The following is a 72089-nucleotide window of genomic DNA, read 5'->3' as shown; positions in this document are numbered from 1 at the left end:
TTTCTCTAGTTGCAGCCAGTGGGGGCTACTCTTTGTTGCAGTGTGCAGGCTTCTCATTGCGGTGGCTTCTCTTGTTGTGGAGCACAGGCTCTGGGCGCGCGGGCTTCAGTAGTTGTGGCATGTGGGCTCAGTAGTTGTGGCTTGCGGGCTCTAGAGCACAGGCTTAGTAGTTGTGGCGCACGGGCTTAGTTGCTCCGCGGCATGTGGGATCTTCCCGGACCAGGGATTGAACCCATGTCCCCTGCATTGGCAGGCACTGCGCCACCAGGGAAGTCCCCCTCCATGGTTTCTGATAAGAAATCTGAAGTTATTCCAATCATTATTCTCCTGTATGTAATGCATTGTTTTTCTCTATAGCTTTTAAGATTTTTAATTTGTGTTTCGTTTTCAGTAGTTTGATTATAATGTGTCTGGGTGTGGGTTTGTTTGAGTTTATCCTTTGAGGTTGATAGAGTTTCTTGATCTGTACATTTATGCTTTTCACCAAGTTTGGGAAATTTTCAGCCATTTTTTCCTCAAATTTACTTTGCGACACAAATATCCTTCTGAGATTCCATTGAGGCAAATGTTAGATGTTTTTGTATTTTCCCATAGGTTCCCTGTGGCTCTATTTCTTTCCATACACTCCCCCCCCCCCCGCAATGTTTTGTTTCTCTGTGGTTCAGATTGCACAGCTACTATTGATCAGTTTTCAAGTTCATTGACTCTTTCCTCTGTCATCTCCATTTTGTGACTGAATCCATCTAATGAATTTTTAAAATTTTGGTTATTGTATTTTTCAGTTCTAAAATTTCCATTGGGTTCATTTTTATTCTATTTCTCTACTGAGACTTTCCTTTTTTTTTTTTCCAATGATGTTCATCCTACTTCTTGGAGTATGGTTAAAATAGTTGCTTAAAACCATTTGTCTGATACCTATAACATCTGTGTCCTGTCAGAGTTGGCTTCCATTGGTTGTCTTTACCCAGATGAACTGTTGAGATTTTTCTGATTTTTCTATGTTGAATAATCTTGGATTGTATCCTAGACATTTTCTATATTATGAGACTCTGTGACTTATTTAAAACCTATGGAGAATTTTATTTTATTTTTATTTTTATTTTTTTGGCTGCGCCACATGGCATGTGGATCTTAGTTCCCTGACCAGGGATGGAACGGGCAAACCCCTGCAGTGGAAGCACGGAGTCTTAACCACTGGACTGCCAGGGAAGTCCCTGGAGAATTTTATTTTTTATTTATATTTTTATTTTATTATTATTTATTTTAGCAGACAATCAACCTGGTTATTTCAGCCTACAAGTTTGAACCTACCTTCTGTGGTGCAATGTACGTTTATATTTCAGAGTTTTTGCAGTACTGTTTGGAACAATCCCTCAAATGCACCACCCAGGGACCACTTTTATTCCTAAGCAGTGGTCTGCCTCGTGGTTCACTTCTGAAAGCATTGCTATTCTATTTTTTTTTAATTGAAGTATAGTTGATTTACAATGTTGTGTTAGTTTATGGTGTACAGCAAAGTGATTCCGTTATTCTTTTTTATTATGGTTTATTACATGATACTGAATATAGTTCCCTGTGCTATGCAGTAGGACCTTGTTGTTTATGTATTTTATACATAGTAGTTTGTATCTGCTAATCCCAGACTCTTAATTTATCCCTCCCCTACCATGTTTCCCCTATGGTAAACATAAGTTTACCATAAGTGTGGGATCTTTAGTTGCAGCATGCGAACTCTTAGTGCGGCATGTGGGATCTAGTTTCCTGACCAGGGATTGAACCCAGGCCCCCTGCATTGGGAACACGTAGGCTTAGGCACTGGACCACCAGGGAAGCCCCCTTAAGTTATTGATTTTAAATCTTCTTTTTTAGTAAAAATCATTTAATTTTTAAATTTCCTCCTAATCACTGCTTTAGTTGAATCCCACAAATTTTGATATAATGTATCATCATTAAGTTTGAGATTTTCTAAGTTTTCCTTGTAATTTTTTCTTTGATCCATGGTTAATTAAGCATGTTGTTTAATTTCCAAATACTTGGAGATCTTCTTTTTGTTTAATTCTATTTTATTTAAATTGTAGTCAGAGAACATAGTCTATATCATTTCTACTTTTTGAATTTATTGTGCCTTATTCTATGGCTTATTCATGATGAATGTTCCACGTGCACATGGAAAGAATATATTCTGCAGTTGTTCAATGCGGTGTTCTATAAATGTCAAAAGATTGAGTTGGTTGATACTATTGTTCAAATCTTTTTACTCTTACTGATTTTCTATGTATTTGTTCTGTTTTTGAGACAGGAGTGTTGAAATCTCCAAATATAATTATTATTATTATTTTTTTCTTTTGGTTCTTTTTTTTTTTTTATTTTTTCTTTTGGTTCTTTTGGTTTTATTTTTCTTTTGGTTCTTTTGGTTTTATTTTTCTTTTGGTTTTTTTGTGTGTATTTGTTGAAGCTGTTATTAATTACACACACATTATGATTATATGTCTTCTTGACGAAGTGATCCTTTTATCATTAGAAAATTTACCTTTTTATCTCTGGTAAGCTCCCTGTCCTGAAATCTGTTGTTTGATATTAACATAGCCATCCCAGCTTTCATAAGAATATGTGTTAGCATAAGACTATTAGTATTTGCATAAATTTTAATAAGATTAGGCTTTGCATGGTGTATATTTTTCTATCCTTTCTATCTATACTTTTAATCTCTCTGGGTCATTTATTTAATGTGAATCTCTTAGCATATATTTGGTTCTTGCTTTTTAAAAAAATTTAGTTTGACAACCTCTATCATTTAATTAGATTATTTAATCAATTTACATTTAATGTAAGTTTAGGTATGGCTAGTTCTAAGTCCACCATCTGGCTAATTTTTTTCTGTTTCTTTTTTATGTTCTTTGTTTTTCTCCTCCTTCTTCCCTGCCTTCTTTTGGATTATTTGAGTGTTTTCCAGTATTCAACTTTATTATTTGCTTATTAGCTATATACATATTCTTTGTCTTATATTGTTAATGGTTCCTCTAGGATTTACAGTGTTAATCTTTGACTCATCATAATCTACTTTCAAATAATACAAATTCACATATAATTTAAGAAAATTATAATAGTATATTTCCATTCCCCTCTATCCTTTCTGCTGTTGTTTACATACATTTAACTTCTACATGCATCATAAACCCTGCAATACATTGTTATTTTGTTTCTTCAAACTATCTTTTAAAGAAATTAAGAAATGAAGGAAACAGTCTTTTAATTTTACTTCCGTATTTACCATTTCTAGTACTTTTCAGTTTTTATTCCTTCATTTACTCATTTATGCTTCCACTTGGCAACATTTTCTTTCAGCCTGGACTCTAAAATTTCTTAAAGAGCATGTCTCCTGGCAATGAATTTTCTGAGCTTTGTTTGCCTTTATTTCACCTTCATTTTTAAACAGTATTTTTGCTTAATGTAGATTCTGGTTTGACAGAGTGTATTTTCCTTACAATACTTTAAATGATTTTTCTGCCTTACCTTATTTCTGATGAAAAGCCAGAAGTTATACTTATCATTATTCCCCTATGTAATACATATATTTTCCCTCAGGCTACTTTTAAAACTTTTTTCATTGGTTTTCAGAAATTTGATTATGATGTTCTTCAGTGTGTTTTCCTTTTTTATACTCTTTGGAGTTCTTTGAGATTCTTGGGTCTGTGAGTTTATATTTTGGAAAATTTGAAAAAATTTTGATCATTATTCAAGTGTCATATTGCAACCATTATTCAAATATTTTTGCCTCAATTTCTTACCTCTCCTTCTAGTGCTTGAATCTCACATGTAATAGATGGCCTGATATTTTCCAATAGATCAGTGAGAATTCGTTAACAATTTTCTAGGCTTTTTCCCTCTGTATGCTTCAGTTTATATACTTTCTATTACCATCTCTTCAAGTTCATTGCTCCTTCTTCTCTGTGTCACTGCTGTTAAACCTATCCAATGAAATTTTCAATTCATAGATTTTATTTTTGGATTCCAGGATTTGTATTTGATTCTTTTTTGCACTTTGGAGATTTCCTAATCGTTCCTTTGTTGTGTTAATCTGTTTCTTAAAATAGTTGACATGTTATAATAGTTTAATAAATATAATACAACAGTTTATAATACTGTTTTAAGTCTTTGTTGATAATAACATAATTTCCATCATTTGGGGGTGTATTTCTATTTACTAATTTTTCTTCGGGTTACAGATCATACTTTCCTGCTCCACATATCTAGTAACCTTTTATTATATGCTGGACATTATGAATGCATTGTTGAGTGCCTAGGGTTTTTTTTTAAACTTCCGTAATAGAGTTTGGGATTTTCTTTGGTCATGGAGCTAATTTGCTTGGGAATTAGCTTAACCCTTTTGAGACTTGTTTTTAAGCTTTGTTAGGTAGCGTGGGTCTAGAGAAACCTTTACTCGAGGGCTAGATTAGTCCTTTTCCTAAGATGGGATCTTTCTGAAGCCTCTATTGAAGCATCATTTTTTGTAAAGTGTTTTAACTCTGGCTGGTTTAAATTTGAATATATCCTAGCCTTGTATCAGTTCAGTAATTATTTAGCTTACAGGTATCTGAAAGCTGTTCTTTCCCTGATAACTGTTCTTTGACTGTCCTCTTGGAGTCTTGTCCTGTGCATGTACAGTTTGGTATTTGGCCAAAGACTCAAGAGGGTCCTATGTGGATTTCTGGAGCAGCTTTTGGCATCACTCCTTTACCTTTGGTACTTTTCCCCACACATTCCAGATAACTAAGTGTTCCTGAACTCTGATTTCTGTCTTGTTAAGTCAGGGAGACTGCTGTGCTCTATTTAGACTACTCTTCCTTACACCACAGTCCAGAATTTAATGACAGATAAAAAGCGAGGCCATATGGGGCTCACCTTATTTTTTTCCCCTTCTCTCAAGGAATATCACAGTCCTGTATTGCCTGTTATGCAATATCTGAAAACAGTTATGTCATGTGTTTTGTTCAGTTTTTTAGTTGTTTAGAGTGGGGGGACTGGTTGAATATCAGTTTCTGTCATAAATCCTTGAAATATAATATAAATATAATAAATAAAAACATTAATCTTTGCCTCTCAGCTGATTTTATATTTTAATTTTGAGGGATAATGGAAATGTTTTGTCATGACTTGTGTACCGAAAATTGGTAAATTTTATTGTATGTAAATTATACCTCAATAAAACTCATAAAAAGACAAAATAGGGCTTCCCTCGTGGCACAGTGGTTGAGAGTCCGCCTGCCGATGCGGAGGACACGGGCATGTGCCCCAGTCTGGGAAGATCCCACATGCCTTGGAGCGGCTGGGCCTGTGAGCCATGGCCGCTGAGCCTGAGCATCCGGAGCCTGTGCTCCGCAACAGGAGAGACCACAACAGTGAGAGGCCCGCGTACAGCAAAAAAAAAAAAAAAGACAAAATAGAGACTTTTGAGCCTAAGTTATATTATTAAATATTTCAGGCACGCAAAGATAAGTATAGAGAATAATATACGGAATGCCCTTATGGTTATCATTCAGATTACAAAATAAGACAATACAAATATAACCAGAAGCTCCCTGTGTATCCTTTTCTCCCCTGCAGAGTTAACCACTATCTTGAACATTGTGTTTATTATCCTAATGCTTGATTTTATCATTTTGCTTCATATACATATATGTATATATATAAACACACAAAGATACAAAGGTAAATATATATTTAACTTTGTATCTTAGCAAATACGTTGTTTTCACTGCTTTTCAACTTGACTAAATTTCATCCATGTAGCTGTTTTTAAATGATGTGATAATAAATAGGCAAACCCACAAACATAATTATATTTATATAACATGTAGTCTTGGGCCTGTACAGAAATGCACAAAGTTTAGCAGACTCTGCATTTTGAACTAACCTTCCCTCAGGAGAGAAAGTCAAGAAAATCACTGTCATTTATTCCTCTGCCCAGGGGAAAAAAAATTAGTGAACACTCACTCTTGGCAAGTGGCATGAAAGGCAATTTGTAAGGCTGGCCTTGTTCCAACAGCTGTAGTAAAGACTCATATGTCGAGGGGTGATGAGGGTTTGGCTGTTCCCATTGCCCTGAGTCAGCAGGCCTACTGGTGCCTGGTGTTAGCAGTTTCCAGTTAGAGAGTGGCTGCTGGATACCCTCCTGCTTTCTCCTGGATGGAAATGAGTGTCTCAAGAAAATTGATTCTAGTGCTCAGATTCAGGCTGGACCATTAACTCTGTGAATATTATTAATTCCTTAATAAGGGTCAGAAATATCTGTAATTCCTTCCCTATGCGACTCCTTTTTATGAGGTTCAGCCCACATGCTGTAACCATCCTCCAAGGCACAGGCTCAAGTGGCATCTCTTTCCTCATACCAGGCCTGATTCCCCCAATTCAAAATGATGGCTGCTGCTTTCAGCATTTATCCGTGCCTCTTTTATTGTTTTCTACATGTGCTATGTTTATTTCAGTACCTGTCTTGTTTCCTCTATGGAAGTCAGAGACATGCATATGCCAATTTCTCTTTGTATCCATCCATTTGCCTCTCCTCTTACTCTCACTCTCAGTGCCTAGTGAAATATTTAACACAACTGTTTATTGAATAAATGACTGTAAGAGAAATTAATTTTTTGTTTCATTTTATCACACTATTAAAACAACAGAAATACACTGCTCGTGGAACGACTCTGTATACAACATAACATTTGTATTCTCTAGTTTAATCTGTAATTCCACACTTTTGGTTCATGTAAGTTCCCAAGAACAAGCCAATCCCTGTAATCACTAGCAAGACCACAGCTCATAAACATAGCTGGAGTCTCCAGAATGAGTTTTATTTTCTCATAACCTTTGCTTATTAAGTAGAGTTTCATTTTCTTTTTCATTGTTCTTTTGAGCTATAACAAGCCCCTCCTCTGTCCATTTCTTGATTTCCCAACAGGTCAGTTTTGATCACTAGCAGAGTGATTAAATTTCCTGAAATGCCACACAGCTGAGCCAGAAGTTCTAAACAGAAACAAAAGGGGCATCAAACAGAAGAGCCTGCTTTCAAAGTTCCCAGATGACATGAAATTCAGAAGCATTAACTAACTTATTTAAAGGTGAAGGAAAAATTTAATCAGAAAAAGTAATGAAAAGCATGTCTACATTAGCACACAACCACACACACACACAGTTTTTGTTTTTTTTTTTTTTAGCAGTACGCAGCCTCTCACTGTTGTGGCCTCTCCCATTGTGGAGCACAGGCTCCGGACGCGCAGGCTCAGCGGCCACGGCTTACAGGCCCAGCCGCTCCGCGACATATGGGATCTTCCCGGACCGGGGCACGAACCCGTGTCCCCTGCATCGGCAGGCGGACTCTCAACCACTGTGCCACCAGGGAAGCCCACACACACACTTTTTTGCACATTTATTTTTCTTTTTACTTCAAGCTGGGCATAATAAATTTCTGTATCATTCAGTGAAATCAGTTCCTTCAGTTGGAATGTATGGAATTCCCGTTAATAAGTAAATAAGGGGAGAACAGAATTAATTTGTTTATAATTTATTTTATAAAAGATATTTTTGTCAAAATCATTTAAAAACCACATGAAACTAAAAAACTTATAACTAAAAACACAGGAGTCTCTCCCTTTCTTCCTCTCTCAGTTCTTTTCCCCAGCGACAACTACCAACACCCCTTCTGCCTTTTATTCAAGTATTCCTTCTAGTATCTACCTCTATTCTAAATATTATGCTTATATTTTTATTTCTTACTTTCTCAGTTTTAGACATTATCCATTTCTTGGTATGGAAGTTGAGATCTTAGCACCCTTTTCTTATACACACACCCTTTTCCTCCTCCCCATCCTCTCAGTATAGGTATATCACAATTTTCAGTGTATTAATATGCAGTGTTTTTCTTATTTTGACTGTGTCAGTATTGTTCACTTCTGAGCCAAGTGCTACAATATATTATGAATGAGTTTATTCATTGTCCTGATTGTTTCCAGTCTATCTGAGGTACAATTGACAAATAAATATTGTATATATTTAAGGTGTACAACATGATGATTCAATATACGTATTCATTTTGAAATGATTACCACAATCAAGCTAGTTAACATATGCATCATCTCATACAGTTACCTTTATTTATTTATTTATTTATTTAATTTGGGTGAGAGCACTTGAGATCTACTCTCTTAGCAAATTTCAAGTATATAGTACTTTTTTCTTTTTTTTTTTTTTTTTGTGGCACGTGGACCTCTCACTGCTGTGGCCCCTCCCGCCGCGGAGCACAGGCTCCGGACACACAGGCCCCGCGGCCATGGCCCACAGGCCCAGCCGCTCCGCGGCATGTGGGATCCTCCTGGACCGGGGCACGAACCCGTGTCCCCTGCATCGGCAGGCGGACTCTCAACCACTGCGCCACCAGGGAAGCCCCTATAGTACATTTTTAACTATAGTTACCATGCTGTTCATTAGGTCTTCAGAACTTATTCATCTTGTGTTTGAAAGTTTGTACCCTTTGACCAACATCCCCCCTTTCTCCCCATCGCCCACCCACGGATAATCACAATTTTATTCTCTATTACTGTTACTCTAAGTTGAACACTTGAAGATTTCATGTGTAAGTGATGCCATGCAGTATTTGTCTATGTCTAGTTTATTTCTCTTAGCATAGTGTCCTCTGGGCTTATCAATGTTGTCACAAATGGCAGGATTTCCTTCTTTTTTATGGCTGGATAATATTCCATTACATATGCCACATTTTCTTTACCCATTCATCTGTTGATGGACACTTAGATTGTTTCCATATCTTGGCTGCTATGAATAATGCTGCAGTTAACATGGGTGTGAAGGTATCTCTTTGAAGTGCTGATTTTATGTCCTTTGGATAAATACCCGGGAGTAGGATTGCTGGATCATATGGGCAGTTCTATTTTTAATTTTTTAAAATAAATTTATTTATTTATTTATTTTTGGCTGCATTGGGTCTTCATTGCTGCACATGGGCTTTCTCTAGCTGTGGCGAGTGGGGGCTACTCTTCGTTGCGGTACACGGGCTTCTCATTGCGGTGGCTTCTCTTTGTTGCAAAGCATGGGCTCTAGGCGTGCAGGCTTCAGTAGTTGTGGCTCATGGGCTGTAGAGCATAGACTCAGGAGTTGTGGCGCACAGGCTTAGTTGCTCCATGGCATGTGGGATCTTCCCGGACCAGGGCTCGAACCCATGTCCCCTGCATTGGCAGCCGGATTCTTACCCACTGTGCCACTAGGGAAGTCCTATTTTTAATTATTTTGAGGAACCTCTACACTGTTTTCCATAGTGGCTGCACCAATTCACATTACTACCAACGGTGCATAAGGGTTCCCTGTTCTCCACATCCTCACCAACACTTTGTTATTTCTTGATTTTTTGATAACAGCCATCCTAACAGATGTGATATGATATCTTATTGTGGTTTTGATATGCATTTTCCGGATGTCTAGAGATGTTGAGCACCCTTTCATGTACCCATTTGCCATTTGTGGTCTTCTTTGAAAAAATGTCTGTTCAAGTCCTTTGCCCATTTTAAAATCAGGTTATTTGTTTTTCTGCTATTAATTTGTATGAGTTCCTTATATATTTTGGATATTAACCCCTATGGAATATATGGCTTGCAAATACTTTCTCCCATTCTGTGGGTTGCTTTTTCACTTTTTTATTGTTTCTTTTGCTGTGCAGAAGCTTTTTGCTTGGATGTAGTCCTACTTGTTGACTTTTGCTTTTGTTACCTATGCTTTTGTTGTCAAATCCAAAAAGATCACTGCCAAGACCAATATCAAGGAGCTTCTTCCCTATGTTTTCTTCTAGGAGTTTTAGGGTATCAGGTCTTATGTTTAAGTCTTTATTTCATTTTGAGTTAATTTTTGTGAGTGTTGTAAGATAGGGGTCCAATTTTTCTGCATACGGTAATCCAGCTTACTCAGCACCATTTGTTGAAGAGGCTATTCTTTCCCCATCGAGTATTCTTGGCTCCCTTGTCAAATATTAATTGTTCATGTATGCAGGGGTTTACTAGTCTATTCTGTCATTGGTCTATGTTTCTATTTTTATGCCAGTATCATACTGTTTTAATTACTATAACTTTGGGCTATACAGACGGTCTCTGACTTACAATTTTTCGACTTTATGATAGTGCAAAATCGATACTTACTCAGTACAAACTGTACTTCACATTTTGAATTTTTATCTTTTCCGGGGCTAGCAATATGCAGTTCAGTACTTTCTCATGGTGCTGGGCGTCAGCAGCAAGCCACAGCTCCCAGTTAGCCATGCAATCATGAGGGTAAACAAATGATACACTTACAACCATTCTGTACCCATACAACCATTTTCTTTTTCAGTTTCAGTATAGTATTCAATAAATTACATGAGATATTTAACACTTTATTACAAAATAAACTTTGTGTTTGATGATTTTTAAAATATATTTATCTATTTATGTCTGCATTGGGTCTTCATTGCTGCGCATGGGCTTTCTCTAGTTGCAGCAGGCAGGGGCTATTCTTCGTTATGATGAGCAGGCTTCTCATTTCCGGTGGCTTCTCGTTGCAGAGCATGGGCTCTAGGCGTGCGGACTTCAGTAGTTGCAGCACATGGGCTCAGTAGTTGTGGCTCGCGGGCTCTGGAGCTCAGGCTCAGTAGTTGTGGTGCACGGGCTTAGTTGTTCCGCAGCATGTGGGATCTTCCCAGACCAGGGCTCAAACCCATGTCCCCTGCATTGGCAGGCAGATTCTTAACCACTGCACCACAAGGGAAGCCCGTGTTTGATGATTTTGCCAAACTGTAGGCTAGTGTAAGTGTCTTGAGCATGTTTAAAGTAGGCTAGGCTAAACTGTGATGTTCAGTAAGTTAGATGTATTAAATGCTTTTTAACTTCTGATATTTTCAACTTACAGTGGGTTTATTAGGATGTAACCCCATCATAAGTTGAGGAAGATCTGTAGTTTAAAATCAAGAACTGTGATGCCTCTGGCTTTGTTGTTCTTTTTCATGATTGCTTTAACTATATTCAGGGTCTTTCACGATTCCATAAAAATCTTAGGATCATTTTCTTCTATTTCTGTTCAAAATACCTTTGGAATTTTGATAGAGATTGTGTTGAATATATAATTGGCTTTGGGTAGTATGGACATTTTAACAATATTAATTCTTCTAATCCATGAACACAAATATCTTTCCATTTGTTTGTGTTTTCTTCAATTTCTTTTATCAAGGTCTTGTAGTTTTCATTGTACAGATCTTTCACTTCCTTAAAGTTTTTCCTATGTATATCATTATTGTTTTTGATGCTATTGTGAATGGAATTGTTTCCTTTATTTATTTTTCAGATAGTTTGTTTTTAGTGTATAGAAGTACAACAGATTTTTGTATGTTTATTTTACATCCTGCCAATTTACTGCATTTGTTGATTAGTTCCAATATTTTTTTGGTTGAGTCTTTAGGATTTTTTTAATATAAAATTATGTCATCTGCAAATAATAACAATTTTACTTTTTTGTTTCCAATTTGTATGCCGTTTATTTCTCTTTCTTGCCTAATTGCTTTGGCTACAGCTTTCAGTTTGATGTTGAATAAGAGTGGTGAGATTGGGGGATCTTAGAGGGAAAGCTTTCAGTTTTTCACTGTTGAGTGTAAGTTAGCTGTGGATTTCTCATATATGGCCTTTATTGTGTTGAGGTATATTCCTTTTATACCCAATTTGTTGAGAGTTTTTACCATGAAGGGCTTTTACGGCATCTATTGAGATGATAATATGATTTTTATCGTAATAAGATGATAACTTTCATTCTATTAATACGGTGAATCACATGTATTGACTTGCATATGTTGAAACATTCTTGCATCAAGATAAATCCTAGTTGGTCATGGTGTATAATCCTTTACATGTGTTATTGAATTTGATTTGCTAATATTTTGTTGAGAATTTTTGAATCTATAATCATCAGGGATAGTGGCCTATAGTTTTCTTTTTGTCTAATGTCCTTATCTGGCTTTGGTGTCAGGATGATACTTATCTCATAAAATGAGATTGGGAATGTTCCCTCCTCTTCAATTTTTTGGAAGCGTTTGAGAAGTATTGGCATTAATTCCTCTTTAAATATTTGGTAGAATTCAACCATCTGGCCCTGGGCTTTTCTTTGATTACTGAATCAGTCTCCTCTTTGTTGGTTTGGTCAGGTTTTCTATTTCTTCATGATTCAATCTTGGTAGGTTGTATGTTTCTAGAAATTTATCCATTTCTTCTAGGTTATCCAGGTTGTTGGTATATAATGCTCATAATATTCTCTTATGAGTCTTTGTATCTCCATGGGTATGAGTTATTAATATCTCCTCTTTCATTTCTGATTTTATTTGGGTCTCTTTTCTTTTTTTCTTAGGTAGTCTAGCTAAAGTCTTGTCAATTTTGTTTATCTTTTCAAAAAGCCTTTCTCTCTTAGCTTTGTTGATCTTTTCTGTTGTCTTTGTAGTCCATATTTCATTTATTTCTGCACTGATCTTTATTGCTTTTTTTCTGCTCACTTTGAGCTTTGTTCTTCCTTTTCTAGTTCCATGAGATGTAAAATTGCTTTTTTAATTCGAGATTTTTCTCCTTTTTAATGTAGACATTAATTGCTATAAAGTTTCCTTTTAGAACTGCTTATGCTGCATTCCATAAGTTTTGGTATATTGTGTTTCCACTTTCATTTGTTTCAAGATTTTTTTTTTTTTTTTTTTTTTTTTGCGGTACGCGGGCCTCTCACTGTTGTGGCCTCTCCCATTCCGGAGTACAGGCTCCAGACGCACAGGCTCAGTGGCCATGGCTCACAGGCCCAGCCGCTCCGCGGCATGTGTGATCTTCCCGGACCAGGGCACAAACCCGTGTCCCCTGCGTCAGCAGGCAGACTCTCAACCACTGCGCCACCACGGAAGCCCTGTTTCAAGATTTTTTAAAATTCCCTTTTTATTTCTTATTTGATTCATTGGTTGTTTAGGAGTGTATTAATTTCTACATATTTTGAGAACTTTTATTCCTGTTACTGATTTTTAGTTTCACCTATTGTAGTTGGAAAAGATAATTTGTTCAGATTTGTTTTGTGTTCTTAACATATGACTTATGTACCGGAGGACGTTCTGTGTGTGATTTAGCATATGTATTCTGGTGCTGTTGCATGGATGTCTATTATGTTCATTTGGTCTAAAGAGTGGTTCAAGTCCAACTTTTCCTTATTGATTTTCTATCTGGATAATCTATCCATTGTTGAAAGTGGGTTATTGACCTCCCCTGCTATTATTGTATTGCTGTCTATTTCTCCCTTCAGATTTGTTAATATTTGCTTTGTATATTTAGGTGCTTTGATGTTGGGTGCACATTTATACATTGTTATATCCGCTTGATGAATTGAATGAATGGCTTTATCTACCACAAATTTTGTTTTTATCCTGGAGTTGAAAATTATCTTTTCATTTTTTAAGTTTTTCATATGCATATACCTAATTTCCCCCAATTACTTGGAAAAATAACAAATCATCTCTCAATGATTTTTCCGAATGCAAAAACTACAGTTCCATTTTTTTTGTGGAGACTTCCCTCCAAAGTGGACATGGGTATCTCTAGACTGGAGACACAGCTGTCATCCTGGGCTTCCCTTTGCCATTCTTCTGGCTGGAATCCTCAATCTCTTAGATTCCATTTCTTTCTTTTTCTTGGGTTATGCCCTAATTTTGCCAAAGCCTATCTCCTAGGGGACTCCTTAAAAGTCATGTAGGGAAATTTTTCTTTAAAGAGAGTCTTTGTATGTCTGAAAACACCTTTATTCAATCCTCATAGTTAATTAAGTTTGAATGAGTGTAGGATTCTATGTTGAAAATAATTTTCCTCAGAATTTAAAGGCATGTACCCACTATTTTCTGGCATTCAGCATTGTTTTTGAAAAGTTCCATGTCGTTCTGACTCAGTTATATGTATCTTTGAATGGTACACGTATTCTCTCTCATGTCCTCCTTTGTTTCTCTCCTTCCCTCTCCTTCTGCCCCACTCCACCCTTTTAGGATTTTTTTTTCTTTTTAGTATTTTTAAGCGTCTACGTGGATTTCTGTGCTTCGGTACTGAGTGGGCTTTTTCAATATGAAGACTTCCTTTAGCTCTGGGAAATTTCTTTATACTATATCTTAGATAATTTTCTTCCCTCCATATTCTCTGGTCTCTCCTTCTGCAACTTCTGTGATTCCCAATCTTCTGGAATACTGTTCAATTTTTTTCTTATCATCAATAATTTCCACCTCTTTGGTTTTTGTATTCTGTTATACTGTTCAGAGGTCTTCCTCAACATTACCCTTCAACCTTTTATTAACTTCTATTCCACTCATCATGTTTTTAATTTTGAAGAGCTCTATCTTGTTGTCTGATTGTTCCTGGTTTTAGATGTAATATTCTTACTTCATAGATGCAGTAATTATCTTATTACTCTGATGCTATTAGTAATAATTTTAAAATATTTTTTTTCTGTTCCCTGTATAGTTCGTCTTTTATATAGATCCCCCCCACTTTAGCTTTTCTTCCCCAGACATTCCTAATGGCAGGTCAAAACAAGGTGATATTTTTTTTATCACAGCTGTGTCTTAATTAAAGACAAATCATTATTTAACAATTTATAATCATAGAATGGAAACTTTCAGGAACACATTTTGACATGACAGAAGAACCTTTGCTTTACCAAGGATCCACCAAGGGTCCCTCAAACAGGCTGTCCCATTTCCCATACTCCCCATCATGATTTTAAACCTTTATTAAATTTTAAACACTTTTACACGAATTTTAAGGGTTACGTTCCATTTATAGTTATTACAAGATATTGGCTATATTCCCTGTGCCATACAGTACATCCTTGAGCCTATCTCACACCCAGTAGATTGTACCTCCCACTTTCCTACCCCTTCATTGCCCCCCACTCCAGTTTAGCTTTTTAATTGAGGTATAACTCACTTACTGAAATCTATAGAGAATTCAGTTATACAGCTTGACAAATTTTACATATCATTACATTCATATAACTGCACCCAGATCAAGATACAGAACATTCCAGTAATACAAAAGGCTCCCTCATTTACCTTCCCAGGGAATACAACCCCCTAAGAAATAATCACTTTCTTTTTTTATTAATATATTATGTATTTGGCTGTGTTGGGTCTTCATTGCTGTGTGCGGGCTTTACTCTAGTTGCTGCGAGTGGGAGCTATTCTTCGTTGTGATGCGTGGGCCTCATTGCGGCGGCCTCTATTGTTACAGAGCACAGGCTCTAGGTGTGCGGGCTTCAGTAGTTGCAGCACGCGGGCTCTGGAGCTCAGGCTTAGTAGTTGTGGTGCACGGGCTTAGTTGTTCCGTGGCATGTGGGATCTTCCCAGACCAGGGCTCAAACCCGTGTCCCCTGCATTGGCAGGCAGATTCTTAACCATTGTGCCACCAGGGAAGTCCCCCCTTTTCACTCTCTTAATACTGCCTTTTGATTATTAGAAGTTCTTAACAGCTATGTTAAAATTAATCCACCTAAATTGTACCTAAAAGTACAATTCAATACTTTTAGTACATTCAGAAAGTTATACAATCATCACCACAGTCAGTGCTAGAATATTTTCATCATCCTTAAAGGAAATCCCACACCTATCACTAGTCACTCCCCATTCCTTCTGCAAACTCCCAGCCCTAGGAAGCCACTGATCTACTTTCTCTGGATATAAAATTGCCTGTTCTACACATTTCATATGAATTAAATCCTATAATAAGTTCTTTCTTGACTCACCTATTTAGCAAAATGTATTGAAGAATTATCAATGTTATAGCATGTGCTGGTATTCCATTCCTTTTAATTGATTATAAAGATTTATTTATTCATTTACCAGATGGAGGGCCATTTGGGTTGTTTCTACTTTTTGGACATTATAAATAATGCTACTATGAATATTCATATATTATATTTTGTATGAACATATGTTTTCAGTTATCTTGGATAAATACCTAAGAGTGGAATTGCCGGGCTGTATAACTCTGTTTAACTTAAAAAAAAAAAAAAAAAAAAGACTTCATCCTTTCAGAACAGTTTTACATTCACAGCAAAATTGACAGGAATGTACAGAGATTTCTCATATACCTCCTGCCCCCACATGTGCATAGCCTCCCCCATTATCAACATCCAAGAGTGATGCATTTGTTACAATTAATGAACCTACATTGCCACATCATAATCACCCAAGGTCCACAATTTACATTAGTTTACTCTTGGTGGTGTACATTCTATGGGTTTAAAAAAATGTATAATGACGTGTATTTACCCTCATAGTGTCATACAGAGTACTTTCATTGCCCTAAAACTCCTCTGTGCTTAGCCTATTCATCCCTCTCCTTTGCCCCCAACCCCTGGCAACTACTATATTTTTACTGTCTTCATAGTTTTGCCTTTTCCAGAATGTCATATTAGTAGTAGGAATCATACAGCATATAGACTTTTCACATTGGCTTCTTTCATTTAGCAATATGTATGTTTCCTCCATGTCTTTTCATGGCTTGATAACTCATTAGTGATAAATAATATTAAATAAAATTACTTTGTCTGGACGTACCAGTTTACCCATTCACCCACTGAAGGATACCTCTGTTGCTTCCCACTGTGGGGAATTATGAACAAAACTGCCAGAAACAGGGGTTTGAGTGGACCTAAATTTTCAACTTCTTTAGGTAAATACCAAGGAGTGTGATTGCTGGATTATACAATCCAAGATTATGTTCAGTTTTGTAAGACGCTGGCTGCCAAACTGTCTTCCAAAATGTCTACCATTTTGCATTCCTACCAGCGGTAAGACTTCCTGTTGTATTACATCCTCACCAGCATCTGATGCTGTTGGTGTTCTGGATTTTTTGGGTCATTCTAATAGATGCGTAGTGGTATCTTGTTTTAATTTGCATTCCCTGGTGACACACGATGTGAGCATCTTTGCATGTTTATTCACCTTGTGTATATTTTCCCTTTGGTAAAGCTCTCTTTGGCCCGTTTGTTAATCGGTTGTTCATTTTTTTATTGCTGAGTTTTAAGAGTTCTTTGTATATTTTAGATAATACTCCTTTATCAGATGTGCCTTTTGCAAATATTTTCTCCCAGGGTGTGGCTTGCCTCCTCATTCTCTTGACATTATCTTTCACAAAGTAGAAGTTTTAAATTTTAAATGAGTCCAGGTTATTATTTCTTTCATGGATTATTCCTTTACTGTTTTCTCAAGAGTCATTACCATATCCAAGGTCATCTAAATTTTCTCCTATGCTACCTTCTAGAAGTTTTCTATTTTACATTTAGGTCTGTGATGCATTTTGAATTAATTTTTGTAAAGGTTTAAGGTCTGTGTCTACGTGTTTTTTGGGTTTTTTTGCATGTGAATATCCAGTTGTTTCAGCACTATTTGTTGAAAAGACTATCTTTTCCATTGCATTACCTTTGCTCCTTTGCTAAAGATCAGTTGATTTTATTTATATGGGTCTATTTCTGCGTTCTCTATTGTTTTATTGATCTATTCTTTCTCTAATACCACATTGTATTTATTACTGTTAGGTCTTGAAGCCACGTGGTATCAGTCCTTCAGTTTTCTTCTTTTCCTTCAATATTGTGTTGATCATTCTGGGTCTTTTGTCTCTCCAAATAAACTTTAGAATCATTTTGTCAATATCAATGAAATAGCTTACTGGAATTTTTATTGGGATTGCATTGCATCTATAGATCAATTTGGAAAGAACTGACATCTTGACAATATTGTCTTCCTCTCCACGAACATGGAACACCTATTTATTCTTGGATTTTGTTCATCAGAGTTTCATAGTTTTCCTCATATAGTTCTTACATGTATTTTGTTAGATTTATACCTAATTATTTCAATTTTGGGGTGGTACTGTAAATGGTACTGTAGTTTTAATTTCAAATTCCATTTGTTAATTGCTCGTATATAGGAGTGTTGGCCTTTGTATTATTAACCTTGTATCGTGCAACCTTGCTATAATTGCTTATTAGTTCCAGGAGGGTTTTTGGGGTCAATTCTTTAAGATTTTCTACACAATCATGCCATCTGTGAACAAAACCAGTTTTGTTTCTTCCTTCTCAATCTGTATATTTTTATTTCCTTTTTTTGTGTTATTGCCTTAGCCAGGACTTTGAGGATGATGGTGAAAAGGAATGGTGAGACATCCTTTTCTTGTTCTTGATCTTAGTGGGAAAGCTCCGTTTATCTAGTACAATGTTAGCTCTAAGGGTCTTTGTAGTTTTTTTCTTAATCAAGCTGAGGAAGTTCCCCTCTATTCTTAGCTTATTGAGAGTTTTTATCATGGATAAGTGTTAGATTTTATCAAATGCGTTTTCTGCATATGATCATGTGATTTTTCTCAATTACCCTGTCAATGTAATGGATTACATTAATTGATTTTTGAATTCTGAACCAGTCTTTCATAATTGGGATAAATCCCACTTGGTCATGGTGTATAATTCTTTTATACATTGTTGGATTTGATTTGCTAATATTCTGTTGAAGATTTTTGCATGTGTGTTCATGAGAGATCTGTAATTTTCTTGTATTTGGTTTTGGTATTAGGGTAATGCTATCCTCATAGGATAGGGAGGATAGTTAGAAAGTACTTCCTTTGAAGAGAATTGGTACAATTTCTTCCTTAAATGTTTGGTACAATTCATCAGTGAATCCACCTGGATACTGTTTCGGAAGGTTATTCGTTAGTGATTCAATTTCTTTGATATAGGCCTATGCCAATTATTTTTTACTGTATAAACTATTAACAGACAATGCCCACAAATTTCTTCTTGGACACACCCATGGTGTGGCCATGGTGACCTGTGGTCTTGGTGTGCTGGCTTCAGACACAGAGTCCCCAGAAGTAGACCAGCCATCTGTGGGCCCAAATCTTCTATTTTTCTCTTGTTAAGAAATTGCTCCATTTCATCTAGGTTATCAAATGTGTGGGCATAAAGTCGTTCATACTATTCTTTGATTATCCTTGTTAATGCCCATGGGTCTGAGATTATGTTCCTTTTTCTATTTATATTATTAGTAATTTGTGTCCCATCTCTTTTTTAAGTTAGCCTTGCTAGCAGCTCATCAATTTTATTGAACTTTTCAAAGAGCCAGCTTTTCTTTTGCTGTTCTCTATTGATTTCCTGTTTTCAATTTCATTGGTTTCTGCTCTAATTTTTATTATTTCCTTTTCTCTTTACTTTGGATATAACTTGCTCTCCTTTTCCTAATTTTCTAAGGTGGAAGCTTAGGAAATTGATTTAGACCTTTCTTCTTTTCTAATATTCACATTCAATGCTATAAATTTCCCTCTAAGCACTGTTTCCATTGCATCTCACAATTTTCGTTTCAAAATATTTTAAAATTGAGATTTTCACAATGACCTGTTATTTAGAAGTGTGTTGTTTAATCTCCAATTACTTGGGGATTTTTCCAGTTGTTACTGATTTCTACTTTAATTCCATTGTGGTAATGAGAGCAGGCATTGTATTGTTGTTTAAATTTGTTTAGTTTAGTTTTACGGCCCAGAATGTTATCTAGGTGAACCTGAGAAAAATGTGTATTCTGCTGTTGGTGGTGAAGCAATGGTGAAGCAATCTATAGCTGTCCATTATATCCAGTTGATTGTTGGTGGTGCTGAGTTCAGCTATGTCCTTACTGATCTTCTGCCTGTTGGATCTGTTCACTTCTGAGAGGGGAGTTGAAGTTTCTATCCAAGCTAGTGGATTTATCTATTTCTTCTTGCAGTTCTATCAGTTTTTGCTACACACATTTTGACGCTCTGTTGTTAGGTGCATAAGGATTCTTATATTTTCTTGAAGATCCCTTTATCATTATGCCTCTTTTTATTAACCCTGGTAATTTTCCTTGCTCTGAAGTCTACTCTGAAATTAATAAGAGTACAGTGTCCTCTACATACAAACAAGTTCTGTTCCGAGAGCACATCTGTAAGTCGTTTTTCACAAGTCCAACAAAAGTTAACCTGGGTACCCAACTAACACAATAGGCTGCAGTGTACCAGCTGTATCACTGCTGCTTTTACGCTTGCTTCCAGACACCATGGGCTTGATATAAAGATACTGTGCTCTGTAAAGTATACAGAAGCACAACCACTTGTAGAGGATGCACACACATGACGATGTACACTAGACACATGAACTAACGTGACTGGACATGCGAATGCACATTTGCATCTGCATCAAGTTCATAACTTGAAAGTTCGTATGTAGGGGACTTACTGTACTCCTGCTTTCTTTTCATTAGTATTATTAGCATGGTATATCTTTCTTCATCCATTTACTTTTAGTCTGTATGTGTCTTGTCTACAATAAACCCACTTTATTTTTTTGATTCACTTTGATAATATCCTTTATTTATACCATTGACATTCAAAGTGATTATTGATATAGTTAGATTAATATCTACCATGTTTGTTCTATTTTTGTTCTACTTGTTTTGTTCCTTATTTTTGTTCTTTCTCCTTTTTGTAGTTTTGAGCGTATTTCCATTTTCTTAGCATATCAGTTATACTTTTTTACTTTCTTTAAGTGGTTATCCTAGAGTTTGCAATATACAGCTAATCCAAATCCACTTTAAAATGCTACTACACTGCTTCACCAGTAGTGTCCTTTTTAATAATAGTTCCTCCCTAGCATCCCTTGTATCATTGCTATCATTCATTTACATATAAGAATATACAAATATACACATATATGACATACGTAAGCATACGTAATCAAACACACTGTTAACATTTTGTTCAAAATAATTGTTAGGTCAATTAAGAATAAAAAATTTTACCTTCACTAATCTTTCTTTGATGCTCTTCCTTTATGTAGAGATCTTTATAATCTGTATTATTTTCCTTTTCTCTCAAGAGCTTATCTTGCAGGACAGGTGTACTAGCAACGAATTCCTTCAATTCTGATTCTGAGTCTTCACTGTTTTTTTTTGTTTTGTTTTGTTTTGTTTGCTGTACCCGGGCCTCTCCCTGTTGTGGCCTCTCCCGTTGCGGAGCACAGGCTCCGGACGCACAGCCTCAGCGGCCATGGCTCACGGGCCTAGCTGCTTTGCGGCCTGTGGGATCTTCCCGGACCGGGGCACAAACCCGCTTCCCCTGCATCAGCAGGCAGACTCTCAACCACTGCGCCACCAAGGAAGTCCCACTGTTCACTTTTGAAGGATAATTTCGCAAGGCACAGAAATTCTAAGTTGGTGGGTTTTTTTCTCTCAACATTGTTCACACACCACTCTTCCTTCATGGTTTCTGAGAAGTCAAATATAATTCTTATCTTTGCTCCTCTATAGGTAAAATGCGTTTTTCCTCTGGCTTCTTCCAGGATTTTTAATCTTCAATTATTTGTAGTTTGAAAATGACATGCCTTGTTGTGGTTTTGGGGCATTTACCCTGTTTGGTGTTCTGAGTTTTTTGGATCTGTGCTTTGGCATCCAGTCTGTTCAGGCTGCTCTAACATAGTATCATAAACTGGATTGGCTTATAAACAGAAATTTCTTATAGTTCTGGAGGCTGGAAAATCCAAGATCAAGACACTGGCAGATTCAGCATCTGGTGAAGATCCACCTCCTGATTCACTGTTGTGCTTGCATGGTGGAAGGAGCAAGGGAGCTCTCTGGTGTCTAATCCCATTTATGAGGGCCCCATCATCATGATCTAATTACCTCCCAAAGACCAAAGCTCCAAATAACATGACTAATATTAGAGATGAAGTTTCAACATATTATTCTGAGGGCAACAGTCTGCAATAGACATTAACTTGGGTAAATTCTCAATCATTATTGTTTAAAATATTTCTTCTGTTCGTCTTCTTTTAGTATTACCATTATATATGAACTATACCTTTTGCAGTTGTCTTAGTTCTTGGGTTTTTGGTGTTTTTCTTTCAGTTTTGGCAGTTTCTATTGAGAATTCCTTAAGCTCAGCAATTCCTTTCTTAGCTATGTCCTGTTTTATTATCTGGTAAAGGCATTTTATTTCTGCGGTGTTTTTGATGTCTAGCATTTCTTTTTGATTTCTTCTTAGTTTGCATCTCTTTGCTTGCACTGCCCATCTGTTCCTGCATGCTATTTTATCCATTACAGCCCTTTGCATATTAAACAGTGGTTTTAATTAAGTTCCCAGTCTGTTAATTCCAACATCCCTGCCATATCTAAGTCTGGTTCTAATGCCTACTGTCTCTTCGAACTGTGGCTTTTGCCTTTTAATACGCCTTGTATTTTTTCCCCCCGTTAGCTGGACATAATGTACTGGCTATAAGGAATTGCCGTAAGCCTTTAGAAATGTGGTGGTAAGGTATGGGTAGAGGGGAAACCATCTATACTCCTGTGATTAGTGTCAGTCTTCTAGTGTGTCTGTGCCTCTGCCCTGTAAACTTCACAAGTGCTTCTGAGCCCCCTGCCCCGACACACCACCACCATTCCTGGCCTCTTATGTGGGACAAGATAGCTAGAGCAAGCTGGAGTTGGGTATTTCCCTTTTCCACGTCAGCTAGGCTCTGATAAAATCCCAGCATGTTGGGCTCTGGTTAAATAGTTTCTCCTGGGGCCAGATCTTTAAGAGGTACAGAATGCTCTGGTGAATGGTTTTTGCAGAGATTTCTGCTTGTGGGTTTCAACTCCACTAAGCTGAGATTCCAATGTATTTGCCCATCTCTTCAATTTGGGGGGCAGCAGTTTGCCCTATGACCTTACCTCTCTTACAGATGGAAAAAGAGCTGTTGACTTTTTGTTGTTGTTCAGCTTTTACTTGTTAGGATGGAGTGGTGACTTCCCAGTTTCCTTACATGCAGAACTAGAAATCAGAAGTAATTTGACAACCTTTAAATTCAAATAGCACCTTTAGACTGGAGAGAATTATCATGATATACAATTATCAGATAATTTGCTTTATATTGCCTAATGGGACAATCTTTTTGCCTGGGGAAAGAAGAGAGATACAGTATGTGTCTTATCAATCAGATAATTTTTAGCTTTAAATAAACTATATAGCCATTACACTGAAAAAATAATATCAACTTAACCTTAAGGAGACTCAGCTTTTAATAGCTTCAGGAAATTCATTTAAAAATATTTTAAAGGTCAAAAAATTTTAAGCTGCTTACATTTTAAACTATGTTTTGAAAAAACTGTAATTATAAAGGTCAAGCAGGCAATAAGCAAGAATCAGCATTAGGGAATTGGTCCCAAGCCTAAAAAGTACCATAATAGATACTCAGTTCCAAGTCTTGTCTCCATCTTGCCTCCTCCTTGCTCCTCTCCTCTTCACAAGTGGCTTATTGTTGGAATTTCTACTCGTTTACTAAAGCTGAGGAAGCTCCTGCTTCTAGTATCCAAAAGGAAAGTTGCAAGATGAGGTTGGAGAGACCTGGTGGGTTGAGGGGTTAGTGAAGGTCCTTGCAGGTCACTAAAAAAGAAAATTTGGATTTATATCTAAATGCAAGAGGAAACCATTGAAGGATTTTAAAGCAAAGGGATGATGTGATCTGATATACCTCTTAAGACATTGATCGCTTAATGAAGAATGGATTAGAGGGAATACAAATTGAGACTAGAGATGGCTACCAATTAAGCATCACAAAATGACAAGGAGTTACTTATCAGTCAAGATTCTTGATTATAAATAAAAAATGCCAGCTGACTTAAGCAGATACAGGAAATTTTTGGTGTCTTTTTAAGTTTGCAGACTGCAAGAGGAAAGGAGAGTCAGGCTTGGAAGGAAGTTTTAGCCACACCATGAAGTCAGTCCAGTGAGGTCATCACCACTGCCAAACTGTGGACACCAGCCTGTCCCACTGCTGCCACTGACACCAGATAAGGAATCTGCTGGCTAGAGATATAACCACCTCCCTATCCCCTAGTTCCACTCCCTCTCACATATTGCTGACATCTTTAAGGCACTTACTATCCACTCTACTCACTTGAATAATTTTCTACTATCCCTACTTCTTGGGTTTAAGGTTTAAAGTTTGCATACACCTGACTGACCATGCCTAGTTCACAGGCATATGCTGTAGATGCAAAGAATGGGTAAACAAGCATCTGGGATTTGGGGCATCTATGGTGTTAGGTGGGCTCTGCCTCTCAGCAGGACTCAGCTTGGGGAATATCCCAATGGCAGGTCTGCATGCTGGGAAGCTGAGAAAATGACACCTATCTAATACCAGCTTGGAAAACTTGCTTTTGCCTATGAGAAAAGATGTAATGTTATTACAAGCAGAGGCTTAAAAATGTACTTGGATGATTGAACGTCATGATCTTGTGTTTCCACATCACGATGAGAAATGTGCTGGTTTGCTCACTCTTCCAAGGAGGCTAAGCCATGTGGAACAAATGCACACACCTGCAGTCTATCAGTCAACCCCAGCTGTCCTACAGATGAGAGCCTGGATGAGATCAGCAGTGGAAGTACCTGTTGTGTGCCTGAGTTTTAATGACTGATTATGCAGCAACAGTTGATCAGATACACTCGGAAAGTATTCTGAGATCCCCCCAAAAGTGACAAAAGGTTGGCAATTAAATGTAAGAAAGCTTTAATTATGGGAACAAAATGTTCCATAGTGTGAACAGTAAATCTTAAAGGGACCTGTTTGTACCAAATTCTACTGTGAGGAAGTGACCATTTACACCTTCCATACGCATGGTCTTCAATTCTTATGCTTATACACTGTTTTATGGCTTACAAAAACCCTTTTTGTAAACCAGGTAACTACCATCATAGCACACTAACAGATTACTACTTGCTTTCTTATCTCAGAAGAGGAAAGGAGTCTCACCACTCTTCAGCCTATCTCTACCTGTCCAGTAAGTTTGGCAAATTTAGGCCTACAAATAATGCCTACACTCCATTACCAGTATTTTTAATCATCTGGTTACCCAGGTTAGAGGCAGAATGACATCATGATTAAGAGTACAGAGTATGGATTGAGACTGGTCAAGTTCAGATCCCAGCATTGCTGTTTTAACAGCTGTTTGACCTAAGGTAAATTACTACACCATTTTGATTGATGCAGACTGAACATATTAATATATGGGAAGTGCTTTACAAAGTACCTGGGACACAGTATACTGTATTTAAGTAATAATACAAAGGTCAGCAGGCTAACAAACTTTTAATTACCTGCCTATAGCAATTTCGCTAGAAATGACCATGAAAATAAACTAAGAAGAATGTGCATTTCAGGTAACTTCAGGGCAAGTGTGGAGACTAGAGTTATTTTAATATAACACCACCTGCAAGTGGAGATGATCACTCCAATACCTAGTTACTCACTTCGATTTATCTGCCAGGAATACACAATTTATCTATTTAGAACACCAATAACAACAAAAAAGAATACAACTGAGTCCAAAAGAACTCGTAATTATATATGTAGCAAGGTTAAAACAAAATCTTTATAAACTGAGTTGTACCAGCCTTTTACTCTTTTCATTTGCGTTTATTTAAACACAGTTCTCAAAACATTTGAGTGAAATTGGGCCTCCTTTGGTAAGCAAAGGACCTGAAAATAATATTTAAAAAATGAACAGGCAAAGTCTTCAGTTCATCCACAACAGGTGTAGTGTTCCCTTCTCTCTTTCTCAAACCCTAAAGCACCCAGTTTTTCCATATAATCTAAAAGCTAGAAGAACAAGAGTACATTTGTGGTGGAATGTATTGTCACTTGCCGATAACTAGTTGAAATACCATTATCCCCTTGTAACAGCTTTAAGAAATAGCCTTTTAAAGGCATTCATTGTGTAACTCTTATCTTATTCCCTGCTATATATATAACACAGATTATATAAACGCCGACAAATTCACATTTATATTAAGCATTAGCTGTATTGAAAGATCTTTAGGCCTAATACTAGCAGTATAGAGTTACAGAGCATAATTTTTATCACTTAATTGCAGGTATATTAAGTATGGTTATGTTTTATGGACTGGAGGAAAACGGGCATTTTTGTCTTGAATTTACTACTGACAGTCTATTCTGAACAGTTCTGCTAACCATTGATATGTTAGAAAGAAAAGTAAAAACCAAACTTTATTGTTGCTTTTTGCCATTTGGTAGCTCATTTTACACACAGGCTTCGATCTTCAGAATACCCTGGATTCAGTAGAAAAACCATTTAAATGAAGTTTTGTACAATAGAAACTTCTCAGCAGTCAAAATTTAGACTGTAAAAAAATACATGCAAAACATACTTTTCTGAAAACACTTAACTTTGAACAAAGCACCGAACTACACAAATGCAGAATGAAAACAGCATTTCAACTCCACCAAAAGTAGTCATCATAAAAGGTGTAAAAGTCACCTAACTTCACTAGGCACTGTTCACTTTTTAAACAGGAGACAATAAAAAATATTGTCCACAAACAATATCCCAACTCTAGGGTAGGTTTCAGAAAGTCTTCAACTTCATGCTTTAATAGCGACCTAGGAAGAAAAGAAATAAATATTCTTCAATACTCAAGTGTGTACTTTTAATGTTGAGCATTTTAAACTACTCTGCCATCAGGAAATTCCTATGTACCAGATTCTCTCCTGTGAAAATAGAGGAAAACCTTCACATAAAGATTTCACTAAGACGACCAATGTTAAACAGAAATAGCTGGGAGTATATAGCTGAAAGCTAAGGTTTTAAGTCACTCAAATGTTTCCAAGCTGTACAAACATTAACAAGGACTCCTAAAAAGAAAAGCTACAAATGATGACAGAACATAAGCAACAACAGTAAGATCCAAGGGTTGTTTTCCTATACTTCCTTAAACCAAAAGTTGGAGAGAAATACAGATAAAACTAATTGAATTAACCCATTATCTGCTGTTTGGTAAGTCACAGCAAGCCATGCTATTACAACGTATAAACAATCATGTAAGTCAATAAAAACTTACGAGGTGAGTATGATCGAGATCTGGAACGTGATCTGTATCCTCCACGACTATAGTAGGGAGAAGGTGACCGTCTTCTGTAAACAAATGTCAACACCATCTAAGACTACCGAGATTATATATGATCCCTTTGTCACTTTCCAAAACTAAAAGACCCTCACTGACCTTGAAAAATATTGCATTAGTCACAGGATTTCAAGGTCTGTTTTAGTCCTGAGAATGAAGCACACTATCAGGCCCAGTACCAAATAACCCCTCAAACTATCAGAGGTTGAATACTCCTTGCTATATTTGATCCACTGATCATCTGCTAATTAACATTATACTTAACAGAATTTAAAATGGCTTAGAGAAGGAGAAAAAAAAACTTTACCACTAATTATACCCTATGAGCACGCAAAACAAAATTTCATTCATAGTGCTTCAAAGTGATTTAGTTCTGTGTAAGAAAGATCAACTTGAATACTCACTTACTATTCTGAAATACTTATAAAAAGCTAATAAAACTATCAGGAATAATACTTAGTTTTGCCATATCTCATGTTAAGGTACAAAATGGTACCACTGAGTAAATGACCTAGTGTAAGCGCAATTAATTTCTATGAACACACAAATTAAGCCGTGTACACATTGTCATTTGGCTTCAGTTACAGTATATTCATAAACTTCATGCAATCCAATTCTGTGTAATGCCAACTATAATTTACCAAAATACTAATAACGAAGATGTCTTTATGTGAGCCATTCTACTATTGTACAGATTTTAAATCTTCTCCTGGCATACCTGTATATCTGATCCCTGTCTTGAGCAGCTCTCCATCCTCCTCCTCCTCCTCCTCCTCCTCTGTGAAGGCAGAAAAGCAACATATATTCATTTAAAAATTTTTTGAAAGTACACACAATTCATGCAATAAAATTAAAACTCGCGGAAGTGAAAGCTAGCTGCTTTTGCCACCTCTTTACAAATTGGCATAGAGCTCTCCCTGGTGGTTAAAATGAATATCATTAAAAGTAAATGCTCATGAATTAAAATATTAAGACCCTAATCTTTGCAGCTTCCAAAAATCAATCCCTTAAGTGTCACTCAGTACAGAAATGCCAGTTTTAAGAAAGTTTCTTTTTGTCAGTATTAAATGTCAGGACTGTCAACTTCTTAAAACATTACTGAATAGTGTGCAAAAGACGACATCCACACCTCAACACCACACTAAAATAAGGTGTCAAGGATTAACTGTTGTGGTCAATACTTTACACAATTTACATTTTGACAAGCAAGGAAGGGTCTGAATTACCTGCTGTTGCTAATAAAATAGAGAACTTTACTTCATTTTTGCCTTTCAAAGTATTCCCAGTGTCATGAACATTTCCCTGCCAAACCCCAAAATATATATCAATATTTTTGGTAATAAACTTCTTACCATTGTTTCACTAATTATTGTCCTTAAATAATTACTTCTTTGATTCTTCCAAGAATCAATTTCCCCTGCCCTTCAGTGCACGATTCCTTAGATACGAAAAATTGCTTTATAAAGCAATGACATTCAAAACACAGCTTATGAAACTCACTTTAAAAACAAAAAAGGGGGAAAAAACTGAAGTATGGTCTATAATTGTTTTCACTGTCATGTTCTGAAACCAAGGATTTCAGTTGGTTTACAACTTGGTGTTTAAAAAATATACATACAAAGATAAATTAAAAAGACACATAATCATAAAATCTAGTTTAGGGGCTTCCCTGGCAGTCGGTGGTTAAGACTCCGTGCTGCCAATGCAAGGGACTCGGGTTCGATCCCTGGTGAGGGAACTAAGATGCCGCATGGTGTGGCCAAAACAAACTAGTGTAAACTCTGGGCCTGGATCTTAGTATTAAAGGTAATGACTTGTATCAAAGACTAAAACTCAGGTATGTATAGTGCTGCCTTAAATTATGTTGCAACTGATTCAGGAGAAGACCTGGCGTGACCTTCAACTTTTTGGCAACTTAAACTTAGTATTATGCTTAACTTACCTGTATGACCTGCTGTAATAGTCCCGATCATCATAGCCTCGATCATAACCCCTGTCGTAGTAATCTCGACGGCGTGAGCTGCCACTATGAACAACAGTAAGATTTGTACGAACTTAAAAAATCTTACCTATAATAACGGTTAAGTTTCCAGCATGGGAAAAATGGTCTGGTGAAAATCAATTACCCAGCAAAGCCAAATCTATGGCATTTATTTATGATAAAAATGGGATGTGATCTATTAAATGATACCAATCAAAATGTGTGGTACCGACAGAATGTTTCCACTGAATATACTGTATTGACTTTGAGTTTTAGCCAGTTTGAAATGCCAGATCCCCCCCACCCCTAACTACGTATAGTTCTTGGAGGAACTGAACAAACTGAACTGTCAAGTATTTTTAACAACCTTGAAAATAAACTTACTAGGTAGGTCTCCCCATGTAAATTCCTGGTGTTGGGGTATGTGGTCTCTTTGTTATAGAGAAATCAACTCTGATCCTACGTCCATCAAGCTCCATTCCATTGGCACGCTCTTTCGCCTTCAAAAGATATGTAAGTTGTTATACACACCCTGGACAAAGCCACAAATTATCCAACAGCTATAAACAGGGTCCAACTGGATGTTTCAGCTAGGCCAGAACATTATGCCTGACAGCTTATTAATAGGCTTTTCCGCCTATTAAATCTTTATTTATAAAAGCTAGCCCAGAAAAGCTTACCCAAAAAAACCACAAAAGCCAATTTAACCCATGAAATATTTTATCTAACACAGTGCTTGTAGCTCTAAAGCAGTACATAGCTGTCAACCTATGACCCATGAGCTAAGAATTTAAATGGGTGAGGGGAAAGAAAATCAATAGTATTTCATCATAAATGGAATTCAAAATCAGTGACCATAAATGTTTTACCGAAAGATAGCTCCACTCATTAATTTGCATATTATATGGCTACTTTTACATTACTTTGACAGGGTTGAAAAGGTGTCATTAAGATCTTATGGTGGGCTTCCCTGGTGGCGCAGTGGTTGAGAGTCTGCCTGCCGATGCAGGGCACACGGGTTCGTGCCCCGGTCTGGGAAGATCCCACATGCCGCAGAGCGGCTGGACCCGTGAGCCACGGCCGCTGAGCCTGCGTGTCCGGAGCCTGTGCTCCGCAATGGGAGAGGCCACGACAGTGAGAGGCCCGCGTACCATCTTATGGTGCACAAAGCCCAAAATATTTACTGTCTAATCCTTTACAGAAGTTTATGGCTCCCTGCTATGGAAGCAAAAGGTTGGGATGAAGAAAGCTTGAATTACATATAGTTCTTTTATCTAGAACACAGACTAAATAAAACAGTATGTACTTAAGGAAAAAATATCCCAAAGACATAGCAGTTTGTTCACAATTTAAAGAAACACCCCTCCACCTAAATAGAATTTAAACGTCTAATTCCAAGTATGCTATTTTCTAGTTTGATCGTTTCTGCCTCAAGACAGTTTCTGGCACTACTGATTCAGATACAAAATATGCTATCTTTCAGAAAGTGAACTCTGGTCCTGTAGCAAAAAAGAAAGAAAAAAAAATTTAGGGAAACCAGGAAGCCTATACAGTTCAATTATTACCAAAATGAAGTGAATGAGATCTTAAAGAATCTATTAAATCTCTTAAATTATAATTACTTGCATTCAGCTTTCAATTCTTCCTTTAGTAGATCAGCTTTTTATTTTAAAATCTATGGTTTTTAAAAATTAGTATAATCTTGACAAAGTTATATATACATATAAAAGAAAATGTATAACCATATAATCTCATTTAGAACTCAGTTACTCATCTCAACATTGACTCAGATGGCTTGTCATTTAAGTTTCTCAACTTTTCCTTATACTGTATGTATCTAAAGTCCAGATTTCTTAAATGTGGCCTAGATTCTCACACTGAATTTTTACTTTAGTCTACATAATAAAAAAAATTTAATTTGGCAGTCCAGTGGTTAGGACTCAGTGCTTTCACTGCCATGGCCTGGGTTCAATCCCTGGTCGGGGAACTCCCGTAAGCCATGCAGCACAGCCCCCCAAAAAATTACTTCCTATGTTTTGCCTCAAGTCAACTTAACTCTAAATATAAAATCACTTGCTAGTATACATTCAAAACCAGTTCCTTTCTCCTGAGTCAGAGTCATAGCTTTATCACTTTTTAATGTTCTTCTCCATTTTAGAAAGTAATTTGGGGGGGACTTTGCTGGTGGCGCAGTGGTTTAGAATCCCCCTGCCAATGCAGGGGACACGGGTTTGATCCCTGGTCCAGGAAGATCTCACATGCCACGGAGCAACTAGCCCATGCGCCACAACTACTGAAGCCCGCGCACCTAGAGCCCGTGCTCTGCCAACAAGAGAAGCCACTGCGATGAGAAGCCTGTACACCACAACAAAGAGTAGCCCCTGCTCGACGCAACTAGAGAAAGCCTGTGCCTAGCAACAAAGACCCAATGCAGCCAAAATTTTTTTTAAAAAAAGGAATTTGGGGGCTTCCCTTGGTGGTGCAGTGGTTAATAATCTGCCTGCCTATACAGGGGACACGGGTTCAAGCCCTGGTCCACGAAGATCGCACATGCTGCACAGTAACTAAGCCTGTGCGCCACAACTACTGAAGTCCACATGCCTAGAGCCCATGTTCTGCAACAAGAGAAGCCACTGGGATGAGAAGCCTGCACACCACAACGAAGAGTAGCCCCCGCATGCCACAACTAGAGAAAGCCCGCACACAGCAACGAAGACCCAACGCAGCCAAAAATAAATAAAATTTAAAAAGTAATTTGATATAAACAGTGATTAAATATTCCAAATGAGTATTAATATTCTTATACTTTAGAAATATCTGTATCTAGACACATACCACACCTGGAAACAGTTGACTATGTTGGGATTTACTTCAAATGTGGTGGAGAGGACTGAGTTGGAATATAGAACCAAACTGTCATACTTTTCTGTTACTGTACAAATATTTGAAAATGTCCACATTAGGTTTTTTAAAAAATTCAATATCGATCAGTGTATGTTCCCAGATGAATGCATTTCCTTTAGCTCAAGCTATATATAGTTACTAAAGCAAAAACTGTCCTTATCCCAGTAAAAATAGTTAAAAATAGGACTGGTACTTTTACAAACATACAAGACTTTTACTTACTTCCTTGGCATCATCTACATTTTCAAAATATACAAAGGCAAATCCTCTTGAACGTCTAGACTGCTGGTCATATACAATAGACACATCAGCAATTGGGCCATATTTAGAGAACACTTCTCTTAGATCTCTTTCTGTAGTGTATAAGCTCAATCCAAATACTCCAAGACAACAGTTGGGATCAGGATTTGCCTAGAAATAGAAAAATGGATTTTCAACTTTAAAACGTGTCATAAATCAAAGTTAAAAAAAAAAAGAAACTATGCATAAATTAGCCAAAAATGTCACACTAACCCTAAAAGATAATAAACAACGAAATAAAATGCTATTCTAAAATTAATATTACAGCCACACCATAAGCATGTTTAAGAACATGTAAAAAAGACCGCAAAAGGGGTAAGTTCAACTTAGTAAGTGGACGGGAAACAGCAGCTCATACTAGTGAAAAGCACATGACATTTTTTTGGGGGGGAGATTGGAGGGCAATTTGCCCAAAGGATTCACCTTCTAGGGCTTTATTCTAAGAAATGGCCACATACTCAACAATATGCACACATATTGATAATCAGAATAGCACTGTCTCTATAAGCCAGAGGGGGGAAAACAGCATACTGTTAAAATGTTATGATATACCACTCACGCAATAGGAGGCTCTAAATTGCCAAAAAGATATAGAAGAGCATGTTCAGCCCGATTTTATTTCTACAGAAACACTGTATACATTAAGTTTATATATATATATACACACACACATAAATGTAACCAAAGATGAGTACCAAACTGTATTTAACAGGTATTAATAAGTAGCTTGCAATTATTACCGTAAGGAAAATAATGAACCAAATGTCGCTGACACTCCAGTAGCCGTAATGAATTTGCCTGAAGGTTTCATTTACGTCATACATACATTTACTGCAGTCAAATTCCATCGCACTTTCAAAAACAAACACTCCCTTTACATCTACTTGCATTACATTATACAATGAAACCACAATATGAACACACTAAATGCCATCTCATTTGGAACTTCTTGTGGAAGATAAAAAAGCCTTAATACCTGAAAGAAACTTGCTTAAAAGTAAATGGGAGGGCTTCCCTGGTGGCGCAGTAGTTAAGAAGCCACCTGCCAATGCAGGGGACACGGGTTCGAGCCCTGGTCTGGGAAGATCCCACATGCCGCGGAGCAACTAGGCCCCTGAGCCACAACTACTGAGCCTGCGCGTCTGGAGCCTGTGCCCCGTAACGAGAGGCTGCAACAGTGAAAGGCCCGCGCACCGCCATGAAGAGTGGCCCCCACTTCCCGCAACTAGAGAAAGCCCTCGCACAGAAACAAAGACCCAACACAGCCAAGAATTAAAAAAAAAAAAAAAAAAAAAGTAAATGAGAAAATCAGGACAGCATTCTGTAAAGTGTATTAAAACAAACCCAGAAAACGTAAATTAACATTAGTATGAAACATACAGACCTATGATCTAGTGTACTAATAGTAATAATAGTAATGTATAATGGAGATTTTTTTAATCTGATGTGCTGTTAATATGACAATACCTTGTTAATGTGACAATATCTTAAATGTGATCAATAGCACAAATATAGACAATTACATGGGTGGTATCTTTTAAAAAGAGACAATCTCGAAACACTAAAAAGGCACTACAGGTAACTCATGCTAAAGCTCCACTGTCAAATAATATCAGTTCTAACATCAAACAAAAGAAAAAAAGGGAACATATTATGTATTATTATAAAGCGGCTTTAAACAGTCCACTGCTTTAAAAACATTTTTTTCATCTTACCCGATTCCCAACATGACGCCTGCGAGTAGACATGGGAGAATGACTGTGGCTATGCCGTCTTCGATAATCTCTACTGTAAGATCTGCTACGGGATCTTCTATGGGAGCGGGACCGAGATCGTGACCTTGTATAATGCCTTCGAGAACTTCTTCTGGATCTAGACCTGAAAGACAAAGGCTTCAAGGTTATGACTAAATAACTAACAGTAAGATATGGCTTTCAATACTCTATTCTAGAGTTATACTACAAAAGTTGGAACACACAATTCAGGCATATAGCAGGATCGATACTCTTCTTCTGTATATAGTCACTTCTACTCTGCTAGGAAGAGTTCCAAAAAACCACTACCAGCTAAAGTTCCCTTCCATCATATCTTAAAATAATTTAGAGATTAAACTTAACACAATTATCTTTCGAAAACCATAAAACATGCATTTCATACTAGCTTGATTTGCACCCACCTTTACCCCTCAGAATACCACCCTCTATTTTTCTGCTTCTTGCATTATGCCCACTATTCACTTAAGATAAAATCACCATCACAGTTTTCTCCAGCAGTATTTTAAAACCAGTTGCTCTTAACTACAGTGATTATATGAACTGTCATTTAAACCAAGGAGGATATACATTGTAAGAGAGAAAGGGGGCGCTGTTAATTATGCCTGACAATCGGCATAAACTGGGGCTGACCTGGGCAAACCAAGATGTATAGCTTACTCTTGACGAACATTTAAAAAAAAAAAATAGCGCTGCATTAAGGTGTTTTTGTTTTATACATACATTTGTCATACTAGACTATACCTATTTATCAAGAATTGCAGTTACTGAAAGCCAATATTCTGCAGTCTATTTGCCATACTAATAAGCAGTTCACTTAAAACTCATAGTGAATCCTCACAATTCTGAAGAACTGGTACTATTACTAATTCGCCTTTTATAGATAAGGAAGCTAAGACTGAAAAAGGTTAAGTAATCTGCCCAAGCCAGAAAAAAATAGAGGTAAGATTTGAACCCTAACTCCAAAAACCCAGGCTCTTAACCACTTAGTCTTCTATCTCCCAGATCTTAACGACTAAGTTCATTTCTAGTACCAATATTAAATAAGCCAACAAATGAACTGACCCTCTCTATCTTCCTAGTTTACAAAAGCACACACCAATTTGAAAGCTAAGAGTAACAAGAAAATCCCAAGACAGTCTTTCTTACCTAGATTCAGATCTGGACCTGGACTTTGATCTGGAACGCCTGGAATCTTCCTTGGAGCGAGACCTTGCAGGGGTATGCCTTGCAGATTTCCCAGATCCATGAGCACTTCCACTTCTGGAAGCAGAACGGGATTCCTACACGTAGATGTCAAAAGTTTAATTTGTATACTTTCTGGGCAACTTTAAAAACAAATAAGCTGTGGTGAGATAAATGGTGAGGGAAAGCAATCCCCTTCCAAGATAAGAAAACATAGGTAAGGGCAGGAACTGAATATACCTGGTATAATAGTTACGTTGCTCCAATTGACATAAGCCAATTAACTTGAACTTCCACCTTTTTTTAGGGAGCAGGGGTAAGAGTTAACTGACCCCACTCTTCAGAAATGGGTGCCAAAGCCAAGCAGTTAAGGGAACTGCCCAAGGATTGTTTTGGGAATGTTACTCCATAAAGACTAGGGTGAGAAAGAACCTTATTAACTATGACACCTATACCTCACACCTATTTCAACCAAGTTGCCATCAACCAAAAAAACCCTATGAAATTAATTAAAACTTACTGTATATTCAAGTTTTATTTACTGCTGAGTGGGAAAAAAGACAAGGACGGTAACTGTTTCAAGTCCCAGAGAAAGGTAGAAACCTAGTGGAAAGCAAGGACCAGCTTGAAGGACACTAGATCTGTAGAGCCTGTCCACCTAACCATGGTAGGAAGCCCTTAAAAAGCTCAAAGCAACCAGATGGAGCTATAGCAGAGAGGCAGTGAATTAACTGCAGAGGTAAGAATTAAGAGGGTACCAGAGATCTTACTCAGCTAAGTGTAGATGAGCCAGTGCCAACTGATGGGGAACTGAGAATAAGCAGTTAGAAAAGTTACATAAAGGACATATTAAAACCAAAACAGTTTAGATCATGGGTTCCTTATCTAGGTTTAGGAAGGGAAGTTCAGGAAATCTAGGTATATACTGTATACCCAAGCTTTCCCCTATCATAACTGGAACTAGCTGGTAGGTAGGTAATACAAAAAAGATTTCTAAAAGAAACTAGCAAAGAAATGGGTAAACAGGATAACTAGTTCATCAGTGAACCAAAGGCATATAATTAGTGGAAAAAGCAAACATGTATAGAAAGAACTGGACCTAGGGAAAGGTTCTGCCAAGACACCAAAACAAAAATAGTGGAATGGACAAGAGAATCCACTCAGTCTGATAGCTAACCAAGGTATCATCAAACCAAGACAACCTTTATTCCAGGTTATCCATCTTCAGCAAATTAAAAGACATTAGTCTAATGAACTTCCTGCCCAACACAGGATAAACAGCCAGACTCAAAAGGAATCAACATTACAGGTAAGTCACTGTAGGGGTAAGAATCAATGTTGAAGCTGCATAGAAGTTATCACAAGAGACCTCCCTGTGTGGTAGACCCTCAGAATAAATACACTGGCCATTCTTCAAAGGACAGAAGATACGAAATTCTTTTAAATCACAGCCCAAAACATTTTAGAATGTTCTGTGACTTAAGAACATAATGGAGAAAATTTGGAAGATCCTTCCTATGATGCAACACAGAAGAGACAAATTAAAGCTTAAAGTTTAGAACAGGGAACATAAGAGTTAACTCAGTGGGCAAAAGGAGTTCTGGTCTCTACACCCAAAACAACTCTAGAAACTTTACAGTAAGATTTCAGTCATTATGAAACATGGTGTAAAGTGACATGAAACATGACAGCCCCCCCTCTCCTTCCTGCCACAAGTTAGTAAAGAGATTCAAAGATGGTCCCTAATTATTAGTGAAAACAGCTGCTTTTACCATCAAGGAGTGGTTAGAAGTGGTTTGGGGACCCCAACCAACAATCCCTTGGCTTTCTCTGGCAAATATTCTGAAGAGACATTTTAAAGCACAATCCACCTCCTCCTCCTCGAACAAAGAAGTTCTCAAATTGGGGATGCACTTTCTGCCATCATTTCAACAGGCAAAAGCTAATCTAGAAGAGAAGGAAGAAACAGGGACCTAAAAGCTATTTACTAAATACCTTTGTTTACTCCAATGCTAGAAAGATTACTTCATGGAATGATTATGACTTTTAATGAAAACCAACGAAAACAATTTGCTCTGGCAGGAAGAGAATATGGGTGCCTCACAATAAGAGTTAAAAGATTACCAATAAAGTAACTGTAGTTAACAGAAATCAGTTTACGGATCTGAAAAAGGAAGGAAGAGTAGAAAAAGTCAAGGTCCTCTTTTAAGCCTCTCGCTTCAGTAAACAGAAAAGCCTTATTCCAAGCTGAGATGCTTTACCAGTCTGTCCACCAAGAGGGAAAAGAAAGTACTTCTAGCCTCAGAATAAACCTTAATGAGGTTTTCCCATGAAATTCTAGCAGATCAAGGGTCAAAGATACAGTATTTGTGAAATTATCATAAGACTTTTCACTCAACCTCTACAACTAATTGGCTACATGCAGATGCATTTTGTGAGTAATCACTTCTCAGACCAGGAATAGGAGAAACCACCAGAATGCTAAGATTTTTTCCATTCTGTACTGACACTTGTTAGGCTAACACAGAAAACAATGCCTCTAACCTCCTACCTTTCTTGTCAGGGGTAGTCTTAAAGTTAAACCTTTTTGCAGTTACATTGGCCATTAGCTGGTTTGTAACTATGTGCAAGGATATTTAGCCTGTCTAGAAGAAATGACACCTAAATTAGCCAAATCTAAAAGCATAAAGTTAGCTTTAAACCTTGGTCCATGGTCCAATCTGTAAAACCAGCTGGAAAAGCCCCTACACGCAAGGAAAATTCTAAGTCCACTTTCAGGGCTGTCAGAACAATAAATGTCAACACATTAAAATCCTACCAAAAGAAGCACTACTCTGAATATCAGTATCTCAAGGAAAAGGGTCATATACTTAAAGTTAGCATGAATAACAAAGCCAAAATTCCCTGAAAACTGCTCAGGGAATCAAGTTCTTATAGACTGGGTCTTAATCATATACTAATATACAATCTATACGGAACACATCAGAGAAAAACAAACTCAGCCTTCCAACAAAATACCAACCAGTGTCTACCTATTCTGAGAATGGCAATATCTTAGAAAAACTTTCTGAAAGAAATGAAAGAAGTGGGAAAAACCATCCAATCACTAGGTTTCTCATACACTTTAAAAACTAGATGCACTAAATTACATTTTGAACAGTGGTTCTTAGAGGTATGCAGTAAACGTACCTAGCACTTAAAAACACATCCCTAACTAGCGCTTATTTTAGTAGGTCTGGAGTTGGGCGTCTGTATTTCTTAAAAACACCATAGGTGTTTATGATGCTTAGTTAAGTCTCACTAATTTAATCAATTTCAAGCTTTATACTTCTTACCTATCTGATTTTTTTCCCCCAACAAAGTCATTTTCCTGAAACCTTGTTTTTTGTCACCTTCTCTGCCCCCACCTGCCCCCTGGCATTAATCAGCCCTCCTGAGGACATGTACCTTACACCTACACCTGCCCCAGGATAAGAGGCCTGTCTCCCCTATAGTCTCCAGACAAGGGGTAGAGGGATGCACTCTCATACTCAAAGATGCTTTGGCCAGGGCAGGAGAGGAACCTGAATGGATGAGATGCTCCATTAGCATCAATGTTTATTTCTGCTTTACATCTTTCCAGCTTGTGCCATATAATCGAATTCCAAACTGCTTCTTCCCCTTAGATGACTAACAGGTCTTTTCTCTTTTGGACCCCAAGGACCTTTCAGATCCCCTGATAAAAGAATCCATGAGCTTAAATAGAAAAACATCCATTCACATCACTTGCCTCAGCTCTCTGCCTAAACTGTAATTCAGAATGCAAAATCAACATTACCAATTTAATGTTATTAGTTTACATGTGCCAAGTTTTACAAAGCAATAATCGGGACAAATACTGGAAACTATTGCCTATAAATGGAAGTTAAGTTTCTTCTGCTTGCAAGATACAGAAATATTACAAAAACCACAAATCTGACACTAACAGGCCCTAAAATCTCAGAAAATGGATTCCTCTAGAATGTCATTTAGACCACTTTTTCCAAAAGCTGTAAAGTCTGACAACTCTCAAAGTTTTTTAGGCTATCTTCATTTCGGGGACAAGTGATAGCCTTGGCTTTCCCAATAGGGTAGAAGCCATCTGTTGGTTGGCTACTACTGGGCATTATTTTGACACATGCATTTGTCCCATCCAACTGAAAGTAACAAGACTGCACCATTTTTTTCTATTCAGCTAAAACACAACACACAGAAGGGAAAATGACATAACTTTGGCGTCTATTTTCCCAGTAAGTGGAGGGAGTAGGGAACCAGAATAAAGCTACTTTATGATCTATATCTCTCACATTTTAACGGTTAAGTGTTAATAACAGAAAATGAGAAAAGGGAAAAAAGCACCTACTACTATTTTTGCCACTTTTCAGTTAGATATCCTGTTCACTTATGTGACCCACCTCATTCTAAGGGAAGCCCCCTATAACTTTTTAGCAGTAACCCTAGCAGTAACCCCAGTCATTGAGCTGGAATAAGAATTAAACAGAAAGAATTAAGAATCATCTTGTGAATTTAGCACACATGCATCTTAAAGTTAGGCCCTAAATGGTCATAGCTTTCCACTACTGCCATCTAGAAAGAAATTAATGTTTTCATAAATGCCAAAAGGAATTATCCTGTCCAATTCTTTGCTTGGATTTTCGGGGTTTGGTTCTATAACCAATCTGGTGACATTCTTTAGGAAAACTCTGACAGACTTAAGAAAACATTCTACTATATATTGCTCTGTACTGAATAGGGGTCTGTGCATTAGGAGTCCAGGGGGGTGGCAAAGACAGACCACCAACTCCAACTCTGGAGGTACTCACTCATGCCCCAGGACCAGCAAAGTTAGAGATGAAAAATCCAGGAGACAACATGAAGCTGGCTGTTACCCAAACTGAAGAGCTCATTCCTGCCTCCTATTTGACTACAAAGGGTTATTATTATTTTTTAAAGTTGCATTTCAATCATTTGACTAAGAAGTTAAAATTAGAATTACCTAATTTAAACGTTTCCCCTGGAAGGCACTTCTTTTCCCTGTATATATTTCTTCTATTAAACAAATAATGCATGCATGTTTAGCAAAATATACAGGGACACATAAACAGACTAGTAATTACTTAGCGTAGTGCTTTCTGATTCCAGATTACTTCTTATCTTAACTTCATTTTTATTTCTTTTCTTCATTCTTCCGTTTCAAATTCTGACTTCTTTCATCTTCCCCACTTCACACAAATTGCTCAATATTCTACAAGTGGGACTTCTGGTCTGATAATTAGCATGCATTCTTTCTTTTATTTTTTCAAATTTCAGCTTCACTTATTCCTGAGCTTCAAATACTCATTTATAAAACTTGTCAAATGACGACTTCCGCATTTTCCTTCTTCAACATTAACCTTAATAGAAAAAGAACAGGATGAAGAATATTTTAAAACTCCAGGATAAAATCCAGTGCCAAAACTGAAACTAGAAAAAAAAAAAATCCCTCTTGTTGTTTTGGATTTTTAGAAAAGCTAGAATACGCAGCTCAAAAAACTGAAACTAGTTTCCTGCTGGCTCTAAAATATATAATCAATCTCTTTTGTCTACTCAAAGTAGATTTATCATGCTTAAGCTGAATGTGAAGTGCACGACTGAACATTTACTGTTCAACTGACATTTTAAGAACTGTAATGACATTTCACACTTCTTATCGTATTCATCAATAGAAAGTATGTTCAGTGTCAAAAGCACATCTCTAGTCAAAAAGTGACACGTAAATACAAAGTGCAAGAAAGGAAAGCACGGACAATTCATTTGCACAATGATGACAAGGCTGAGGGTTGAAGAGGTTTACAAATTGTGACTAAGGGCAAGATATGTATTTAACGTCACACATTTTTTTAACTGCAAAAGTAGCTCTGTAAAAAAACAATTAGGGAATTTGAAAATTTGGACTATAGTGTTCAACCCACCGCTAGAAAGCTGCTCTAGTGAGATTTTATAATATGAATGGCCCAACTTACTAAATTTAGAACTAAAATCATTAAAAAGATCAAGTCAACCAACTACTACATGCGAGTAGCTATGAAGAAAGCAGAACAAACTTGAATCCAACAGTGGTGTTTTCAAAGAATTTTTGGTGAAATCTCCCCCCTCAATGAACAAAGTATTAAAATCTTCTGCAGTCCAAAGGAGCAATTCTACTTTGAAAGGTGGCAATATTGGGAGAAAATTACAGCTCACCTCCTGAAATTATTAAAAAGACTCGATATCACCTAACAGATCAATAAAGTATAATAGTGTCTACTGAACACCTTAATCAAAATAACTGCCCTCATAAAACATCCTAGTTTCCCTGAACTTCACCTTATGATCTTTCACTGTTAACAATTTCCTCTCCTAGATTTTCTGAAAATAAAACTTTCTGGGGGGGGGGGGGGACCAGAGAGAGAGTGAGAGATGAGTCTTTATACCTATCTGATCAAAAAGACAACCATAACCTTCAGTCTAGTTTTTCAATGTTAATTATTGCTTATTTAATCCAGGAAAAAATTTAAATAACTTTTTATTTAAGGGAGTCACAGTAATTCGTTTTAATATCCATCACTAAAATGTAATGGGAAATGTTTACTGCCAGCACAAATGTAATCGTGGAATCAGAATGCCCAAGCAGGTTTCCTCTTAAGGCCTCCTAAAGTTTAAATACAGGGCTTAGGTGCAGAAGATGCTGGAAGAGGCCAAAGCTCTAGATACCACAAGTTTTCAATATGGACGCCTTCCTGCTATTTCATTACTCCTTCCCAACATTCTCCCTTCTTCCATATTTGAAGAACAAAGCACACTGCTAGATAATATAAATACTAGGTTCATTCAAACCTCAGCTAAGTTCAAGTGGCCACTTCATAAAACCAGAAGAACTACTGGGCTAATGTTATATACATATGGTTAAGAGATCCTACTTACAAATAAGCAGAAATTTGTCCCATAACCAACACAATTTTTGTTAAAATAATTCTAGGGACTACAGCTGGAATTTATGTAACATTAAAAACGTGCAAACTCATTAGGTTGATCGACAAGGTAGTATTTTAAAAACTAGGAGGAGATAAAGAAAAACTCATTGAATCTGCTATAAAGATCAATGCTCATATCAACGTACGGACTATACTATTTCTTTCTGCAGCTAAACTCTACCGGAAGGTTGGTTGGATAGAAAAATCCTCAAAGACTGAAAATTTCTGAAAAAACTGTCATCTGACATGCCTAAATGAGCTCTAAGCCCAAGCTTTTAAAAGGATCTCTTGCAAATACATACAGACTCTGAATTTACATTCATAAAACATTCAAGCGCAAGTATGTTTTACTGTTTCAGAAGACTACTTTTTAATCTAATATCTAAGCAAAAAAAACAAACAAAAAACAACCCCAAAAGGGTCCTCATCCATGCTGTCATATTCAGCAATCTTGTTGATAAAAATCAGAATGTAACCTCCAAAACCCAATTCAAAGCAAAGATTTTGCGGGAATTTGAAGACTAATTTGCTATAATGAAGAACTCCCCAACCCCAGCTTAAAAACAAGCCTGACCCCCTCCCCCCAAAAAACTAAATTGGGTGAACACTTAAAATTCCCAATCACATCACTGTAGGTCATAGGAAAATAATACAATTATGAGTAAAACACTGATCAACATAACACGCAATGCTAAGGCTCAAAAGATATACACACTGTAGCATTGTCCTCTTGGGCAAAATGTCAACAACTATGCAAGTATTAATATTTACCAGGCTTTGGATTTTACTGGAGATAAGGAATGGGAAAAAGCTGTACAAGGCAAACTCCATTTAACACACCTCTCATCTTCTGAATTCCTGTTCAATCTTTTCACAAAACCAGTAGTACTTACCTTATAAACACTTGTAATTTCAGTATGAACATGTCACCTTCTAGTTCCAGGCCATATCCGTAACATTAAATCATTCTTAGTTAAGACCAAGAAAAATATTCTTCAACCTGGTTTCAAGAGACTTGTGCCTAACCAGACTCACACTGAAACAAAACTATTTCCTCCCACCAACATTAATTTAATCCTCTAGGAAGAAAGAGATTGATATTTTAGTTTTGAAAATTTGGATTTAGAGTTAGAAGCTAAAAACAATTCAAAAAGACAACCCAAGATTAAGCAGAAGAGGAAATAAACTGCAGAATCTGAAAGGCAGTTTGATGGGATAGTATCCAGATGCTATTCATCTCTACAAAGAATAAGACTAAAGATAATATACCTATATTGTATACACATTACTTCTACAAAAATAGGCAACACTATCAAGAGTAGTTATTGCAATCTTGATAGCAGACAAATTAAAATGATTTGGTCCATACAAGTAGCGTTTCCTTAGTTTCTGGTTTCTCTAGTTAAAGACCCATTTATACAAGCTAAAGAAATTAGTTAGGAGAGTTGAACATTAAACCAGTGCCAAGAACAAACAAACGTCACCACACCCTAAAGAGTGTGACCATAATTGGGCCTTACAAGATTTATTTACCACCCCCCCTCTCACCATTACCATGCACCTCTAAACTTGGCTACATGACTCTATCATGTTCTTATTCTCCCAAATTGTGACATGACATATCTGCTAAAAGCACCTCTCTTTTTTCCAAAGGTGCTTTGCAAAAAACGTGACCAATTTTGGGAAATGACTGGAAAAAACTAGAACTTTGAAATGAATATCTTACTTTAACATGGATTTGGCCAGATCAGGGAAGTCAGCTCTAATTCGAAACAGGTTTTAATTTAAATCTATCAACTCTGACATGAAAAATCCCAGATACAGGTAAAAGGTAGATTCTGCCATAACTGAAAGTGTGAAACGAACCACAAAAATTCAGGAACGCACCCTAGCTGCACATTTAAAACAAGACAAAGGAACATAAGGAACCACGGCTCTGTCAATATTCACGCAATAAAGTAAACACACTATCAACAAGCAAGTCGAGGATAATTTATTGCTCGCACCCCACCCCAGTCTGTATAGGAATCGAACTTATAATAGTCTAGAGCGGCGGGGCTGGTGGCTATGGTGGGGCAGGAGGTGGTTCCAGCTGATAAGATTTTAGTGATTACATTAACATTAGCTGATTAGACTAGTATTTGTGATTTACATCAACAATTTGTAATGTCTGAAAACTCAGAGTGGAATGAAAGTTAATTTTTCAGGCTCCAGATAAGCTATTCATAGCAGGCCATGTCCAAGATGGAATGCAACGGTTTTCCCACTGTTTTCAGGCACTTCCAAAAGGAAGTTTCTAGCCAATCAGACCTGAGTGCTCTACCTAGTGTTTTTAATGGCATTATATTTAAATCATCCCACTGAGCTTTATGGTTTTGCCACGCATTCTTTGGGAGTCCCAAACGTATTTGTTTTAGGTATAGGCTAACCACTTCAGGTTCCAATAAACCGACTGGAAAGCAATCTACATACAAAACAAACGCCAAAGAAAAGAATGTGGAAGTACTCCACAACGTCAGAGTTCAGAAAAACTCTTCCAAGAAGTCAAGACTCTATGTAAGACAAAATATCAATTTTTAACATGTACCTTTAAATTTTTTATTACTTTGTCTCCTTCCATAAGAATTTATTGAATCACCATTCTATGTAACGGGATTGTGATATAACTAGGATGTATATTCTACTAACAGAAAGTACCAATTCAAAAACTTGATTAATGGGATGACAATGTCTCTTGAGATGTCTCAAACCAGGACCTAATTCTTGAAATTGTTTCCTCCCTTACTTAAAAAAATACCCTAACTTTCCTTTGGGGAATTTTTCATCTTCTCAAGCACACCATCACAAGTAACTTACTCAGGTTTATTCAACTGAGAGCTCTAGTCAGAGACCAGTCATTTTGTAGTCTCAAAACAATGCAAAAGTATCCTATAATTGTTTTGTTTAATAGCTGAAGACTAAAATTATCATTTGCTTTCCAGTCCGAACGCTGACGCCTAGTTTCGACAGTATATTCAACCGGCAGAAACCATAACTCACAGCTTTAACAACTTGTGAACTTGATCCAAGCTTTCTCACCCTAAGAGCGAGCTTAAAAAATAATCACACACACACTGGTGACAGTGGCAATCAATCGTCTTACGGAAAAACATATAAAGCCAATACTCATCTGCACAGGTAAAGGCGGGGCCTGATTAGTTCAAGGCAAATTAATCAGTCTTGGCTCCAAAGTTACACAGTAAATTCACTAAGACTCCAAGAGCTAAGGAGTTTCTCTATAAAAACGCCCTTCTAATGAACCAACTAAAATTTGTTTCATGAGTTTGAGAATATATTTAAGTAGATTTACCTGACAATTACAGATAAACTGTAAAAACACCCAACTTAATCCCATCAAGTAAAAAAAAAAAAAAAGTCAAGTTCCATGGTGCTTTTTATTACCCTTCTAACAAACCTCCAAATATGCAAGATTCTGGCAAGACTGACATTTCTGCATCTTAGTACTCACGAACCCGCAACCAAGCTTTACATCATGCTTTCTTAGCCCGGGAACTTCCTTATTTCTGCAGTTTATCCAACCCTCACCAAACTCCACATTTTGGAGTGGAAACTTTAAAAAGTGCACCAACACAACCTGTGCTTCACAGAGTAGGAATGCCTCAAAACAAAGAAAACAACGGCGCCGTAAATTGCTGCCCGCCAATTTCTCCTCCACCATCTCGCAGAAAAAAATCTACTCCCTCAAACGAGAAAATCTCAGCGAACCCGTGGTCTACTCTGGATACCGAAAACGATTTTGGGTTTGAAAGCCCTTTCGGTATCAAAAAAAAGCACTCCATTTAGGCCGAACACAAAGCTGGCGCGCAACCCCCTCAAACTAACGGGTCCAGAACTTAGTCTACCTAGTTTCCCCATTTTAAAAGAGGCCCCAAGAACACCGTAGATTCCCATTCTTTCGGGGCCCAGAATACGATCCTGTCTTAACCTAAATTCTGAGGAAAAAAATCCCAAAGAACGCTGCCTTTCTGCCCGCCCCGTCCCCCGCGGCCTGGAGGTTGTCGCGCGGCTCCTCCGCCATTTTGTGCCTCTGGCAGCGCGCCCAGTCCGCCAGCCCAAGATGGCTGCGGCGAGGCTTCACAGGAGAGCAACGGCGAAACGAGATACCGCTCCCCTCCCCCACCACGGAGGGGACGCAGCGGCCATTTTTAATTCCCCCCCACCCCCATAACGGAAAAAACCGCCGTTTCGAGTAAAGGGCCACCTAAACCCGCCGGCGGCCTCCTTCACGGATAAAGACACTATCCACTAGGGCTTTTAAACCTCTGACTCCCATCCCTCCCGGTCTCAGACTTCGGAGTCGAAATCGCCCCAGTCTCCCGGTCCGAGGCCGACGGGCCTGGAAAGAGATGCAAGAAGCTGGGACCACACAGCCGCCCCCTGCACCACCGCTACGTACCCGCTCGCCGTAGTTCTGCTCGCCGCTGTCGCTCATGACTTCTAGCTGCTCTCGCCGCCCGACGTGCTTCAATCGAAGCTGCCAACCTCTTGCGCCTTCTACCTAGAGGCTCAGCCGCAGCTCCGCAGCACGCACTGGTTCCCGAGCCGCTGAGACGAGAAACGCTCCGCACCGCCTCCGCTCGGGCTCTAAGTCTCCCGGATATGACGCGGCGCTCTTTAACCAGGCCCCACCCCCTCCCAGAAGGCGCGCTTTCTTGGCTCCGCCCCTCCGCGCTCGGCTTTCCCTTTACAGCAGTGGCGCGTCCCGAGCTGTACGTGACGTAAACCCCGCCCCTCGCGCCGCGCTAACCCCGTCTCCGGGTCTTTTTGAGGCGGGAAAGAAAGCGCGCCAGTGGCCTCAGTGGTGGTCGCCACGGGGCGTCGTGATGTCACCGGCCACGCCTGACTCTCTTCTGGAACTTTCTGGGAAGCTGTCGTGGAGCGTGGGGGAAGGGAGGGAGGAGAGGCCCGCCGTTTCTCCCATCCTTCTCTCCGTTCTTCCGCTTTATTCGTTTCTCTTTTTTTGTGTCTTGATTTGGTTGGAGAGGGAGGAGGTCCGTATATTGGGTTCCGTGCTTTCCTTTGGTTTTCTGTAGTTTCAGTTGTGGATCTTTCCTACCTGAAAACCCTTCATTTGAGCATCTGTTAAATACCAAAGCACTTTACCAGATCTTGATGTACTGAAATCAGCGACAATCTCTCATCTGAAGTTAGTGGTCTAATAAGCGAGAACTGTTAAACATACACTTGAAAACTAAGATTTTGAGTTAGAGAGATGTACAGCTATAGCCGTGTCACAAGGAGTGAAGATTAATTATGCCATCACTCAACAACATGACATAGTGGAAAGAGTCCAAACTTGGAAGTTCAGACATCCCTCTGGGCCTGTTGTATCCCTTTGGAGAAAACAAAGTATGGTACCCAGCTGATGAGGTACTTTGATACCTGTAAAGGGCCATTTGATTTTTTAAAACAGCTTTCTTGAGATATAATTCACATACCACGCAATACTCCTGTTTATGGTGTACAATTCAAGTGGTTTTTGTATTTACGGAGTTGTGCAACCATCACAATTTCAGAACAGTTTCATCACCCCCAAAAAGAAACCTGTCATTAATAGTCCTGGTACATCTTCCCCCTCACATTCCCCCCCCACACACACACATACACACACACAACCCTCCCAGCTCTAAGGACTCTAAAATCTGCTTTGTCTATAGTTTTGCCTATTCTGGACATTTCCTATAAGAATGGAATCGTATATGTAATATGAAATCCTTTGTGACTGGCTTCTTTAACAGTATAAAGTTTTCAATGTTCATCTGTGCTGTAGCATGTATTACTATTTCAGTCCTTTTTATTGCTGAATAATATTTCATTGTATAAGTGTATCACATTTTATTTATCCACTCATCAGTTTGGTAGACTTTTGGGTGGTTTCCACTTTTTAGCTATTATGAATGATGCTGCTGTGAACATTCATGTACAAGTTTTTGGATGAACATATATTTTCAGTTCTTTGGGGAATATACCTAGTAATGGAACTGCTAGGTTGTATGGTAACTCTATGTTTAACTTTTAGAGGAACTGCCATTTAATTATAGGTGTGAAGTGGTATGCCATTGCGATTTAGATTTGCCTATCCCTAATAATGATGTTGAGCATATTTCATGTGTTTATTGCCCATTTGTAGATCTTGTTTAGGGAAATGTGTATTCAGATACCTTGCCCATTATTACTTTTATTATTGGGTTGTAAAAAGTGGCAGTTTGATTCTTCCTTGTTTAAAATAGTCATCTGGGGACTTCTTGGTGGTGCAGTGGTTAAGAATCTGCCTGCCAGTGCAGGGGATACTGGTTCGAGCCCTGTTCTGGGAAGATTCCACATCACGTGGAGCAACTAAGACCATGTGCCACAACTAGTGAGCCTGTGCTCTAGACCCTGCGAGCCACAACTACTGAGCCCGTGTGCCACAACTACTGAAACCTGCACGCCTAGAGCCTGTGCTCTGCAACAAGAGAAGCCACCACAATGAGAAGCTCACCCACTGCAACAGAGTGGCCCCTGTGTGCTGCAACTAGAGAAAAGCCCATGCACAGCAATGAAGACCCAATGCAGCCAAAAATAAATAAATAAATAAATAGTCATCTGGAACAGTATCAAGTTTTTAAGGTACCTGAGACCCAGAGATTTCGTGATGACTCAAGGTGACAATTGTCCTCTCTTTTTGCATACTCTCCAAAGCCAACCTCATCTGCTTTCATGGTTTCAATCAGGGACCTATATGATTATGGTTTCCAAGTCTGTATTTTTAGACTTGAACATCCCCCACCCCTCCAGTTCCATGTTTAAATTCTAGTTGCTTATTGTAATATTTACCCAGATATTTCAGAGGCTTAGAAAAATTAGCATATCCAAAATTAAGCGTTTTAATAGTCTATTCCTCCTTTGCCCTTGAAACATCTCTGCTAAAACTTTCTTCTCTCTCTCCCTAATTTAATTAGTTAACACTTCTCATCAATTCCACTTCCCATACATTTTTAAAATTTATCTTTTTTTTCCTCTATTCCTCTTGTCACCATTTGTCAGAGCTTCATCAACTCACTTATCTGAAGTGCAAATTATCTTAGAAACTAAAGTGTTTGTGGAGTTTTTACCTCTTTAAACACTGTATTTCAAGTTCTAATAAGAGGAAATCAGGTTATAAAAAAATAAAAATATAACCTGGGACCTGGAATCATAGTCCACAAAGATGAAATGATAAAGGGTGTATCTGAAAACAACTCTAGTACACTTTTCCCCAATAACTGTGTTTGGAATTTTGCAATGATCCCTTGTGCTTTTGTGCATTTAATAATTTCTAATCATTTTATCAGCTAGGCTGTACCATTTCTAAACATTTTTGTATCCTCCCTGGGATGAAGAGATTAAATTTATTTCCTCCTTTTTAACACCTACATACTTGTCAGTGTGATGTAATTTAAAAATTAAGTCAGGAGCAAAATGTTAATTGTAAAATCTATGTGAGTCAGCAATATGGGTGTTCATTGTACAATTCTCTTCACTGTTTGAACATTTTCATAATAAAATGTTGAGAGAAAAAAATGTAAGTCAGGTCATGGTATAACATGCTTTGAAACCATCAATGGCTTCTCATAACTTTTAGGAAGGACAAAGTCCAAAAAGCTTAATACAATCTGCAATTCACTGCATGATTCATTCCTTATCTGCCACTCTCTCCCTTGTTTGCTATGCTGTAGGCATACAGTTTCTCATGCCCCATGTATGCTCAAAGCTGGACCTCTGAATGAGCTGTTCCCTCTTCCTGGGACACTTAACAACTACCTTCCACCCAACACACACCTAAACCTGCGCTCCTACTCAGATCTCAGGCCTTGTCTTGCTTCCTGGTTTAGAATAGATCAGATCTCTCGTTTATATACTCTTATAGGCACCCCTCATATTGTTCATAATAATTTTAATTAATAGTAATTATATAATTATTTTTGTGATTTTGGCTTTTACGTCTGTCTTCCCCACTAGACTAAATTCCTTGATGACAGCGCCCATGCCTCGTTTGTCCACCTTTATACCTAGTACCAGTGCCTGGCACGTAGTAACCCTTCAGTAACACTTGAGTGAATGAAAGAAAGCAAAGTATGAATTTAAAATTTATTGGGTAGGCAACAGCATGCCTTTATACGTCCTTGAGGAGGGGACTGAGTTGCTGAGAGGAGGGAAGATTGTCCTGGCAAAGATATGGTCGTCAGGCTGGAGGGTTTATGTGACAATTCACGTCTATATCTTCAGCACCTTGCACAGGGCCAGGCTGTTGAATGAGTGACCTTGTGGAACATGGTTCCTGTACGGTAACTATGAGGTGAGGAGGACTGGACTCCCATGGCAGCAAGAATGGAGATTAAGCAGTGGGTGGGGAGACTCAGAAAGGGTGGGCTTGACTGGTCTTGATGATGGGAATACGAGGAGAAAAGGAAAAGAGATAGTAAAAAAAATGACTACAAAATGTTTATGTCTTGGTTGGGGAGATATATACAGGAGTAAATAATGTGCCCACTTGGGAGTACTCTCTGAGGCTTACTCCTACAACTTAGGGGAAAGCCAGAGGCTGGCCCCAAATTTAATTATCCTGTCCCTTTATAGAATCTAGGCCCTCTCCCCCAATGTCCCTTTATATTAAACTTTCTCTATTCATATTACTATGTGGCTTATCTCTCCTGATTGGACCCTGACTGATTCAGAATTGCTCCCAGGAGGGGTCCCCCAAGATACTACTGGGATGTGGAAGTGAAGGAGAGAGAAAATCTAGACCAAATTCTGGGTTCTGGCTTGGGTGACCAGGTAGAAGGACAATGGTACCATTAACTAAGGGAAAATAAGGGAAGGTGGGGCAGAATGAGGAGTTCAATTTGAGACATCCAAATGAAGATATCTAGTGAGTACTGGTTATAACAGTCTGGGGCTCAGGGTAGATTTGGGTGGAATATACAACCAGAACTAGAATTACCAATATAGAGATGGTCAAGAAAACCTTACACTGAATAAGCAAGATCCTCAAAGGAGACATGTGAGGGTGTCCTCATGTAACAGAGAAGAACAAACCTGACTCCATATTGGATCTATTCTTTTAGCTCTAACCTTTGTGCTCTGGTGCCTGTGCTTAGTCATGCTGGCTCTGTACCTGCGTTTAAAAGAATGTTGCCTATAGCCTGAAATATACATAATAGCCCTGTCTCAAGGCTCTGTCTCCCAGGCTTGACCTTTAAAGCCATAACACTTTTCATTCATATAAAGAGTTGTAGATCGTTCATATAGAGAAAAAGTTGTAGAACAGAAAATAACATTTGTCTTATTGGAGGTTTTCAGGAACATAGTGACTGGAGCTACATGGACAGCTACAAGATCAAGATCAAAGGATTATCACATCCCCTCTGGGGTCTGGCTGGCACCAAGAAGTCTGCAACAACCAGTCACACCCCCTTCCCTTTTAGCATAAAGAAGCCTGAATTCTAACTTGGGTAAGATGATTCTTTGGAACACTAGTCTGCCGTCTTCTTGGTCTGCTGAATTTCTGAATAAAGTTGCTATTCCTTACCCCAACGCTTCATCTCTCTATTTATTGACCTATCATGCAGCTAGCAGTATGAGCTTGGATTCGGTAACAGAGAACTAATAGCAGAGAAAGTGACTGAACGCTCATTCATTGCTTGGAAACATGAATATGGAAATCACAAGTTGGAGACTTAGTTAAGGCTGGTTTTCATGAACCAGCTTATTATTTATTTATTTATTTGTATTTGTTTATTTTTTTGGCTGCTTTGGGTTTTCGTTGCCGCACGCAGGCTTTCTTTAGTTGTGGCGAGGGCTACTCTTCGTTGTGGTGAGTGGGCTTCTCATTGTGGTGGCTTCTCTTGTTGTGAAGCACATGGGCTCTAGGCGTGCAGGCTTCAGTAGTTGTGGCTCGTGGGCTCTAGAGCACAGGCTCAGTAGCTGTGGCACATGGCCTTAGTTGCTCCACAGCATGTGGGATCTTCCTGGACCAGTGCTCGAACCCGTGTCCCCTGCATTGGCAGGCGGATTCTTAACCACTGCACGACCAGGGAAGTCCATGAACCAGCTTAGAACTGCGAGGAAATTAGGAAAACATTTATTATTATTATTTTTGGCCACACCACGTGGCATGCGGGATCTTAGTTCCCCGACCAGGGATCAAACCGGCACCCCCTGCAGTGGAAGCACAGAGTCTTAACCACTGGCCCGCCAGGGAAGCCCCTAGGAAAACATTTAGTTAGTAATGATGGCTATGGCTGTATAATGTAAATAATTGTGGTGAAACAACCAATCATTTTGGAGAGTCCTGAGCACTAAAGGAAAATTCAGCCTATGAAAAAATAAAAGAATTAAATTAGACACCTTCTCCAGCTACCTAAGAGAAACCTGGGAAAGTAGCAAAAATTAGAATACCAAAATAACAAAATGTAGCAATCAGATATTTAGCATATAAAGAAAACATTTGCCTTAGAATTATTATTACATTACTAATGTAGGATGAGGATAAAAAATTCAAACAATGTGCAATGTAAAAAGTGAAAATCTTGCACTTCCCTGGTGGCGCAGTGGTTGAGAGTCCACCTGCCGATGCAGGGGACACGAGTTTGTGCCCTGGTCCGGGAAGATCCCACATGCCGCAGAGCAGCTGGGCCCGTGAGCCATGGCCGCTGAGCTTGCGCGTCCGGAGCCTGTGCTCCGCATCGGGAGAGGCCACAACAGTGAGAGGTCCGCGTACCGCAAAAAAAAAGTGAAAATCCTTTTTCCTATTCTTTTTTCTTTCCAGCTCACTCCTCAGAGGTTACCTCAGTTAAAAATTTAGTGTATAAACCTTTAGACCTTTGATAGGTAAAAAAAATTTTTTTTAGTTTTGATAAAACACATGATATCTGGACTTCCCTGGTGGCGCAGTGGTTAAGAATCTGCCTGCCAATGTAGGGGACACGGGTTCGATCCCCGCCCGGTCCGGGAAGATCTCACATGGCGCGGAACAACTAAGCCTGTGTGCCACAACTACTGAAGCCCACACACCTAGAGCCTGTGCGCCGCATCCAGAGAAGCCACTGCAATGAGAAGCCCGCGCACCAAAATAAAGAGTAGACCCCGCTCACCACAACTAGAGAAAGCCACGCACAGCAACGAAGACCCAACGCAGCCAAAAATAAATAAATAAATAGATTTATTTAAAAAAAAAAAAAACACATGATATCATGGTATACATATTCCTTTAACATACTATTCTGAAACTTGGCTTTTTTCATTTAACGATCTAAAGTACGCTAAATATCTTTCCATATTAGTACATACAGATTTAGCTCAAATTTTAAAAATAGTTACATTATTCCATTGTAAACATGTACCATGATCTATTTTACTATTCCCTTTTTATGAAGATGAGAAGCCGCTATTTAAAGAGCAGTGAAAACAGTGTTCCTGGGAGGAAATCAGCCAGGGCACAAATGCACTAAAGTGAGAACGTTTGTCAGTTTCCAGGAGCCTAGAGACCAGATCACGGGATCCCTGTGAGCACAGCTGAGTACCGGAGGGGGCTGGTGGTGCTGAGAGCAGGGTCTAGACTGTCTGGGGTTAAACACTGCCTCCACCATTACTGAGAGACGCTGGGTGAATTTAAACCCTGTGCCTTGTTTGCCTTGTCTGTAAATTGGAAATTATAAGAATACCTACTTCACAGGCTTCTTGTTAGGATTCCTTGAGTTAGTAAATATAAAACATTTACAGTAATTGTCCAGCTGATAATAAGTTAGCGATTATTATGTAGGTCATAGAAAGGGTGTTGGATGTTATTTTATTTATTTTTTAACATATGCAATTTAAATTAATTAATTAATTATTTTATTTTTTGGCTGCGCTGGGTCTTTGTTACTGCACGCAGGCTTTCTCTAGTTGCGGTCAGCAGGGGCTACTCTTTGCTGTGGTAGGAAGGCTTCTTTCTCATTGAGGTGGCTTCTCTTGTTGCGGAGCACGGGCTCCAGGCGCGCAGGCTTCTGTAGTTGTGGCACACAGGCTCAGTAGTTATGGTGCATGGGCTTAGTTGCTCTGTGGCATGTGGAATCCTCCCGGACCAGGGATCAAACCCATGTCCCCTGCACTGGCAGACAGATTCTTATCCGCTGAACCACCAGGGAAGTCCCTGGATATTATTTAAATGTAATGGAAAGCATTGAAATGTTTTCAGCAGATGAATGGCTTAATTCAGTTTTTATTTTTACAGGACCACACTCTCCATTGGATGGAAAATGGGTTGGAGGGAGGTGAAAACTAGACCAGTTATGAAGCTATTGCATTGGTCCAGGAAAGAGACCATTGCAATAGTGTGGTGGCAAAGGAGACAGAGAGAAATGGACAGATTTTAGATCTATTTTGGAGACAGAATTGAGCTGACTTGTAGGAGGGTGAGGGGATGGAGACATGAAGAAGCACTCAAGAAAGGCTGTGGGTGCTCCAGCCTGAGATGCGGGAGCCTGAAAGGGAAAGAGTTAAAGACAGGGAAAGGGGGAGGGGGGAAGGGGAGGGGGGATTAGTGTTTGATTTTGAACTCAGTAAGTTTGAGATGTTATGAACTATCAAAGTGGAAGTTGTCAAGTAGGCAGTTTGATATACAAATACAAAATTGGATATACATTAAAGTCTTATAATACGTCTGGACTTCATAAATCGTATTTGTTGTCAATCATGAATTTTTATTCTGCAGGTAGTTATTAAGCAACAAATTATGCATTGAACACTAAAATATTTTGTTGACAATGGATCATTTTAATTGGATTCTTTAATTAGAAAAGTGATGTATCTTGCATGTATACTATTGACTATAATATTCTACCATATGGCTGCACATAATTTAATCCTTTCCTTGTTTTTTCTAATTTTTCAACATTTGAAATAATGCTTCAATGAATATTTTTTGTACATAAACCTATATCTGAGATCTTAATTTTTTTTTTCGCTTAGGATAGGTTTGTAGGAAAATAATTTGTCAAGTGTGATATTTTTTAGTATTCTTTTGTTTTAGTAGTACAATATTATTGTCTATATTCACTATACTGTGCATTAGATCTCTCTTTTTTAGGACTTTTGAAGCATATTGTCAACTTACTTTCCAGAAAAATTGTACTAATTTACACTCCTAGTCACAATATATGAAAGTTCACCATATCATTCATCAAAATTAAAATATTCATTAAACTAAGAGGTGAAACATGACATCTGGTAGTTGTTTAATTTGCATTTCTTTAACAACCAGTGACAGGATTATCTCTGCTAATCTCCTATTGCTTTTACCACTGACAGATGGCTGTGATTCTCCTGGCATGCAGTCTTCTCTCTGCCCTCATTATCCCTTTCACCTGGTTTATTCCTACCCAATTCTTCACCTTTCATCTCCAGTGACACTCCTTCAGTTCTGACTGCCCTCCTTCCTGCCTCTTGTGTATGTCTATTTTCTTTGATTTATGTTCTCATAGACCCATGTTCCTCTCCTTCAGAGAACTTATTTCAGCTTGTAATTATATATTTATTAGCAGAAGTGTTTGATTAATGCTTATTTTCCCCCAAATCCTAAGTTTCAAGAAAGTGCAGGAATATTTTGTTCATCATTGAATCCCCACTCCATAAACAGTTGTGGAATGAATTGATAGACAAAACAAATGAATAGGAAGTGGGAAGAGAGAGGCACTATAATTGGGTAACCTGGGTCACGTGCCTACCCCTGTGCTGGGAGGCAGGTCTATTACTGAGAAAAGAAGCAGTGGCACAAATAAGGTTAATGGGAAATTACTGTGAGCTGGGCAGCTGTCCCAATTTGTACTGACCACAAGACATTCTAAATTTTCTTGTAGTCAGAACTACAGATTTTCTTTATTAGGAAAATCTTTATTACATATAGGCTGAAAAGGTTCTATCTCATCCTGAGTAAAATTTTCCTCTAGGTATTTCCTTTTTATGGTTTCCTTTAAACATTTGATAGCAGTTGGACAGTTCTCATGATGAAAATGTAGAAAAAAAACACAAACAAAGTTTGGCATACAGGAATAAATTTTCTGAACTGGATAGAAGTGAAAGAGAGAGTAAAACTCTCTTTGTCTTCTGATACATGACATATCAGACAAATCTGATATATTTTGTGGGGGGCTGGCCACACTGTGTGGCTTGAGGGGATCTTAACTCCTCCACCAGGGATCAAACCCATGCCTTCTGCAGTGGAAGGGTGAAGTTGTAACACCCTGGACCACCAGGGAAGTCCCACCTCTCAGTTTTCTTATGGAGACTCTGGTGCTATAGCTTTTTTGATACCCTCCCTATTAAGGTCCTAAACTGGCCACAAGTGTACTGAGAGATTTTGTTTATGAAGTCTTTCCTTACTCATAATTTACAAAGATAATCTATACTTTCTTCTACTTACTGTTTTCATCTGTCACATTTAGGTTGAATTCCATCTGGAGTCTACTTTTGTGTGTGCTGTGAGATATAGATCATTTTGTTTTTCCCATATAGATATAACCAGTTTCCCCAACATTGGATATTTAAATAACTTGTCTTTTCCTATGTGGTGCTGCTGACATTGTATATTACATTCCCATACATGTTTATCTTGAAGCTATCTATTCTGTTCCATGGGTCTATCTGACTGGGCTTACAACAATATTGCTTTTTTAAAAAATATTGGGCTTCATAATACATCTTTTTGTTGTTGTTGTTTTGCATAGTACATCTTTAAAACTGGTAGGACAATTCCCCTTTTGTGATGGTCTTTTTGATGTGTCACCTTGGCTGTTTTTTTTATTATTATTATTTAACCACTATGCACTTTCCTTGGCTGGTTATTTACTCAGTCAAAACTAATCTAGGTGGTGTTGTGAAGATATTCTGTAGATGTGATTAAAGCCCATTAATCTGTTAACTTTAAGTAAGGAAAATAATCTTAGATAAACTGGGTAGGCCTGATCCAATCAGTTTAAAGGCCTTGAGAGCAGAGCTGGGGCTTCTCTGTGGAAGAAGACATTTGTCCTCTGGACTGCAGCTTCAGGCTGTACCTGAGAGTCCCAGCCTGTCCTCTGTGACAGCCTGCCCTATGAATTTCAGACTTGTATAGGCAAACCCAAAATTATGTGAGCCAATTTCTTGCAATAAATTTCTTAATATATATCTCCGACTGGTTCTGTTTCTCTGGTTTAAGCCTGACTGATACATCCTCTTTATGCTTTTAAATTTCTTTTTTTTTCTTTTGTTTTTTTCTCTCTTCATTTCTTATGCTTTTTTTTTTTAAAACAAAGATTGCCTTAGTTATTTGTAAAACTTTATTCTATAAAGTTATTTGTTTATTTATGGCTGCATTGGGTCTTTGTTGCTGCGTGGGGCTTTCTCTAGTTGTGGCAAGTGGAGGCTACTCTGTTGCGGTGTGTGGGCTTCTCACTGCAGTGGCTTCTCTTATGGCAGAACATGGGCTCTAGGCGTGAGGGCTTCAGTAGTTGTGGCACGTGGGCTCTAGATCACAGGCTCAGTAGTTGTGGCGCATGGGCTTAGTTGCTTCACGGCATGTGGAATCTTCCTGGACCAGGGCTCGAACCCGTGTCCCCTGCATTGGCAGGCAGATTCTGAACCACTGTGTCACCAGGGAAGTCCCAAACTTTATTCTTCTAAACAAATTGTAGAGATGTTTACTGAGTTCCTAAAAAAATCCATGTGAAATTTTGATTGCATCAGATTTACTGGTTAACTTGGGAGGAACTGACATCTTTATAATATTGTTATCCATTCCAAGAGGATGGCTGCCTTTGCATTTATTGAACTTCTATATATCCTTCATAAAAGTGTTCTTTTTTTCACATCTTATGCAGTCTTCATTAATGTCCACATACTTTACATTTTGGGGGCTTATTGTGAATAGTATTTTATTTTAAATTATATTTTCTAGTTGGTTATTGATGCTGTGAGAAATGCTATTGGGTTTTTGAAAGGTTGATTTTAATATGCAGAGAACTTATTGACCTTTCTTATTTGTTCTAACAGTTTGTATCTAGATTCTATTGCTCTTTCTATATAGGTGATACATTCATTTACAAATAGCAGTAGTCTTATCTCTTCCTTTCCTGTTTTTATGCCTCTTATATCTTCTCATTACTTGATAAAAGGTAGAAGGAGAGATCTAAAGATTTAAAGAAATGGGAACCTTGTAGTGGATTTCTCTTTTTCAATCTGTTCACCTACCTTCTAGCTATGTCCTGAAAGAACCCAGAAAATTGTTCTCTCACTAAAGGAGAAATACTTTCATGAAATGAATATTGACTTCAAAAAATAGAGGTATAGTGACTGTTCTTTGTCAGTAAAAGCTTTTGTGGATAATATAAGGTAGAGGATGCCCCAATATTCCTAATATGGGCCAATAAAACGAATGCCAACTAGTCAAGATATTCCTGGAATTACTACAGTTGTTCTGGAGGTACTGGCCATTCACAGGATTCAGAATCACACCATCAACATTTAAACCAGAATAGATCATTTCTACCATGTGGTGCCAAACCTTAACCAGAACAGATATGCTTGGAAAGCACGAGATCCAGATGCCTAGATTTACATCGGCTCATTTTACCCCAAACATTTTATTAGCTTCTCAGTAACGTGTTTCTGCATTTCTGGCAATGGATAATTTGCCAAACACTCCACTTACAGTGTTTTGTTGGAGCTTTACCATCGCAATTTTACCATATTTAGCAAGTGACATGAACCCTGTACTGGATTTCTGACTTATAGACTAAGAGTTATTATGGGAAGAAGAGCCAGTGGAAGCCCCGGGAACTCTCGCTTCCTATCAAAATGTGGAATTTTGTAGAATCACAGGCATTAGTGCCCATACCAAAGGAATTGCTATTCCACATGGGAGCTTCTTTGGGGAGGAAATCACACAAGTCCTGGTGACTGGTATATAGCTATTTATCTAGCAAGTTATATTTATTTTTGATTCCAATAAACTGAGGATACCTTTAACCTAGAAGGGACAGCAATATACCTTTATTGTCTCCCATTGAGGTTAGGTCAACTGGCTGTGTGCTACAGGAAACTATTGTTTCATCAATCCACAGGTTGGTACACACTAGTCTATTACATTGATGATTTTTGGCTGCAATGACCTATAGAACTGTAAGCAGTTACCCTAGATGCCTTTGGAAAAAAAAAAAAGAAAAAAAATATGCCAGATGGTGGGAGAAAAATCCCATGAAATTACAACAGTTTGTCTCAGTGAAGTTTCTGGGGACCAGATGGTTTCTTTCTAAATGGAAGGACTAATTGTTGCGCCACTAAGAAAGAGGAAAAATTCTTGGTTGGTTGTTGACCAGCGCTGCCATGCTTAGTGGTAAAAGTTCGTGGAAAACTTCAGTAATCTTACACAGGCAGATGTAATTCTAAGATTAGTGGTAAAAGTTCATGGAAAACTTCAGTAATCTTACCTAGGCAGATGTAATTCTAAGATGTAATTTAATTCCACTAAGATTTCAAGTCTCTGAGGAATAAAAGTTTGATCAGCTGAGATTCTGCTGGCTATAGACAAAGATAAGGATGGGTAGTTGAGAAGTCAAGTTATAAATACCAACTGTGGCCTTGGATTCACTTGCAAAATTGAGAACTTTAAAATCAACTGGTATTTTCAGGTATATATTTATATATTTTAGAATAGTTTTTGTCTTTGTTCTCCCTTTCCCCCAATATTTTATATAGAAAAAGATGCCTGTTAATTTTATAATTTAAAGAATAGTGGACAAATTTTCAAAAGAATTAGTCAAATTCTTTAATTAAACAATTGAAGAGAATTAAGAGACTTAAAAGACAGATAAGCATTACTCCAAGATCCTGGATCCTGGGTGCAATAATTGAGATTTTGGCTTAAGCACTTTTAGGAGCGGCTAAAGACATAAGAGGTTGTTGCATTATGTTAGATGTTATTTTCTTTAAAGAAGTGTAAGTGTGGGAAGAAACATACATGTTGATTTTGGGAAGCCAAAGGGGTAGACCGTCGTGGAAATTTGTCTCTCACTTAGCATCTGAATTCCTTCCCTATGTTTGGGGGAATCGTCACACACAGCAGCATCTGCCTCCCATTATAGAAGCCATGGATCCCAGATCTCTGCTTTCCTTGCAGCCAGCAACCACCCCAGTCTTGGAATCAGAAGTTAGTGATACATCAGTACCGCTTTTTTAGAGTCCATATATATATGTTAGCATACAGTATTTGTTTTTCTCTTTCTGACTTACTTCACTCTGTATGACAGATTCTAGGTCCATCCACCTCACTACAAATAACTCAATTTCGTTCCTTTTTATGGCTGAGTAATATTTCAGTGTATACGCCAATAAAGATGTGAAGAAAAAAAAAGAAGTTAGTGATACAAAGAAACTAAGGTTGTACAGAGTACATTCTGGAAGTGGTAGCAACACAGCAGCAGCTTTCTAGTTGAGGTTTTACTGGGTCAAGTTAATTACACCTGGAAGTATGAGGCAAACTTAGGCAAGGATGTGCACAGCTGAGTGTTGGGAGCAGAGAGTCCTGCCCATTCTCTTTGCTGGGTGGACGGAAAAAGCAGACTCCTTCCATCAAGGGGACCCTAAATGAAACTTCAAACTACAAAGAAAAAGGCATCACTGACTCTTCGAGCACATAATCTATTTTTAAAATAAATTTTATTTATTTATTTATTTTTGGTTGTGTTGATTCTTCATTGCTGTGTGCGGGCTTTCTCTAGTTGCAGCGAGCGGGGGCTACTCTTTCGTTGCGGTGCACAGGCTTCTCACTGTGGTAGCTTCTCTTGTTGCAGAGCGTGGGCTCTAGGCGTGCAGGCTTCAGTAGTTGTGGCATGTGGACTCAGTAGTTGTGGTGCATGGGCTTAGTTGCTGCCAGGCATGTGGGATCTTCCTGGACGAGGGCTTGAACCCGTGTCCCCTGCATTGACAGGCGGATTCTTAACCACTGCACCACCAGGGAACCCCCGAGCACAGAGTCTCTTAACGGGCTGCTACTTGCCCTGGTAGGGATTAGCCTAGTTAAAAAGCCACAGGGTGTTGTTTTGTTTTGTTTTGTTTTTCCCACCCATCATAAATGTTTACAGGCTGGTACATGCCCATTTTAGCTTTTCCTGTTCTGTCACTTTAAACTTCTTATTTTTCTTTAAAGATGATTTTTTTTTTTTTTTTTGGCTGTGTTGGGTCTTCATTGTGGTGTGTGTGCTTCTCATTCGGTGGCTTCTCTTGTTGCAGGGCACAGGCTCTAGGTGAGCGGGCTTCAGTAGTTGTGGCACGTGGGCTCAGTAGTTGTGGCTTGTGGGCTCTAGAGCGCAGGCTCAGTAGTTGTGGTGCACGGGCTTAGTTACTCTGCGGCATGTGGGATCTTCCTGGACCAGGGATCTAACCCGTGTCCCCTGCATTAACCACTTCACCACCAGGGAAGTCCCCAAACACTGTTCATTCACCTTTTTTTTTAACCGTGTTGTACATTATATCCCCAGAAATTATTATCTTATAAATGAAAGTTTGTACCTGTTGACGGATCTGTTCTTTGTTTCTATGAATTCAGTTTTTTTAGATGCCACATATAAACAAGGTCACACAGTATTTGTCTTTCTCTCTCTGACATTTCACTTAGCATAATGCCCTTATGGTCCATCCCTGCTGTCATGGTGTCGCAAATGGTAAGATTTCCTTTTTGTGCTTGAATAACATTCCATTGTGTATAGATACTACATTCTCTTTATCCTTTCGTCCATCGATTTACACTTAGGTTGTTTCCATGTGTTGGCTATTGTAAATAATGCTGAATGAATGTCTCCTCAAAATAGTGATTTTGTTTTCTTCGGATATACACCCAGAAGTTTTAAATTTTTTGAGGAACCTCCATGCTGTTTTCTGTGATGTCTGCATCAATTTACATTCCCATCAACAGTACACAAGTGTTCCCTTTTCTCCACATCCTTGTCGCCAGTGTTTGTTATCTTTTGTCTTTTTTTCCCCCTTGTGCTATATAGTAGGTCCTTGCTGGTTATCTATTTAAAATATAGCAGTGTGTACATGTCAATCCCAAACTCCCAGTCTATCCCTCTCCCCAGACTTCCCCCCCAGTAACCATAAGTTCTTTCTCTAAGTCTGAGTCTGACAATATTTTATTTGTGAGATGCTTCCAGGTTGTTGCCTGTTGCAATAGTTCATTCTTTCTTGTTCCTGTAAGGTATGCCAGTGTATGAATATGTCACACTTTATCCAACTCACTCTTGATAGACATTTGGGGTGTTTCCAAATTTTGGGTACCATGAACTGTGTTCTATGTCCTCATAGATTTTTTAAAAAATTTTATTGTTTAATTTATTTTTTAATAAATTTATTTATTTTATTTTTGGCTGCTTTGGGTCTTCGTTGCTGTGTGCAGGCTTTCTCTAGCTGCAGCGAGCGGGGGCTACTCTTCATTGCAGTGTGTGGGCTTCTCATTGCGGTGGCTTCTCTTGTTACGGAGCACGGGCTCTAGGTGCGCGGGCTCAGTAGTTGTGGCACACGGGCTTAGTTGCCCTGCAGCATGTGGGATCTTCCCAGAAGAGGGATCAAACCCGTGTCCCCTGCATTGGCAGGTGGACTCTTAACCACTGGACCACCAGGGAAGTCCTCCTCATAGATTTTTAATTTTCTTTGCAGTCAACTCTTAGGATGTGCATGTCATAGTACTATGCTGTAATCAAAGTGTGAGAGCAATCACTGTCATGCCAAGTCCTCTGGCTCTACCACCAACATATTGCGTAAAATCACTCAGCTACTCTTAGGCTGTATATGCATGAGTGTGTGTGTGTATACATATTTTTCTTTACAACATGGAATCACAACATAGATGTGGTTCTCTATTCTGCTGATTTCGTATAACTTTATATTGTGAGCATTTTCCCCTATTGTGAAAATTCTTAGAAAATGTAATTTTTAATGGAGATATACCATTGTGTCTTATGGCTTTGCCGTCATGTATTTAATTAATTCCCTAGTGGCGGACATTTAGATCATCTCCAGTTGTTTTCAATACGAATAATGCTATGGATAAACTCCCTTGAATATGAATCTTTATCCATTTTGCACGTCTGTTTGGAATGGCACTGAGAGCTCTCCATATGGCTAGGGTATGGCTGTACGTAGCTTAGGGTAGCAGAGGTACCATATATCTTTCCTGTGACATGAAATGGACAGATGTGCATGATCAACTCTTCCAGTCTCTAACAACTCCAGAATTTATCCTCAGTTTCCTTATGGGTTATGCAGTAGAGTGGGGCAGTTGGGAGAATCGCTTCCTCTTGCAAGGATAATCAGGCAGGAGCAGGTGATATGAGTATGAGGGTGGAGGGACAGGCAAGGGGCAGACAGGCTGCAGACCCACGATCTGCCCCGTTTCGGATCCATCTTCATATTCTTTTGGCAGAGGGCCCCGGGTATTCCTGTGGTAGCTGCTATTTTCAGTTCCTCTTCATCTGTGCTGCAGAGTCTGTGCCCTACATCTTTCCCATTAACCTCACTCCACCAATTATTCATTCATTCATTCAACAAATATTTAATGTGCACCTGCCATGTGCCAGATATAGCTGTAGGCATTGGATATATACACAAGTGAATAAAACAAAGTCAGTGCCCTTGTTGAGTACACAGTCTAGTTGTGGGGAGGGGCGGGGAGCAGAAATAAACACATGAGCAAATAAACACACCTGTAACATGTCAGGTCATAAACGTTATGAAGAAAAATAAAGCAGAGTATCAGGGAAGGAGAGACCCATCTTTAATCCACAAATGCGTTCAAGTGTTTCCTGATGAAATAAAACTTTATTGCATCTTGTAACCATAGTTCACTCTCACTTCCTTTATAGGGAGTCTCCTTAAAGGAGACATTGACACTTGCTTTCGTCACTTCCTCACCTCCCAATCTCTCAACCAGCTGCAGCCTCAGACCCAATAGTTCCAGTTCTGAGCTCATTCCCCCCGCCCCCGAGTCCCATTCCTGCTCCTCTATTGCCAATCCCTCCAGTTGGCAGAATTATATTTAGTCCTTTCTCACTTTCCCTTTCTCCACATCCAATCAATCATGAAGGCCTCCTTAATTTACCTCCTAAATATCTTTCACTTCACCCGCATTGTCACTGCCTCCATTGGTTTGCTAGGGCTGCTATACCAAAGTACCACAAAGTGGGTTGATTAAACTACAGAAATTTATTGTCTCATAGTTTCGGAGGTTGGAAATCCAGATTTTGGTAGGGTTGATTCCTTCTGAGGGCTGTGAGGGAAGGATCTGCTCCAGGCCTCTCTCCTTAGCTTTTAGATGGCCACCTTCATGTTCACATGGTGTTCTCCTTGTATCTCCACATCATCTTCCCTCTGTATTTATCTCTGTGTTCAAATTTCCCCTTTTTGTAAGGACACCAGTCATATTGGATTAGGCACACTGTAATGATCTCGCTTCACCTTGATTACCTCTGTATATACTGTCTCTCCAAATAAGGTCACATCCTGAGGTACTGGGAGTTAAGAATTTTGGAGGGACACAATTCAACCCAAAACATTGCCTTTGTTCAAGCCTTTGCCATTTCTCACCTGTATCATTTCTTTAGTCTCCTTAGGAGAGTCACTGCTTCCAGCATCATCTTCTTTCAACCCACCCTCCACTCTGCTGCCAGAGGACCACATAAAACCTGCTGTGGCTGCCAGGAAAATTCAAGCTCCTTGCCAATGCCTACCAGCCCTTTGTGTTCTGGCTTCTGCCATCCTTCCTAGTCTTACTTCCTACCATTCGTATAGCATTATTGCAGCCATCGTTGAGCCCTTTGTCATGATTGCCTTGCCTCTGACCTTGACTACGTGTGGTTCCTCTTGCCTGGGATGGTCTCTCTTCCTCCTCTCCCTGACTGAACAACTCATGGGGTCTTCAGGCCAGCTCCAGCATCATCTCCTCTAAAAGGCCTTCCTTAACACCCCCAGTCTGGGTTTTGTGTCTTTACTCCAAGACCTATGCTCCCTCTGCATTTCTCTCTGCTGTACTTTTACTTATTTACTTACTAATTCAATGCCTAGTATACCAAAGGCACTCAATACACATTTGCTGAACACATGAGTAAGTGAATAAATGAATCCTCCGGTAGAAAATTGCAGTGTTAGAGTGAGTAAGCTAGCTGGTGAGAACAAAAGTTTTTTAAGGGAGAGGCAAAATTAGGGGTGGGTGTGGTAATCAGACGTGGTTTATAATTCTCACACTCGAACAGAAATTGCATTTCAGCTGCTGTCGCTGCTGGGAGAAAAGTCCTGCTACTGCACTGACTCTTCCTTTGTTCAGTAACATAACCAGTAAGAAAATAATTGCAATGTTTGGAACAACAGGTAAAAAACTCCTTACTTTTAAAGTGCATGCTGACTTTACTTACTTTCTTGTCTTCCTGTTTTTAACTTCAGAGCCTGCAAGCATGGACTGAACAAAGAGCCCTTTGGAGGAAACTGAGAAAAGTATCATTTGCTTGAATTTCTGATGTGGTAAAGGGGCAGGGTGATTTGACTTGATTTGTCAGAAATGATCTCAGCGGGACAAGGACAACTGACACATTCTCGTGTTCTTGATCATGTGCTGATTTGTTGGTGTAAGTTTCATTTCAGCATAAGTTATATGCTAGAGACTTTTCTCCACTCGCTTCCTGACAAGCATGGGAGCAAGTGTGAGAGGCCCGTGGGTATGTAGGAGATATCCACATGCCTGACCAGTACTCCAGCGACTCTGAAAGGGTGGAGTGGGTGGGGATTAGGAGAACGTGTGGCGGGACTTCTCTCACCAGAGAGCTGCCCCGGCCTTTCAACTGGCATCTCTACTTCCCCTCTGCCTCCCTCACAATCTGTTCTCTAACAGCCAGACCTATCCTTGCAAAATGTTGTTCCAATCAGGTACTCTCCTTCAATCTATTCTCATTTCTGCCTCTCGATGATCTGTTTGAAAGTGTCAGATCATGGCATGCCTCTGCTCAAAATCCTCCCCCACATCTCACTCCAACTGAAATGCAAAGCCCAGCTAATGACCTGCAAGACCCTTCTCGGACCTTGTCTTCTACCATTCTCCCTCGCTCACTCTGCGCGTTCCTCAAACACACTCCCACTTTAAGGCCTTTGCATTGGCTACTCCCTCAACCTAGAGTAATCTTCCTCCAGTTACCCACGCTGCTTTCTCCCTCGTGTCTTCCAAGCCAGATGTCACCCTCTCCGTGAGTGCTTTCCAGACACACTTATTTAAAATTGCAACTCCGGGGACTTCCCTGGTGGCGCAGTGGTTAAGAATCCGCCTGCCAATGCAGAGGACACGAGTTTGAGCCCTGATCTGGGAAGATTCCACATGCCGCAGATCAACTAAGCCCATGAGCCACAGCTACTGAGCCTGCGTGCCACAGGTATTGAAACCCACGCACCTAGAGCTTGTGCTCCACTACAAGAGAAGCCACCGCAATGAGAAGCCCACACACCACAACAAAGAGTAGCCCCTGCTCGCTGCAACTAGAGAAAGCCTGCACACAGCAACAAAGACCCAACACAGCCAAAAATAAATAAATTAATTAATTAAAAAAATTGCAACTCTGCTCCACCCTGCCACTGTCTGACTCTCCTCCCTGCTTGATTTCTTCTGTTTCCATCTGTCTCTCCACACTAGGATAGAAGCTCTGTGAGGACAGGGATTTTGTCTGAAGGGAGGCTAGAGCAGAGACAAGAGAGAAGTAAAATCTCAAAAACCAACAGCCAGGTATGACATTAACTTTAAAAGGAAAAAAAAAAAGGTAATGCGAGGAGGGTTGATTGTATACAGCATTAGGGTGATAGTGAAGTTGTTGGTTTTTCCTGAAAGAGATGAGAAGCCGTTGAAAGGTTTCGAGCAGAGTTGTGACATGATAAGACCTGGTGTTAAAAGGTTCATTTTAGCTTCTGTTTTGTGAAGTGACTGTAGGAGACAAGGGCTAAAGCAGGGAGACCTCTTATGAGGCCGAGGCCATTGCCCTAAACCAGGCAAGATGATAGTGGCTTAGACCAGGGAGTGGTCAGATTCCTAATATGTGGTCTCTTTTGGTTTTTTTTTTTTTGCGGTACGCGGGCCTCTCAGTGTTGTGGCCTCTCCTATTGCGGAGCACAGGCTCCGGATGCACAGGCCCAGTGGCCATGGCTCACGGGCCCAGCCGCTCCGCGGCAGGTGGGATCCACCCGGACCGGGGCACAAACCCACGTCCCCTGCATCGGCAGGCGGACTCTCAACCACTGCGCTACCAGGGAAGTTCCCTAATATGTTTTAAAGAGAGTTGACAGGGTTCTCTGATAGGCCAGATATCAGAGGTTACCAGGCGGGAGAAGAGAATGACTCCTAAGCATTTTGGCTTGAGCAACTAGAAGAATAAAGTTGTGATTCACGGAAATGGGGAAGATCATGGGGGAAGCAGGTCAAGGCAGGTCAGGAGCTCTGTTTTAGTCTCCTTAATCCTGACTTGCTGCTAAGCATCCAGAGTAGGAGGCTGGATAAGAGCAGGGGGGTGGCTGCTAAAGGAATCAGGTCAGATGTGTCAGAGTTGAAGAAGGCTGAGTCACAGTTAGCTAAGGAAGTGCCCTGATTGCTTTACTTCCCAGTTCTTGTCCTTAGTTCAGTAACCTTGGAGCTCAGGGTGTGTTTGGGCATTTGAGGAAGGGTTGCCAGATTTAGCAGATAAAAATACAAATGCCTAATTGAGGAACCAAGACGGCGGAGTAGAAGGATGTGCTCTCACTCGCTCTTGTGAGAACACCAGAATCACAACTAACTGCTGAACAATTATCGAAAGGAAGACACTGGAATTCACCAAAAAAGATACCCCACATCCAAAGACAAAGGAGAAGCTGCAAAGAGACAGTAGGAGGGGCACAATCGCAATAAAATCAAATCCCATAACTGCTGGGTGGGTGACTCAGAGACTGGAGAACACTTACACCACAGAAGTCCACCCACTGGAGTGAAGGTTCTGAGCCCCACGTCAGGCTTCCCAACCTGGGGGTCTGGCAATGGGAGGAGGAATTCCTGGAGAATCAGACTTTGAAGGCTAGTGGGATTTGATTGCAGGACTCTGACAGTACTGGGGGAAACAGAGACTCCACTCTTGGAGGAATGGGAGGAGGAATTCCTGGAGAATCAGACTTTGAAGCCTAGTGGGATTTGATTGCAGGACTCTGACAGTACTGGGGGAAACAGAGACTCCACTCTTGGAGGACACACACAAAGTAGTGTGTGCACTGGGACCCAGGGGGAAGGAGCAGTGACCCCATAGGAGACTGAACCAGACCTGCCTGCTAGTGTTGGAGGGTCTGCTGTAGAGGTGGGGGGTGGCTGTGTCTCACCAGGAGGACAAGGACACTGGTGGCAGAGATTCTGGGAAGTACTCCTTGGTGTGAGCCGTCCCAGAGTCCACCATTAGCCCCACCAAAGAGCCCGAGTAGGCTCCAGTGTTGGGTTGCCTCAGGCCAAACAACCAGCAGGGAGGGAACCCAGCCTCACTCATCAGAAGACAAGTGGATTAAAGTTTTACTGAGCTCTGCCCACCACCAGTCCCTCCCATCAGGAAACTTGCTCAAGCCTCTTAGATAGCCTCATCCACCAGAGGGCAGACAGCAGAAGCAAGAAGAACTACAATCTTGCAGCCTGTGGAACAAAAACCACATTCACAGAGAGATAGACAAGATGAAAAGGCAGAGGGCTATGTACCCGTTGAAGGAACAAGATAAAACCCCAGAAAAACAACTAAATGAAGTGGAGATAGGCAACCTTCCAGAGAAATAATTCAGAATAATGGTAGTGAAGACGATCCAGGACCTCAGAAAAAGAATGGAGGCAAAGATCAAGAAGATGCAAGAAATGTATAACAACCTAGAAGAATTAAAGAACAAACAAACAGAGATGAATAATACAATAACTGAAATGAAAAATACACTAGAAGGAATCAATAGCAGAATAACTGAGGCAGAAGAACAGATAAGTGACCTGGAAGACAGAATGGTGGAATTCACTGCCACAGAACAGAATAAAGAAAAAAGAATGAAAAGAAATGAAGACAGCCTAAGAGACCTCTGGGACAACATTAAATGTAACAACATTCACATTATAGGGGTCCCAGAAGGAGACCAGAGAGAGAAAAGACCCAAGAAAATATTTGAAGAGATTATAGTCGAAAACTTCCCTAACATGGGAAAGGAAATAGCCACCCAAGTCCAGGAAGCACAGAGAGTCCCAGGCAGGATAAATCCAAGGAGAAACACGCCAAGCCACATAGTAATCAAATTGACAAAAATTAAAGACAAAGAAAAATTATTGAAAGCAGCAAGGGAAAAACGACAAATAACATAGAAAGGAACTCCCATAAGGTTAACAGCTGATTTCTCAGCAGAAACTCTACAAGCCAGAAGGGAGTGCCATGATATACTTAAAGTGATGAAAGAGAAGAACCTACAACAAAGATGACTATCTGGCAAGGATCTCATTCAGATTCGATAGAGAAATCAAAAGCTTTACAGACAAGCAAAAGCTAAGAGAATTTAGCACCACCAAACCAGCTCTACAACAAATGCTAAAGGAACTTCTTTAAGTGGGAAACACAAGAGAAGAAAAGGACTTACAAAAACAAACCCAAAACAATTAAGAAAATGGTCATAGGAACATACATATCGATAATTACCTTAAACGTGAATGGATTAAATGCTCCAACCAAAAGACACAGGCTTGCTGAATGGATACAAAAACAAGACCCATATATATGCTGTCTAAAAGAGACCCACTTCAGACCTAGGGACACATACAGACTGAAAGTGAGGGGATGGAAAAAGATATTCCATGCAAATGGAAATCAAAAGAAAGCTGGGGTAGCAATACTCATATGAGATAAAATAGACTTTAAAATAAAGGATGTTACAAGAGACAAGGAGGGACACTACATAATGATCAAGGGATCAATCCAAGAATAAGATATAACAATTATAAATACATATGCACCCAACATAGGAACACCTCAATACATAAGGCAACTGCTAACAGCTATAAAAGAGGAAATCGACAGTAACACAATAATAGTGGGGGACTTTAACACCTCACTTACACCAATGGACAGATCATGGAAAATGAAAATAAATAAGGAAACAGAAACTTTAAATGATACAATAGAACAGATAGATTTTATTGATATTTATAGGACATTCCATCCAAAAACAGCAGATTACTTTCTTCTCAAGTGCGCATGGAACATTCCCCAGGATAGATCACACCTTGGGTCACAATTCGAGCCTCAGTAAATTTAAGAAAATTGAAATCATATCAAGCATCTTTTCTGACCACAACGTTGAGATTAGAAACGGATTACAGGGAAAAAAAACACAGACACATGGAGGCTAAACAATGCGTTACTAAATAACCAAGAGATCACTGAGTAAATCAAAGAGGAAATCAAAAAATACCTAGAGAAAAATAACTATGAAAACACGACGACCCAAAACCTATGGGAGGCAGCAAAATCAGTTCAAAGAGGGAATTTTCTAGCAATACAAGCCTACCTCAAGAAACAAGAGAAATTTCAAATAAACAATCTAACCTTACACCTAAAGGAACTAGAGAAAGAAGAACAAACAAAACCCAAAGTTAGCAGAAGAAAAGAAATCATAAAAATCAGAACAGAAATAAATGAAACAGAAACAAAGAAAACAATAGCAAAGGTCAATAAAACTGAAAGCTGGTTCTTTGAGAAGATTAACAAAATTGATAAACCATTAGCCAGACTCATCAAGAAAAAGAGGGAGAGGACTCAAATCAATAAAATTAGAAATGAAAAAGGAGAAGTTACAACAGACACTGCAGAAATACAAAGCATCCTAAGAGACTACTACAAGCAACTCTATGTCAATAAAATGGACAACCTGGAAGAAATGGACAAATTCCTAGAAAGGTATAACCTTCCAAGACTGAAACAGGAAGAAATAGAAAATATGAACAGACAAATCACAAGTAATGAAATTGAAACTGTGGTTAAAAATCTTCCAACAAGGGCTTCCCTGGTGGCGCAGTGGTTGAGAGTCTGCCTGCCGTTGCAGGGGACACGGGTTCGTGCCCCGGTCTGGGAAGATCCCACATGCCGCGGAGCGGCTGGGCCCGTGAGCCATGGCCACTGAGCCTGCGCATCTGGAGCCTGTGCTCCGCAACGGGAGAGGCCACAACAGTGAGAGGCCCGCGTACCGCAAAAAAAAAAAAAAATCTTCCACCAAACAAAAGTCCAGGACCAGATGGCTTCACAGGTGAATTCTATCAAACATTTAGAGAAGAGCTAACACCCATCCTTCTCAAACTCTTTCAAAAAATTGCAGAGGAAGGAACACTCCCAAACTCATTCTATGAGGCCACCATCACCCTGATACCAAAACCAGACAAAGATACTACAGAAAAAGAAAATTAGAGACCAATATCACTGATGAATATAGATGCAAAATCCTCAACAAAATACTAGCAAACAGAATCCAACAACACATTAAAAGGATCATACACCATGATCAAATGGGATTTATCCCAGTGATGCAATGATTCTTCAATATACGCAAATCAATCAATGTGATACACCATATTAACAAACTGAAGAATAAAAACCATATAATCATCTCAATAGATGCAGAAAAAGCTTTTGACAAAATTCAACACCGATTTATAATAAAAACTCTCCAGAAAGTGGGCATAGAGGGAACCTACCTCAACATAATAAAGGCCATATATGACAAACCCACAGCAAACATCATTCTCAAAGGTGAAAAA

General features: G+C 38.9%; 1 protein-coding gene across 4 annotated transcripts; it reads right to left on the bottom strand.

Moving 5' to 3' along the window:
- Positions 1 to 26093: 26093 nt before the first annotated feature.
- On the bottom strand, positions 26094 to 46836 carry TRA2B (transformer 2 beta homolog). 4 transcript variants are annotated; one of them, XR_009519288.1, is made up of 10 exons: positions 46644 to 46836; positions 35142 to 35275; positions 33936 to 34098; positions 32143 to 32331; positions 29401 to 29516; positions 28978 to 29061; positions 27754 to 27813; positions 27135 to 27182; positions 26973 to 27046; positions 26094 to 26514 (listed from the first exon to the last, which is right to left on the bottom strand). XR_009519288.1 is itself a non-coding variant. In XM_060010987.1 (9 exons), exons 1-9 carry the CDS (start codon positions 46677 to 46679, stop codon positions 26504 to 26506), a joined length of 867 nt encoding a protein of 288 aa, XP_059866970.1. In that variant the 5' UTR covers positions 46680 to 46836; the 3' UTR covers positions 26094 to 26503. The 4 variants fall into 4 exon arrangements, 3 of the variants coding, with proteins under 3 accessions (XP_059866970.1, XP_059866971.1, XP_059866972.1); XM_060010987.1 differs by lacking the exon at positions 27135 to 27182; XM_060010988.1 differs by lacking the exon at positions 27135 to 27182 and having other exon boundaries at positions 26973 to 27043.
- Positions 46837 to 72089: the final 25253 nt, after the last annotated feature.

The sequence above is a fragment of the Delphinus delphis genome, chromosome 4 (genome assembly GCF_949987515.2).
Source record: "Delphinus delphis chromosome 4, mDelDel1.2, whole genome shotgun sequence".
Taxonomy (NCBI): domain Eukaryota; kingdom Metazoa; phylum Chordata; class Mammalia; order Artiodactyla; family Delphinidae; genus Delphinus; species Delphinus delphis.
Note: the sequence above shows the minus strand (reverse complement) of the source record. Positions and strands in the feature narration are given on the sequence as shown.

Bases quoted from the DNA above. Each gene is read 5' to 3' on its own strand.
- TRA2B (XM_060010987.1), bottom strand. From the start codon at position 46,679: ATGAGCGACAGCGGCGAGCAGAACTACGGCGAGCGG. The intron at 35,276-46,643 runs GTACGTAGCGGT...ATCTACGTGTAG, and splicing joins AGCAGAACTACGGCGAGCGG to GAATCCCGTTCTGCTTCCAG. The intron at 27,047-27,753 runs GTATGCCAGGAG...ATTTGTTTACAG, and splicing joins GACAGGGATCAGATATACAG to AAGACGGTCACCTTCTCCCT.